Source organism: Microtus oregoni, unplaced genomic scaffold (genome assembly GCF_018167655.1).
Source record: "Microtus oregoni isolate MIOR12 unplaced genomic scaffold, Mior012 000005F_ref0000423, whole genome shotgun sequence".
NCBI classification, from domain to species: Eukaryota; Metazoa; Chordata; class Mammalia; order Rodentia; family Cricetidae; genus Microtus; species Microtus oregoni.
In genome coordinates this window covers 15,863,411-15,917,441 of record NW_024543064.1, presented here as the reverse complement: position 1 = coordinate 15,917,441, position 54,031 = coordinate 15,863,411, and the positions used below count along the sequence as shown (strand labels likewise).

The window sequence follows — 54,031 nt, the reverse complement described above, 5'->3', positions numbered from 1 at the left end:
CCCCCATCCAATTCCCTCTTAGAAGCCAGAGTCCTGCAGAGCTCCCCTGCTGGAGCAAGAGGATCTGGACCTAGGGAGACAAATAAACAAGTTTCCAAGTGGATATTTTAAGCTGTATATCCCTTCTGGCCATCAACTATGCTGTCACTCCCCCTCAGGGCTGTCTAGTGGGAAAGAGCTTAGGAATCAGCAAACCCCAACTCTACAACTCCCTAGCTGTGGACCTTGAAGATAAACTGTAGGAAGGATGCCCACACTGAAGATAAAAGCAAGCTAACACATCACCCGGGACACAGATGGACATGACACACTTTATTGTTTATATATTTATATCTGCGCCCCCAACCATGCAATCCTTCAGAGTAAGATATGTTGCCTGAGTTCCAAGGAGGGGAGCACTGAATAAAGATCAGATGAGCTAAGGCATGAAGCAGGGGAAAGGCTGCCCAATCAACTGGAGCAGGACACAGGTGCAAGGCAGATTGAGCTGACAAGGGAAAGCAGGGAAGTGGGCTCTGGTCTGTCACAGTTCTGCAATGCAACAGCCTGTGACTCTAGACCTTCTCAACCTTTCTAATGCTGCGACCCTTTAAAACAGACCCTCATGTTGTGGTGACCCCAGCCATACAATTATTTCGTTGCTACTTCCTAACTGTAATTTTGCTGTTATAAATTATAATATAAATGTCTGATATGCTGGATATTTGATATGTGACCCCCCAAAGGGGTTTCAACCCACAGGCTGAGAACTGCTCTAGACCTTCCTCCAGAATATAAGAATCCACTCATAACTCTCCCTGAAGCCCAGGACCCCATAATTCCCCCTTCAGGGCCCCAGAAGAGAACCTTGGCCTGGGAGGTGACCCCTGGTCCCTGTGTAAGGCCTCCCTGGAGGGCTGTTCACATGGCTTTATTATAAATGACGCCCTGAATGGCCATTTGACCCATCTTGTCTCTGGGCCTCCTCATCTCCAAGTCCCTGAAGCCTCAGCCAAAGACAACAGTGTGGGCTTGTTTCTTTGGGGCCTAGAATAGAAGGCTCCTCAGCACCTGGGAGCAGCTGGACATTGGAACTCAAGAACTATGGCTGGTCTCCTTGTCCTATGCCAAGTGCATCTGTAAACATGGCTTTTCAGTGGCTCCCTGCAGCTGCTCCCAAAGGGGTCAAAAAGGGGGAGAAACAGACTAGAGTCAGGGCAGCCTATAGCTTACAAGTGAGAACTGAGCTGGCAGGGTCTGGCCTTAAAGGGGACCCTGGGTTCAATGAGGCTTTCACTGCTGGCCTTGTGCCTATAGCCTCAGACAGGTTCACCAGTGCCCAGGACTGCTGTCTCGTGCCAAGCTGCTGGGACCCCATGAGCCATGGAGCCTGTGTCACTGCTGTAGGTCCCACTGTTTTACAAGTTGGCGGGGAGAACTAGCTTGCTAGGGTGGAGATGCCTGGATGCTGGGCTGTTGTGCGTGATCCCGTTTGCTATAAAACAGCCAGACATTCCTAGGACCTGGAATCACGCCGAGGCCATGGAGCTAGTCTTCCCGGCCATATATCTCCAGGAGGGGGGACAGGCCTGAGACATCTGAGATAATAAAGACATGACTGTCTCAGCCCTGGGGCTTGTCTCCCCTTTGTCCCAGGGTTCAGCAGCCAGCAAGTTTAAAGACATCCTCCCCCTTCTCCTGGGAAAGTACAGTTTCATCAGATTCTACAGCCCATAGGGTTAGCTTCCCAAGAGCCAGGCCTGGGCTGGACTCCTGTTCCCAGCTCAGCAGAGCACGAGGTGATCAAAGACCCAGCCTTTAGCAATGCACAGGAAAGGGTGGCTAACTAGGCAGTGATCACACACCACAACTATGGCATGTCAACCATTCTCTGCACACTAGACTCTAGCTCTCAACTGCCCTATAACTTTTAGGATAGAAAACAAAACCCCCAGGAGGTGGGCAGGCTTTTCCAAAGTCATACCTACCGGACGGCAGATACCTAACACTACTCTGCATAAGTTTTGAAGCTATGGAATCATTCTTCCCATGTCTGTAACTCAGAAGCCTGGGACTCCTGAAGTAACTCCGATGCTGTTTTCTCTTCTTCCCAATGCTCCCTCTTCCCTAACTTCCAATGTCTCAACCCCAGTGGGAAGGGAGGCTCCCCTTTAACATCTGAAGTAGAAAATTCATACGAGGGAGGCAAATCTAGAAGCCAAAGCCACAGCCTGGTGACTTCCAGCTCAGTCTGACCAAGTAATGGCAACAGCCTGTCACTAGGGTGAGTGACGACTTCGTGAAGGGAACACGGGCCATGAGAAGAACTAAGGATGAAGTTGGCACACTGCAGGTGGAAGGTTATGCCTGACCTTTCTAACCTCAGAGGCTGGAAAGTGGCATCACACATACATATAAGCAGAGGAAGCATTGGGCACAGAACCTACAGGCCTAGATTCAACCTGTGAAATCCTGTAAAGCTCAACTCTTAAACCAGTTTTCTCATTTGTAAAATAAACACCTGTTCCATTGGTAGTATCGGCCCTTGCAAAGATGAACATGAAAGCGGCCTGTGACAGCTTCATAAACAGATGACATCATGGCCCACATGTGCTTTTTTCCTTACTGTTTTCTTTTGCATTTCTGGTTTCCCCTTCTCCCTTCTTTTCTTCTTGTCAAACATCTAAACTCACTATGTTCAATATCACATTAGCTCGACATGCACAAAAACCTGGGAATGATCCTCCTTCTCTATAGCCATTTAAAAAAAGTGCCAAGGAGACGCTCAAACACCTGCTAAGACAACAGACATAGCACACAGCATGAGCCCAGAGCCAGCTGGTTCCTGGTGCACTGCAGGAACAGACCTGCTGAGGCACAAAAAGGGCCAAGATCTGTCTACTTCTGTCAGTCTAAGCTCCAGGCCTGCCCAGACACTCTCAGTTCACTTGACAGCTGAGCCTCAGCGGGAGAGATTTAGTGTCTCCCTAATCCAATCCTTCTTCATGGGACCACTGATATCTTGAGGCTGCTTCCAGCTGCAGAGCTAGCAATCTAGCCTCATCCCTGCTCTCCTCAACCTCTATCTATAGCACTTTGCAAACTAGGGAACGTCCACTTTATTAGGTATACAACTGCCCTCCTTGAGAGCAGAAGGCCACTAAGAGAAAACAAACTAGGAAATCCTGGGTGGCCCAAGAAAATGCTAAGCATTTTCCTTATTTCCCCATTCTGGCTTTGAACCACATGAGAATATGGAGGCTGTTAGCTCCAAGGATCCGAATGTATGCTCTCAAGAGTCCTGCTTGCATATTCTGACCAGCTGTGAAATAAACCAATTCCTCCTAAATTATTCCTACGTCTGTCTACAACCGAAGCTGTCTCAGGCAAAAACCTCCCCAGAGGCAGTCGAAATCAAAAACTTAGCATGACTCAATTAAAAAAAGGTGAACCTGGCTGAAGGTTACCTAAAAAGCAAACAAATTCACAAGAATCAAGCAGACTGGGGACTATGGGAGTAGCAAGATAGCTGAGAACTGGAAACAGGATCTTTAGTTTGGGGGGCTAGTGGAGCTCCTCAGAATGCAGGTGACAAGACTGTGAGCTGGGAGCTGTTTTCAGAGCAGTTTTGGAGTGTGTACTCTCATCGGAAATGAGAAAAACAAACCAGTAGTCTTAAGTCCTGGGCATCAACTGCCAGCCTTTTCTTATTGTTTCTCTGCCACCTAGTGGATATTCTGCACCATTGCACAGCTACTTCAAGGCCACTTTCTTTGGCCCGTGGTGCCATTCAGACAGGAACTCTGAGGGATGTTTGACTTCATTACTACACAACACTGCAAGGCAGGCAAATACCCTTTTTCAGTTAAGGTAGTGCTCTCAATAGTCCTGCAACCTCTTAATAGTTCCTCATGTTGTGGTGAACCCCAACCATAAAATTATTTTTGTTGTTACTTCATAACTGTAATTTTGCTGTTATGAATTATAATATAATCTGATATGTGACCTCAAAGGGGTCTCTACCCATAGATTGCGAACGGCTGATCTGGGAAAGAGAAGCCATCCCAGGCTGCATAAGACAGCAGAAAACACATGGCCAAAGTCCCTCAGGCAATACAATTGTTTCTGAAGAGACAGAAGGCTCCAAACTCAAAGCAACTCTTCAGCTCGTCTCCAAGTCTCTACATGTTGAATGCTCCCTCTGGCCAGTTACCAGCCAAAGCAAACAGATGGCCCCAGTCTCCTCAAGCCCCAGACACACATATACACACTGCCCCACTCAATTTCCCCATTTGAAAACTACAAGGCCGTACAAAAATGTGTATTTGGGTTTACTGAAGGTATAACAGGTAGAAACAGAGTATTACCAACTCATGGTCAATAAGCAAAATGTGACAGTCACAGGACAGACATAAAGCATGAAGCAAGCAGGGGCTAGGTAGGGCTTAGTAGTCACATTGCAATACCCAAGGTCCTTGCAAACATGCTAAGTGAAAGAAGCCACACACAAAATACTACATATCACCCTGTATACATAAAACTGAGAAAATTTATGATGAGAGACAGCCCAGTGGCCGTTTAGGACTAGAAAGAAGGGGCAGGGGCTTCAAATGGAACAGCTCAGGGGCTTGGGAGTTTCTTTATGAGGTACAATGTTCTGGAATACTTGTGGGCTCCAGAAGAAAAACGAGAACAGAAGTTGAGGCTTCTTGCCAGTTGATTCCTTTAAAGACATGCTGTTGAGGCTCCAAAGGCAATGGGGTAGACTGGGGGATGTTTCTCATGATATGATTTTAGAATTACTACAAATTTTTGAACACTATCAGATTAAACTATTTCCCCTGGTATTTCACTTTCCTGAAGGTGTGTTCAGAAGTACTGTGTACCAGTGGAGATAATATTTGAATGCATTACATCAGGCCAGAGTGAGCCATTAGGAATAGCCTCAGCACTCAGAACAATAACAGTCCCAGCTCCTGATTCTCCTCTTACCTCAGTCTTCCAAGGACTTGGATGGAATCTAGCTGGCCTGCACTGTTATGGGAAGTTTCTGTTTCCTGTGATATATTTAAATTCTATTAAGTTCTTCTTCAATAGCAAAACTTCCTTCAGGAGAACCTGCTGTCCTGTCCCCTAACCAGGGCTGTATGACCCAGGTTAGGTTAGTCCTAAATGAGCATTATTCAAATTCAAGCTGACGTCTCAGAAACAGAGGGACTAAAAGTAAACCTGGATCTCTTCTGAGTGTATAAACCTCCCCTAACAGCTGTAGTTGTAAATATTCTCTCTCTCTCTCTCTCTCTCTCTCTCTCTCTCACACACACACACACACACACACACACACACACTACCCACACACAAACCCAGAGTGGTGGGAAATGCAGGTCAGCTAGTTTAAGTATGTGCTTTACTGGCATGTAGCAAGGCCTAGGCTCCCAGCACTGCATAAACCGAGCATGGTAGGACCCTCCTGCTTAGAAGTAGATGTAGCAGTGTAGGAAGTTATCTATCCACAGCTAGCAAATATTTCTTAGGGCTTCTGGGAATGGTGATTCTTTCCTTTAATCCCACCATTTGGAAAGCAGAGGTAATTTCATCTCTGCGAGTTCAAGGCCAGCCTTCTCTACAGAGTGAGTTCCAGACTAGCCCAAGCTATTAAAATAGAGGGTGGGGGTAGTTAAGCAGCTAGAGTAAAGCCTACACCAATGGTATTTAAGTCTTGTTGCAACATCCCATGCACAGGAGCACACAGCTCAATTTGGCTAGAGCAGTAGTGCAGAGCAAAACTGCTGAGGAGCTGTTTCCCACGGGCTCTAGCACACAAATCAGACACCCCAAATAGAACCTGGGTCTCCAACTCCCAGAGCGTTTTCCAGTAGTACTATCAGGACAGTGGGAGAAGTGAAAGGAACATCAAAAACCATGCAGCAGAAAGCACACCAGGGCTCAAGGCCCACAGGGGACTTGGAATAATCTGGCAGCCAAGACAGAGGCCTTACAGCAGCAAAAGCAATGAGTGCAGACTCAGCTACTGGCAGTAGTTCCCACCAGAGGCCAAGCAAGTACTGTCTACTATTCAGGTAGAGGGATAGCTCTAACTCCAGTACCCCTTAGCTAACAAAGAAAACACTTCCTTTTAGAAGTGTTCCAGAAAGGAAGCCCCAAATCCCCTCCATTCAAACCAGGACAGGGCAGTCCTCCGATGTTACACAAAGGCCAGATGGCTGGCATCAGGGCTCCAGGGTAAGTCTAGAGCTTCAAGCACATTCCCCACACCTTCAGAACTGGCTAGAGATAGGAGGATGGGAGGGAGGGAGAGAGGGAGGGACGGACAGAGACAGACAGAGAGAACATGGAGGACCCCTCATTCAGGGAGTAGCCCAAGGGCAGGAGTCAGTCAAGAGATCTCTCTGGCCCTGCTTGACAATGACAAGGAAAATGATGGTGCTACCCACCCCTTTCCAGCCTTACATACAGCAATTCTCTACTCTCAGCAAAACACAACTACTTTCACTTCGCACAGGGAAATGTTTATTTACTTGCCTCAAAATAGAGATCAGGGGAGTGATGAAGCCTCTATGTGCAATCTGCACAGTACTACAATCCGAGTTGTCTTCACTCTCAACAACTATCCCTGCCTTCCTCCTCAGGGATGTGACATGGTCAAGCAAACCCCAAAATGGCTGAGACCCTTGGTGGGAAAGATGCGTCTAAATCCAACTGCCAACCTAATCTGGGGTAGGGGGGTAGGGAAGCAGAGTTTAGGGCCACATTTCCATTCCCAGCCTTGGGCACTCACCTAGGCCCAGCCTGCTCTTGCCCCTAACTCACAAATGCTAGGATTACATGTCTGTACCAAAGTCACCTAAAGATGCCAAAAAAACTGAAAACTCACCCCCCCCCCCAGTGCTAAATCAAACCCAGAGCCTTGGGTAGGCTGGGCAGCTGCTTTCCACTCAGCTATACCCTCCGCCCTTTCAAGATCCTCTTTCAGGGGTTCTCAACCTTCCTAACACTACAACCCTTTAATACAGTTCATGTTGTGGTGACACCCAACCATAAAATTATTTTCCTTAGTACTTCATAACTGTAATTGTGCTACTGTTATGAACTGTAATTACTTTGAAGACAGGTTTGTCAAGGAGGTCACTGCTCTAAGTCATGCGAGGGGTACCTGACTCTAGTGCTTGCCCTAAAGCTCTTTCTCTAAAATGCTGCTTCCCTTTTTCAGCACTGTTGGCCCTAACCACTGTGAGTTACTCAGTCGACAAGGTTCAGCTGTGTGAGTAGTCACACAGATTTTATTTCCACAGAATACTAGTCAAACCCACAGGTTCCAAATCAGAAAGATCTCTGGCTGCAGACATGAGGAATTACAATCAGAGTCCCTCTCTAGTCAATGGCTGTGTCATCAGCTTCAGAGGCTATTATTACTCCGTTTCTTTTATGATCCTGAGTGTGAAATGCCACCCCCCTTTTTGTTATGGCCCTTGAGAGCCAGCTCTTCCCACTACACACACCTGTCCTCACCTTGAGGTGGAGCAAGACTCTTGGCTACCCCTTAGCATGCCCAGGCTCCCATATGTATAGTCTCCCACCCAGAAATTCCTAGCTTTGCACCTAATTCATACACATACATACTCACATATCACATTATTTCTGCATGTCAATTAATTAAAAGAACTAAATGTCATTGCTGGGAGCAGTGGCACAAGCAACAACCACTGAGCTATATCTCCAGCCCTGACACTTTGGTTTTTTGCAGAAGCCTTTCCTGGTTTATCTTACCCCGCTTCCTGTATATCCACAACTATGATGTCTTCTGCAGGGGTCAGTGACTCCCCACTTACTTTCATCCTCTCTATGACAGCTTTCATCCCGGTTTCTATCTCAAAGAAAACCTCTCAGCAATTTTTTAAAATGAAAATTGTTTCTACACATAAGCCATTTGGGATATGTGCGGCTTTAAGCATTTCTTATTCCTTCTAGTAGGATCCTTGTGATAGCCAGCCTGAGGACAATCCTTACCATTCTGACACAGAAAGCCACACAGCCTGTCTTATCTTCAGACATTGATTATCCAGGGACATCAAAAAGGACAGAAGTCATTTCAGAGAGCAAGATCTCGTTAGCTCTCAGGAACTAAATACTGTGCACATGACGTACTTCTATGAAATTAAAGAGCTGGGGAGAAATATCACCTCTCATCAGGCTCTTCCTAAAGGAAGTAGAACTTCCTTGCACTGCTAACATTCTTCTCAAAAAAAAAAAAATACTGAATCTGAGACTGAGAATGTAGCTCAGTTGGCAGAGTGCTTGCCTACCATGTTCAAGCCCCCATGTTTGACCTCCAGCACTGTAAACAATGTGGCAGTCTATGTCTGTAATCACAGCATGCAGGCAAGTAAGGTCTTTCTCAGCTATATAGAAAGCTCAAGGTCAGCATAGGATACAAGAGAGCCTACCTGGAGTTCCTGAGCTTCTGTCTCAAAGGAGAACAAGCAAGTGACTCTATAGCTGGCTAGAGAAAATATGAAATCTCTAACACACACCACAGTGGCACCAGTCAGAACTTCATACACCATGTTCTCCTTGCAATGCAAATCTACAAACTGCTAACACTGCACAGCAAGGGCTAGGATCTCATTCAGTCCTCACACTCAGGTGCAGATTCAACCATTATTTCCAACCTACTGAAGTATGGGGGGTATTCATACACTGTCCTGAGACTGCACAGCACAGTCAAGGCTCTGCAGTTTCCCTAAGTTAGAAATTCCGTGGATTTTACATTTTGATTGCCTGTGAAATTTCTAGACTAACTTTTTTGTTCTTCGAGACAGGCTTTCTCTGTGTAACAACCCTAGATGTTCTGGAACTGACATTGTAGACCAGGCTGGTCTCGAACTTACAGAGATCCGCCTGCCTCTGCCTCCCCAGAGCTGGGATTAAAGGTGTGCATCACCACCACCCAGCTATACTAACTCTTGACCTCTTGAACTAGTCTTTCCAGTCCAGCAAGGTACTAAAGTCAGCTCTATTACTTCCTGTCACTGATTTGAGGGAGGGAGGGAGGGAGGGAGGGAGGGAGGGAGGGAGGGAGGGGACTCACCCTGGGGTCAGAGCCAAAAGTTTCTCTTCGAATAATTATGTAAAGAACTAGACAGGGTGGTGTTAACACAGGCCTTCCTGCCTTCCTAAAGCTTCTCCAAAGCTCACGATCAGACTAGCTCAGTAATATCCTCCAGTTCTGCCTCCAAGACTGGCCAGATACCTAAGTTACAGCTCACCACAAGTCAAGACAGAACAGCCAAGACTCTGCCATAATCAATACTGATTGATTGTCAAAATAATCCACAAAAGCAGGCACTACCTGCTCAATCCTTTACAGCTAAAAATCAACCCTAGCTGTGGTGGCACACACCTTTAATCCCAGTACTCAGGAGGCAGAGGCAGGAGGATCTCTGAATTAAAGACCAGCCTGGTCTACTGAGCAGAGTTCCAGGACAGCCAGGGCTACAGAGAAACGATGTCTCGAAAAAACAAAAAAAAAACAAAAAAAAAAAGAAAAGAAAGAAAGAAAAACCCTAAATAAATAATCAGAAAAAAGTCAATCTACCTACACTTTCCCAACAACTGATGGAACAGGGAGCAGCAGTAACACTGGCTTGACACTGTGCAAAGGTGAAGTGAGGCAGATAACAGAGGTGAGGATATCTTTAAGCAAAGAACCACACTGTTTCTATACATTTCCTAGAAGCCCAACTCAGCCTATGAGAACAGCTTTAGTTCACATTCACTTCCAACACTAATTCACACGAGCTGGAATCAGCTACTGTGTTCCCTCTGGGAGTGAACTGAAATATTCCTGAGAAAACACACCAACTTTCATGAAAACTCATACAACACACTGTCAGGTACTAGAAAGTGCTTTTGCTTAGAGCACTTAATTCACACTTAACTAAAACAGGACAGAAGTCTGCTTGCCTTCGGCTGTTCGGGTTTCTAGGTCAAAGTGATACTCTGCTATAGACATATTAAATCACTGACCTGCCAGCATACCTATCTCACTTTCCTTTGAGGCTAAAGACACAAAGATAAGAGTAATTGATACACCTCACTGTCAGCTTTTAGTGTCCAGGTTCCAGATCCCCATTAAAAGTACCTGGAAGCCTTCAGTGCTGCTGTCTTAAACCTGCAGTTACCTTGGATTCAGACCATCAAAGCCCCCAAACAGATCACACCAGATGAGATCACCCTCAGCAGTAGCTGTAATCTCCTGGGAACCAGAATAGAGCCTCAAGCAGTAATTTCACCAAACCACCCTGCAGTACCTGAGCTGATTCACTGACCAAACAGACCACACCTTGATTATGGTTTAATTATACATGCCTCTAGACCCTGCCCAATTCTTCCTCTCTTTTATAAAGTTTAAGTCATTACCCCCAAAGATGGACTTGGAGTCAATATATCCCTTTTTCAGTACTCACCAAATGGCCTTGCTAGCTAAATCTCCTAACTTGGCTATTGGTACTATTCACACCTTTACTTGGTATACAGGGGGTGAGTGGCTAAGATTAGCATGTTGAAGCTCCTGGTACCTGATGTCATACTTCAGTAAACGTAGCAGAATAAGCAAAGAGCCAGGCCAGGAACTCAAAAGCCAGACGGCAGCTCAACAGGATCAACACAATAGCTTCATTACAAGGGATGCTTGTCTGCCTGTGGGTCAATGATTCCTACAGAGAGCAGACAGTGGTCAAGGCCCGGAGTTCAGAGAATGCTGCTAGACAGGATGTGACAGAGCAGCCAGGGCTGCTTCTGATGTGTTTTTTAATAGGTAACAGAGTACTACACTCACCTTTACCTTCAAAACCTGTCCCTTTTACTTCTAAAAAAGATTACAATGAGGACAACATGACACCACACTTACTACAGAGCTTTTTTTATGGCCTGGCCTCACTAATCTTCACAATAATTTTAAGCCTCCCCTTTAGACATATAGTTCATTCTTCCTGCAACCCAAGACGCTAATATATAAACTTTTAATAGTATCCACTGTCACAAAGTTTAACAATTCTGTCAATAGCTAGCTCTAATGACCACATTACCCAAAGGCACCAAGATAGTAGAAAAAGAGTCTAGAAAAAAAGCAGAGATGGAAAGCAGTGCTCAGTGCTAGGATGGGGCCCTATCACTCAAACCTGGGGCTAATAAATTATAGGTAAACACTTTTAAGTGAAAGCCAAGGATGTGGGCCCAGCTTTCATATAGCTGTGTAGGGAAAAGATGTCTAAATTGCCTCATTTTCTTCACCACACACAGAATTAAGGGATTATATGAACAATTCTCAATTTTGTGATTACAAAATACAAGGACTATGAAAGAACCACAAAACTGTTTGTTCGCCCACCCAGCTGTCTTAGTTTGTTTTAAATTCTCCTACCTAAATTTGACATAAAGTAACAAACCACTTCAGCAAGGCAGAGCATTGCTCAGCACTAGCTACACCTCCAGGAAACCCAGGTTCATTTCCCATCACCCACATGGTAGTGCACAATCACCACTTTCTCCAGTCCCAGGGGATCTGACGCCCTCTTCTGGCCTCCCCAGGCACATGCAGGTGGTGCAGAAAAACACATGTAGGTAAAACACACAATCACATAAGAATATAATGAAAAGTTGAATGTGGTTGTGCATATCTTTAATCTCAGTACTTGGGAAGCAGAAGAAGGCAGATTTCTTGAGTTAAAGCCAGCCTGGCCTACAAAGCAAGTTTCAGGCCAGCCAGAACTATATAATGAAAACCTTGTCTCAAAAAAAGAAAGAAAAAAATGTTGCTAGTTACCCAATGTTCTTTTTTGGGGGGGGGGGGGGGTAGAGACAGGGTTTTTCTGTAGCTTTGGAGTCTGTCCTGGAACCCTATATCAGGCTGGCCTCAAACTCAAGAGATCCGCCAGCCTCCTCCTCCCAAGTGCTAGGATTAAAGGCATGTACCACCACCACCTGGAAAAAATTTGTTTTTTGTCTTTCAAAGTCTTATGGCAGGTTGATAGTGTGCCACATAATAATCATGGCCTCCAGAGTACTATGGGTACTGAAGCACATGTACAGTAGAGAGTGAACAAAGCAATCTACTGGGGAACTGAGATCTTTACCCTGCCTGCTTATGTGGGCACCACTTGACACTCTTCTCTAGTATCCCCACTGCCCCACGAGACACATCCTCACTAATACTGGGAAATGAATGTGTCATGGTATGCACACAGGCAAGCCTTTGACTGTCTTGGGAGCAGTTCAAAGTAGGATGTGACCACACAGTTATTCAAGAAGGGGCAGCTGTCAAAACCATAAGGGAAAGAAACTTCCAACTGGATGGCAGGTGTTAGCTACTTGATTCTCTGTTATATTCTCCAGTGTATTAAGTGTTTTTCATTTTTTTTAAAAGACAGAGTCTATATAGCCCTGGCTGTCCTGAAACTCTGTGTAGACCAGGCTGCACTCATATAGAGAAATGTCTCCTGGGTGGTAGGATTAAAGGTATGCACCATTACACCAAGTTTTCATGAAGTGCTTTTAAATATACTCGTTATTAAATTTACCAATGACGGCTGAGAATGAATAACACTTTTTGAGCTGGCTTGGCTCATTGCCATCCTCCAAGCAACAGAATGAGAACATTTCAATGTACTTAAATGTGGTCCCCTCCACTCCCACAAGCAGCCCATGAGAAGTCACTCATAGGTAGTCACTGCTCTCTAGAGCTAGGTTCTGTAATGAGAAATACAGAGCCCAACTGAGTACAACCTGAAACTGGAGGTGTGTGCAAATGATCCAACTCAAGAAAGGAAATACTACAGCCAACTATTGTTCTTGTGGTTTACAGCACACTATCATAGCATGGTTACTAAATTGAGGCTTTAGAGAGAGGTGAGGGCACTTGTAAGAAACTCACAGCAACACCTTAAATGGCAGTGGCAAGAAAAGAACGCACTTGGTGAGGTCTTCAGTTTCTCTGTGTAATTCTGTCACTATGCTCTGAGGTTGGTGGACACAGGGAATGATTTACAGAAAGCAAGAAACCCTAACAGAGATTGTGATTGGAAGCCCTTTTCCTTCGACTCAGGGATAGTTTTTCATTCCTGAAAGATAACAGTTGCCCTTTCCAAGTAAGATGGTACCTTTCCAATTTATGTAACAGACTTCCATTTGAAAGCCAGGACGAGCAAGGATCAAATTTCAAATTGTTTTTTATTTATTTGAGTATGGGAGGTTTAAGGTGTAGTCGGGGCAGGAGTGAGACCTCATGGCCTCATGTTGCCCGAACTGTTGCCTTCAACTTCATATATAACCAAGGATGATCCTGAACTTCTGATCCTCCTGCCTCTACCTCCCAGGTGCTTAGATTACAGGCATGTGCTATCATTCTTGATTTTAAATCCTTAAGTAGAGCCACCGTATACAGAATATTTGTTTCTGAGATGTCCCAAGTAACCCAGGCTAACCTGGAACTCGCTATAGGTAGGTGAAGATGACCTTGAACACCTCATCTTCTGACCTCTACCTCCCATGCTGGAGATAGAAAACAGGGTTTCATGCATACAGAGTAAGCACTCTACCAATCGACCTACATCCCCAGCCCCAATAACTTGCTCTCTAGAACACCAGTGATGTGTTAATATTGTAAACTCTGCTACAAGCTAAGTTTGCTAATATGTATCCCAGGGTATCTATGAATTTGGCCAACATATTTATAGATGATCAAGCTATACTGTCAAAAAATTGAACATTGGCTGGAAAGGTGACTCAGTGGTTAAAACAGAGTACTGTTCTTACAGAAGAGCAGAGTTCAATTCCCTAAGCCCATGTTAGGTAGCTCATAACCACCTGTAACCCTAGCTCCAGGGAATCTAATGCCCTCTTCTGGCCTAAAGAGGTATCTGCACTCCTGCATGTATAGTCCTACAGAGACACAGACACAGACAAACACACACACACACAAATTTAAATTGCCTTTAGGGTTGAAAACACCTGAGTCTAACCCACACACACAACAGAGCAGTATCACTAACCTAACAAGTCAAGACTATAAGCAAACTTCTTGAGTCAAAGAAAACAGTATTTAAGTAAAAAAACCACATTACCTCCATCCATTTGCTACCCATGTAGGTCTTCTACTACGAAGAAGCCAAAATAAAAAATACTTAAACTTAACTTCAATTACCAGTCACCCTTCTTCTTGTGTATAAATCCACCATCACTGCCAGGAGTGATGGTGTACACCTTTAATCTCAGCACCCAGAAGTCAGAGACAGATGGATCTCTATCTATCTCTGAGGTCAATGACAGCCTGGTCTATATAGTAAGTTCCAGGACAGCTGGGTCCATATAGCAATACCCTGTTTCAAAAAAGAAATCCAGGAAAAAAAATTGCCGAGAAGATCACATGGCCTGCTTTTATGTATTCACTCTTAAAATCATGTGCTTAAATTCAATAACTATTCTCAGCCAAATGTTGGGCTAAGCACTGTTCTAAGACAGGCATAGAGCCACTAAGATGTTGGGACACACATCTCTGCTCTCCAAAATATCATGGCAAGATCCAGTTGCCTCTCCCTAGAATGGTCAAAAGGCAAGATGCACTGGTTAAAACATGTAAAGCAAGGAGCCAACAAGATAGCAGCTCATGGCTCAGCTGGCTAAGGTACTTGGTGCCAAACCCGACAACCTGAGGTTGGTCATAGGTTCCACCTGCTGAAGGAGAAACAAGCACATGTGCCATGGCATGCTCATACAAACACTCACAAAATACTAAAACTGTAATTAAAAATAAAAACCAGTAGAGCTTCACTGTGCCTCTTTCAAATTCCTTCCTACCCAGCCCTGCTTAGTTCTAACACAATACAATCATGCCAAACTTAAATCCCTATGGAAAAGTGAGCTTACACTGAACTGAACTAAGTTCTAAGCTTCGCAAACAAATTGGTATAATGCAATTAAGTAAATATATCATTCTTGCTGACCAAAGAAAATGAATCATATTAACAAAACAAAATTTTGTAATGTGAGAGTAATGACTAGTATCTTGGATCTCAAACTTGGGTGCTTTTTAGAAATGCCTGGGAACTATTTGTAGATTTCGTTATGCAAACTGTACTTTTTTTAAGTATTCAGATTTGAAAGTCACCAATGCAGGCAGGCTGGGACAAGGGGTCTACTTTCTCACTGCACTATAGGAGTATGCTAATGCTGCCTTCCAATAACAGGAGACAAGATCTTCATAAATACATCTGCACTAACAACTTCTCTGACCTACTACTTAGCATACAAGGTAAGAAATTTCTGAGCTAGCTTTCAAATTTAGGAGGAAAGGCATAAACCTGAACATATGGAGGGAAACGACACAAGCTTACTGCCAGAAAACAAAAATAAAGTTTTAAAATTTTATCCCAAAATTTGTTAGATGCTGATGTCACGTAGCAGTCACGTCCTCAGTTCTAAATACCTGAAAAGTAAAGAGGCGAAGGGAAAACAACGACCTTCAGGCTGGCTTGTGAAGGGTTTTGTTTGTTTAATACATCTGAAAAGAATTCATCTACAAAGAACTGAGACACAAGGAAGCATTGGTTCAGCAATGACGAATCCACAAGATTAGGGCTGGGGAAGGAGAAGATTACCTAAACATTTTTAAAGATTGGAACCTGCAAACAAAATAATCTGATAAAATCTATTAACACTTATGACGAGTCGTGAGACTCTTGACATTTTTCTTCAATGAGAGAGCTTCAGTCCGTGGTTCAAAAGTTCCTCATAGGCATGGAAGAAAAAAAGGGGATAGCCCTGACTGGTCCCCATGTTGGTTAAGTATGCTCCCCTCCCCACATGCTCACAGCTTCTTAATGAAGCTTCTTAAATGGCCTGTAACCTCAGCATCACCTGAAAGGAGATGGCAAGCATCAGTAACCACTGTCTTCTAGCACCATCCCTTAAGGAAGCCTATGTACCAGGTCTTCAGCTGAATCTAGGAAAACTACAGTGAGTTATAAAATACTAAGCATATAAGAAAATGACAGGGGCAAAAGAACTTTTTTTAATTAGGAACTCAATCCATTTGGTGTATTTCAAAAGGTGCAATACTTTTTTTTCATTTATCAATGAAAGAGTTAGAAATTACCCCCCCCTCCCCAAATCAGCAAATGGAAAACAAATACCCTTGAAAGTCACAGTCACATACAGAGTGCATCCTAGAAAGAGGGGTAAGACAGCTTCCATCCACCTTCATGAGTTTCATCAAAGACTAGATCCACTCAAGGGCAGAGAGAAAAGGCAACTTTCAAGAAGGAGCATGTTATTAAACGAGGCATTTCTACACTCCTTCCTAAGAGCACCAGGTGGGGACACATTTGCTAAACTACGCCTGGGGAGTGGAATGTGGAAATAATCTGTCCTCCTCCCTAAGGGCTGTCCACTGGCTAACAAATTTTTAAAAAACAAGACTAAGAAACAACCCCCACACACCCCAAAAGGAGAGAAGGGCTGGGGGTAGGGAAACACAAGATGCCCCAAATTACTCTCCAAAATGGAACCAGGGAGCAGCTTTGACAATTTGAATTAGTCTGTTACAAAGTCATCACAAGCATGCTTTGCTTTAAAAAAAAAAAAAACAAAAAACAAACAAAAAAAAAAACTGTGGGTGGGGATTTTGTTGTTTTTTAAAACAAGGAAATAAAAACTAGCACTCATCACTTTTCAGACAATACACAATTATTCAAAATTAACTGTTACTGGAAGGGCAGGGGGCATACCAATGGGCCTTGTCTTACATAAATGCATGTAGGTAGGTGCAGGGCATCTGTCATTATTGCAGAAACGAATTTTAATTTTTAATCTTTAGTTTGATTTAAACATTGCTTTTAGTATGATGACAACACCAGCTGTGCAGAAAGGGCTCTGGAGAGGCGTTCATAGCAGCACACACCTGCGGCTCTTCTTCGGTTCTGGAGGCTCCAGGGCAGCCAATATTGCTTCATCAAACACATTCTTTAGGCCTTTCTGAAAAGGGGTAAGAAAGAAAAAATGGGCAATCTGATTTTCAGTATAATAACAGAGGGGGAGTTCATGTTTACAACAGTCAAGCCCCAAAGACGTGGGCAAACAAAGACACATTAATAAACCTACAACTTGACCTAACAGTCTTGCCTCACCCAGCTGTCTCATCAGGGTACAGGAGAGATTCAGCAATGCTAGCACAGGAGCAGATACTTGTGAGTAGTTCTCTGAGATAAGTTTTTGCAAATACATACACACACACACACACACACGCACACACGCACACACACACACATACATACATACATACATACATACATACATACATGTATATCACAAGAAGCAAACAAGCACGTGTCATATGACCATTCGATGAGTTTTGTGATGTAATGCTAAAATAGTGTATGTAGGAACAAGGAAAGCAGCTCTGCATTCAAATGGAGCAGCAGCATGTAAACAGAAAATACACTTGGGCAATGGCATCCATGTTATATGGAAGGCAGTGGGTAGGCAGCAAGGGAATGGCAGCTATAAATATATTCACTCTGAACTCCCTTTATCCCACTAATTAATTAGACAGAGCCAAGGAGATTCAAGGAAGCAGACAGAGGTGGGTACCTGATAGAAAAGTGAAGTTAGAGCCAGTCAATGTAATAGGAATAAAGCTTCACCAGGCATTTATACAAACAATTGTATATTTTTAATTTCAAAATGTAAAGATAACCACAATTGTATGTTTCCCTCACAACAATAAAATCAAAAGCAGGAAAATATAAAGGCAGTAGCTATACATTTCAACATCAGCAAACCTTAAGTTAATTGTTAAATGGATGCTAGGATTAGGAGATAATGTGTAACAACAATAAACTCATAAAGCAGTAGCAGATACATGAATACCTTCCCCATCCCAGAATGACAAACACCACCTACAGCACAAACAGCCAAAGCAAGAGCAGCACAATGTTTCACTGCACACAGAAAAACCATAGGAGAATCCTCCCTTCCCCAATACACTCTACTAGCAAGTCAATCTTTTCATAGTTTGTCATGCAATTACAATTAACAATCAGTAATTACTGAGTAAAACGATGTTTAGCGATACTTTCTCCATCTAGAACTAACATCTAGAAGTGTTAAAACTCTTGTTTTCTCCAAGACATCATTCTTAATGCCAGACCACATTCCTTTTTGCAGTAATAATTCAAAACAAAAGCTCTGAGCATCAGGCAACTCAAGCAGCAGAAAATTAAACAAGTCTAATGTGACAACTGATCACAAAAAATAGTCTAAGATTTTGAAAAATGAATACAGAGTTTGCGCTAATGTGTTGAGTAAGAAGACGCAGAGGCTTTCAAACAGGATGGTTTTATTCCTTTGTTTTAAATGATCTTTCTACAGTAGTGGGACAGGAAGCAGCAGCAAAGAGGGGGAGGAGAAAACAGTTTAGAATATACAGCACTTCCTTTTGGGTTGAGTTTCCGGAGGCTCGAGGGCAGCTAGGATAGCCTCATCAAACACATTCTTCAGACCTCTCTACAAGACAGAGGGGAGGAGAGAGAATAGCAGCCAGGTTAGAGGATTAGAGACTAGCAGATATAATAGCAGTCTGGGTTAAAAGAGCTGAATTCACAGAAGCAACATGCTCAAGGAAAGGAGACACTAGAATGCTCATTTGTAAGTGAGAGAATACTGAGAGGGTAGATAAGTGAACAGAAATTTCACCTCAAAAAAACTAAGCAAGAAAAAAAACTAATGAAAAATGCAGTATGTTAACGTCTAGATAATCACATACTGAAATCTAGTATTACATTTTGGTATAAAATCTCAAAAAGAAAGAAAATAGCTAAGTAAACACAAGATAGATGTGTTGGAAAATTCAAGATTCCCCCAACATTACTACTAATGCTGACGACATATTTTGGAAATAAATCTATTAGAATTCCAGGCTTTTGTGAATTCAGCCCCTAAATAACTGAAGGGCACAAATAGCAACTAACAGGCATACTACATGTTTCTAGGTTCAATGACATATCTGGATGGGATGGGATTAATCGAGATTTAGCTAGTCAGTTTCCCAGCCACTCAGGATCCCTGTGCAACAGTAGCAGCAACTATAGGAGTTTATAAAAAAAAATCTACCCCAGAAACAGCATGCACTTCACGTACTCAGCAATGTTATTAGAGCAAGGAACCACCACCCTGGTCATAAGGAAACAAAGAATGGGGTCTCAGAATGAGAGTCAGCAAGCAATTCGATGCTTTCAGATGTCTGCATGGGTCCAGCGCATGTAGCATGGAATGGAAACAGAACATCCTCACATCTAAAGGGACTGGACTACAAATACACTTACAGCTCTGCCAGAAACTCCAAGGATACTACAATTGGCAGCAGAGGACCTCTCGAGCCCAGACAACTCACCTACCCTTGAGAAGTCACAGGTTTACCACCCAGAGCAGTTTCACATGTTATTTAGGTCAGTTTGATCTTAAGTAGAAAATGTCTCAAAACTTCCAGAACATAGATAGCCCCAGTGGTGTCATCCACTGGACTACCCCAGGCATTGCCCTCCTTATACCCTACATAACCCCCAGAGGAACCATACCCACACAATCCATTTGATACAAAATAAATGAGAGCAATCAAAAATTGAGATTTAAAAGTTTTCTTCTTTTACATCCTTTTTCCCCAGTAGAAATATTATATGAACACTAAAGTACCTCTGTGATCTGTCCGTATATCTGTATAAACACTCACAGGCAAATAAGAAGAAACAAGAGAGTAGGAGAGAAATACTTTGCAAGGACTATAAACAGAGGAAGAGGACTGCTAGAAATAGGGTATATAACCCACTGAAGAAGGAACTAGCCAGGTGAGGTGATTTAATCCCAACACTCAGCAAGGAGACTCTTAGCTGTGCTACAGACTGAAAATTGTCTCAAAAAAAAATTTTTTAGGCCGGGCGGTGCTGGCGCATGCCTTTAATCCCAGCACTCAGGAGGCAGAGGCAGGTGGATCTCTGTGAGTTCGAGGCCAGCCTGGTCTACAAGAGCTAGTTCCGGGACCGGCACCAAAGATACAGAGAAACCCTGTCTCAAAAAACCAATATATATATATATATATATATATATATATATATATATATATATATATATATATATATATATATTATTTTTGTTGTTGTTGTTGTTTGGTTTGGTTTTTCAAGACAAGGTTTCTCTGTGTAACAGCCCTGGCTGTCCTGGAACTAGTTCTATAGACGAAGTTGGCCTCGAATTCACAAAGACCTGCTGCCTCCTCTGCTTCCCAACTGCTGGGACTAAAGGTGTGTGCCACCACTGTCCAGCTTAAAAAAAAAAAAAAATTTAATAATTAAAACAACAATCCTTTCTTGTGTATTTACTTTGGGAAAAGAATTACCTTAGGAATCAAGGCTAATCTTGGCTTTACTATTATCTTGTTACAATAAAACGTTTAATTATAGAGGAATCAACAAACAGAACCTGGTTTGAACTTCTACACATAACCACAAACTGCATATTCTATCTTTTATCTCTTTTCCTTCTAACTTCAAAATCTGGAAAGAAAAATGTTTCTCCTGTGTAACTCACCATACTTCCAGTTCTAAGAAACTTGATAATCTGCTCATACTGTGGAAATCTTACATGAAGTATCCAACTGTCTAAAATAAGCTTCACCAGTGACCTAAAACTGGGTTCACATGGCCTACTTGCCTCTATTTCCCCAAAGAAGCCCATATCTAAAGAACAGACAGCATGTCTCAGATACATACGGTCAGGTTCTACACACTTCCTCCCTACTACACACATACCCCATACCTGCCTTCACCTCTCTATCCTGCCATATTTCTCAAGGGATAGTACTAGAACACTACTTGGTTATTGTCTCAGTCTGTGCTATGTGAAAAGGTTAAGTTCTTGTGAACTTTTAAATACTTGCTTCTACAATGCGATCAACTGCTAAACTGGGCTTGGGGATGTGAAACTAAGAAATTGTGCCTTAAGTTATCCTACAGAAATCTGGTTAAGTACAAAAGCTTTCATACATAACAAAGCAAAAAACTGGGAGTTTAAATTATGTATCTGGTCCTACATACACTAAATCTCTCATAAAAATCTAACTATGTATAATTATACATATATCACTGGCATACATTGGATCAAGAACCTAACATATGAAAAAATGAACAATAACTGAAAAAGTACAATGAATATAATTGGATTTAACATATTAGTGACCTCTATTTTAATTAGGTATGTAGATCAGTGAGTCCAATGCTAATTATTTCGAAATTCTTTCCTTTGTTCCTAGAATCACACTCAAAACAACGTATGGCTAGTAACTATAAACTTAACAGAATCCAGACACACCTGGGAAAAGGCCTCTGAGTATGGTTGTGGAGAATGAACTTGATTACATTAACTGACATTGGCAGAAACTTCTTAAATGTGGATAGAACCATTCCCTGATCAGAAGAGTTGGGACTGGATAAGAACAAAGCAAGTTGAGCACTAACTAGCACGTTCATTTGTTCTGTCTCTTGACTGAATGAGTGTGAGCAGGCGCTTAAGATCCAGCACCTTGGTTTCCACCATGATGGATTGAACTTTACACTGTGAGCCAGAAAAAACCTTTCTCCTGTATGCTGCTTTGGTTGGGGTATTTTGCTAGAGCAAGAGGAGAAGGAACTAAGACACAGTGCTATAAAGCCCCAGAAGACTGAAGTCACAAACATGTTAAACTCTCACTGCTCCCTGAACTCAGCTCCAACCAAGAGCACTTCCAGTCACATCATTCAGAAATGTCAAGAGGAAAATTCCAAAAGGGAAATAATACCCTTAAAAACACAGGACTGGGGGCTGGAGAGATGGCTCAGAGGTTAAAGAGCACTGACTGCGACTGCTCTTCCAGAGATCCTGAGACCAATTCCCAGCACCCATAAGGCAGCTCACAGCCGTCTTTTAACTGTAGTCCCATGGGATGACATGCCTTTCTCTGGTATGCAGATGTACATGCAGACAAAACACCTGTATACATACATAAAATAGATAAATAAATCTTGGGGAAAAAAACACAGAACTGAAGATAATATATAATGTATGATTGATGACTATGGCAAAAGTAGCCCACACAGTAGCCTCCTGTGACTCAAAAGTTATCAATTATTAATTGTCTATCCCAGGTGAATTACCCTAGGAATTGTGTGATATCATTTGTCAGAACTAACAAGAAAGGAAAATTTTAGTATCTAAAAACAAAACAAAACAAAAACCCAAATCAAACAAACAAACAAAAAAAAAAAAACACGCAGCCAGGCAGTAGTGGCGCACGCCTTTAATCCCAGCACTCGGGAGGCAGAAGCAGGCGGACTTCTGTGAGTTCGAGGCCAGCCTGGTCTACAAGAGCTAGTTCCAGGACAGGCTCCAAAACTACACAGGGAAACCCTGTCTCAGGAAAAAAACAAACAAAAAAAACTTCAAAAATTTGAAATTTTAACATTAATCAGTGGAGTTCTGATAAGTTAGCGATCGAGATCTGGTAAAGCACTGACTACTATTATAGTCACAGGCTCATTTTTTTTCTTTTGGTTGTTTTCTAAATATAGACTTAAAAGTATTTCTCACTATACTGAAAACAACTTTGGCTTACAGACATTTGTTAACTGCTTTTTCTACAATGAGGACTTCAGGGCAGATTACAAACAGTGGTAATGCTAAACCTTTAATCTTTTTGTAAACTTTAAGAAAAAAATTAATATAAGTTCAGGAAGTAAAGACTTCGATCCACCTATTAGAAGTAAAACAGACACCAGGTAAGTGCCCCTGCCTACTGCCTATCCCTGAGAATGAGCTCTCTCCTTCCCCTGGTCTCCAGACTCCTTCCACCAAACCACCCCTTGCCCCCAACTACTAGGACCATAGCCCTGAAGTTTCAAGTCTATATCCAAGATAAAGATTCTCCCCTACGCTTCTTATCTTTACCTTCTATTCCTGTCCTGTATCTATCCCAGCAGATTTCCAAACAACTGCAGAATTCAAAGTGCTCCAAACATGCCAGCCTCAAGTCAAGTGGTCCTTCAGAACCAGCAAGGCCTGAACTTGCTGAAAGCTAATGTAAACTAGATGCTTTGACAGAATTTCTAACAGGCTTGAGCCCCTGCTTTGGACTAGCATTCTAGACTACTCCAAAGCAGCCTATCCTCCCCACCCCTATCCTTAAACCAACATTCTAGCTTTCTTGGGCCCTGACAATAAAGTCCTAATTTCAGTTAAGAAGCAGTTGCAAAAGAGATTACACTGCCATTTACCACAAACAAAAGGTGGGAACATTAGGTCCAAATTCTGACAGATCCCGTTATACCAAAGAAGCCATTTCCTTATCTCAGGCAGCAGGGACAAATGGCTACCTCTGGTGCTCCTTAGCACATGCTGACATCCAGGTTCCCTCAGGATCATAAGCACCTGCTATACATTTCAGAGTCTGTGGCTCTTCTCACCCCACTCCTTACCCTAAACTTCTCCAGCTCAGATGCTTCCCTCCCCTCAGCTTCTCATTCCCTTATAACTCTGCTATTTTCACTAGCCCTCTCTTGGTCACCTTTCTCTTCCTCTCTCATTCTACCTGTCTCTCTCTTCTCATGACCAAGTCCAGTCTGCTGGCCATGTCCAGCCTACCTACTGTTTTCTCTCTCCGCTCTGGATCCATCCAGATGCCTCTGTTTACACTCTCCCTCATATCTACAAAAAAATCTCCCTCTCAGTTATGCCTTGAATGGTCATGTTGTCAGTTTACACACTCTGCAGAACTGCATTCACGTATACATTCACAGACATGTTTTTTGTTAATTTAAGAAAAAAAGAATAAAAGAGCCTTTGTTATCCTAATGCTAAAAAAAACAAACAACAAAAAAAAAAAAATAAAAATTAAAACTTAAAAAAAAAAAAAAAAAACCTACATAGAGGTAGAGGTTCCAGAGTCCTTACCTGTGTGAGGGCAGAGCATTCCACATACTTGACAGCCTTCAGATCCCGGGCCAGCTTTTCAGCAGTCTCTGGAGTGATAGGCTTCTGTTTGTTCTTGGCAAGTTTCTCAATAGTAGAGGGATCATCTCTGAGATCAATTTGGGTCCCAACAAGCAAGAAAGGAGTCTTTGGACAGTGGTGAGTTATCTCAGGCACCCACTAAAAGGAAGGTTTTAAAATGCTTGTTAATCCACAAGCCTCTTAAACTAACAGGGCAACAGAACATCTGTACAGGTTTCAAGGGAAAGAGTCTGACTGACCTTTTCTTTCACATTTTCAAATGAGGATGGAGAAACCACTGAAAAACATACTAGAAAAACGTCTGTTTGTGGGTAACTCAGCGGTCGTAATCTGTCATAATCCTCTTGCCCTAAAGAAAAAGTTAGGAGAAATTAGCAACTAAAATCTGATGGCCGCATGGCATTAAAATCGCAGGTCAAGGGCTAAGATTATAGCTCTTTAGAAAGTAGTGAGTACCTAGCATGCATAAAGACCTGGGTTGAACCCCCATAGCACATTAAAATCAGGCATGGTTGGCAAAGACTATAATCTCAGTACTAGGGAGACAGAGGTAGAAAGGCTGAATGACATGAGATCAGGTATCAAAAAAAAAAAAAAAAGTCAAAGATAGGTAATGGTGAAGCTAGCAAGATCACTCAGTAGGTAAAGATGGTACCCATGAGTTAGGCTCTGCCATGCCTAACAACCTGATTTCCACTCCCCCAAAGTGACCCTCTTGACCTCCATACACAAATGCTATGGCATATGTTTTCACATAAATAAAGGGAAAATTTTTTAAATAAAATTTAAAAAGGAAAAAAAAAGGAAATAGTGGAACATACCCATAAACTCAGCACTCAGTAGGCAAAGGCAGAAGAACCACAAGTTTGAGACCAGCCTGATCTACGAAGCAAGATCCAAGCCAGCCAAAATAACATAGAAAAACACTTATTTCAGAAAGAAAGGGAGTGGGGGGCACAGCTCTGTCAACACTTCAAGAGTACAGTTCATAGCATACTGCCCATTAGCAACAAAGCAAGTTATCTACTCAAAGGTATGGCTTGATATTATATGCTGTTTGAACAATACTTTCTGAGTTAATTCTATTTACATATGTCAATAACTTATACAGCAAGAAAACTGGCATATTATTTGCTTTTTAGTTTTTAGATCTTTGTTAGTAACTCAATAATAATGTAGTAACAATAGAGTACTGCTACAGTATGGTTTTAAAAAAAATAATTAAGGGCTGGAGAGATGGCTCAGTGGTTAAGAGCATTGCCTGCTCTTCCAAAGGTCCTGAGTTCAATTCCCGGCAACCACATGGTGGCTCACAACCATCTGTAAGAGGTCTGGTGCCCTCTTCTGGCCTGCAGACATGCACTCAGACAGAATATTGTATACATAATAAATAAATAAATATTTAAAAAAAATAATCAAATCTACTTCTGATTATGTTACAGTCACAGTAAAACCGCCTAATAGAATACTAATATCTGCAAAGTTCTTACTGGAAACAGCCGCTATCCATAATAACTACCAAACTTGGTCCACATGTACATGTTAAAGCCAATATCTCAAATTGGAAAGGCCTCAGAAAAATGAACTGAACTAGGCAAAAATCAATGGATATGTAAAAATAATGAAATACTTAGGAATTAACCAGGAAGGTCAAAGATTCACAAAATGAAAAGAGGGATAAAAAACACTGTTGAAGATCAGAGGGCAAAACTGGTCACTAGCTAACCATAGAGGTCTGAAGGTCTGTACAGACAGACAGGAAGTAACATGGCTGGGCAGAGAGAAAAAGTGATAAGGCGGGAGGAAACAGGAGCTCAGTCTGAGTAGGTAAGGTGGCTGTAGTTTTGCTCTTTCGTCTCTCTGATCTCTCAGCATTTTCCCTTCCCCTATATCTGACTCCAGACTTTTATTATTAAGACCTATTAGAACTCATACTACAGTCTGCAATTCCTGACCTAAAAGAGACTAATATCTACAGAACTCCTAATATTCAATCAAATTACAAACAAATCCAATTCATTAAAAAAAAAAAAGGCAGAGGATTTACATTTCTCTAAAGAAAATATAACCCTCGTGCATTACTGGCAGGAACGTACTGACACAGCTCTTGAAAAAGAGGTCCCTAAAATAACTAAAAACAGAATTTTTACACTATCCAGCAATTTACAGCTAAGAGAAATGAAAGTAGAGTTTTTATAAACCTATTTTCATATGAACATTTCTGGCATTAGACAAAACAGAAGCAGTTCATAGCACCAATATTTAAAATAGCTTATAACTGGAACCCAAACACATCAGCTCGAATGTAGATAAACAATTATGCTATATTCAGAGTAGGATAGTGCTTAACAATAAAAACAAAGAACCAAGGCATACATGCATGGATGGCTATCACAAGTCAAACAGGATTCACAAGAAATCCTAGAAGAGCAAAATAGTGGGAACCTCAAAGTCCATCTGTGGCTGTCAAGGTCAAGAAAAAGTTTTAAAAGCACAAGCAAAATTTTATGATACTAAAATTTAGATGGATGGATGGATGGATGGATGGATAGGTGGGTGGGTAGCTGGGTGGATGAATAGATAGATGAATAGATGGACAGATGGGCAGATAGGTAAGTGGGTGGTTGGCTAGCTGGCTGGCTGGATATAGACAGATTTAGATAATGGAAAAATAGACACATATACAAGGTAAATATATTGATTACGATAAAGGCCAATAAAATTCACCAAACCTAACATTTACCAAAACAAATTTTATTGTTATACTCTTTTTATCTGAACAGATGCATAGTATCAGAAGTCAGGAGGTTGAGACAAAGAGATTTTATATGCAAGACTAACCTGGACTACATGAAGATACTGTCTTAAAAGATAAAATAAAGCCGGGCGGTGGTGGTGCACACCTTTAATCCCAGCACTTGGGAGGCAGAGGCAGGCGGATCTCTGTGAGTTCGAGACCAGCCTGGTCTACAAGAGCTAGTTCCAGGACAGGCTCCAAAACCACAGAGAAACCCTGTCTCAAAAAAAAAAAAAAAAGATAAAATAAAACACATTTTGAAGGACTGATTTAAAATGTTTACAACTGGCCAGGTGTTGTGGCACATGCCTTTAATTCCAGCACTGGGAAGCAGAAGTAAGTGGATGCAGGTGGATCTCTGTGATTTCAAGGCCAGTATGGTCTACAAAGTGAGTTCCAGGACAGCCAGAGCTACACAGAGAAACCCTGTCTTGAAAAACCGAATAAATAAATGATAGATAGATGGATGGATGGATGGATGGATGGACGGATGGCCGGCCGGACGGACGGACAGACGGACAGACAATAGAAATAAATATGAAGTTTAGTTATATTTAGGAAACAAAGATTACTAATTTCAGAGTCTTATATATTCCGCCTCACCTTGAATTTGCTATATATATGACCTTGAGCTTCTGAACCTCCTGTTTCTATCCAGAAAAAGCTTCTGCTTCTGTAACACTGTGATTAGTCGTAACAAATTTACGTGGTAATGCTGGGGATTGAACCCAGGGCCTCACGCATGTACAGAAATATGCTACCAGCTAAGCTACACCTCTAGTCCCGAACTGTGAGATCTGAACAAAGGAGTAAAAGGAAATGATCGGCAGACATGGTTTCTGACCTCATTCCCTTAGTCTCTCTCCAGTCTCCAAACCCACTGGAGTTCACCTAATGAGTCTCAGACTATATTGCATCTTCTACCATACCATCCACCCAGGGCATTCCACACTCACTACTTACTATTAGCCATCCAGGATCAACCATCTTTCTGTGTGTGTGTGTGTTTTTTGAGACAGGGTCTCTCTACAGCCCTTGCTGTCCTGGAACTCACGACATAGACTAGACTGGCTCAAACTGAGATTTGACTACCTCTGCCTCCTAAATCCTGGGATTATAGGTGTGTGCCACCATGCCAGTAACCATCATTATAACCATCATTATACCCCTAATAACAAAACATAAGTGAATTACTAATATACTAATTTCATGGTGCCCAAAAGACACCATGCAGAAGGAACTGTTAGTTACAGATCAAAATATTGTGAGACATTAAGTTTTCACCTGCAGTATCAAAAAGTCCAAGAGTATATGGCTCTCCACCAATCATAACTGTAACTGCATAGTTGTCGAAAACCTAAAATTAAAACAAAGAAATACACTGTTAGTGAGATAGTACAATTCCTAGTCACTTCCTTCCTTCCCAAGAAGGAAATTCATCTTCCCTTAATTAGAATCTTTTTATGTTACCAATGTTCATCAACTATGTCCTTGCATGAGCTGAATGATTCTGGGGGGGGGGGGGGAATTGGAAGAAAAAAAATTGGAAGACTGTATCATGGGATGAACTACTTACTACATGAGAAACAAAATCATAAGTGGTATCACAGAAACCAGGTCTCTGACTACAGAAGACCTTTCCATCCATCTTCAAGAGGGTTGGACAGGAAAAGAAAGGTGATATCCACTCTTTCTGACAACTTGTGGTATTGAGAAGCTTTTGAATAAAACACTTGGCTAAATGAAAATCAGCTTAAAACAAAGAAAAAGAAGGAGTTGGAGAAATGGCTTAGTGGTTAAGAGCACTGGCTGCTCTTCCAGAGGTCTGGGATTCAATTCCTAGCAACCACATGGTGGCTCACAACCATCTCTAATGGGATCTGATGCCTTCTTCTAACATAAAGGCATACACACAGATAGAGCACTCATACATAAAACATTTGAGAAAAAAATACAAGGAAAGGAAAAAACAAACAATATGGTAGAACACCCATAATTCCAACACTTAGGAGGTAGAGGACAAGGTTACTCTGACCTACTTAGAAAGCTTGAGGCTACTCTGGGCTGTCTCAAAATAAATAAGACTGTCTCAAAAATAAATAATAAAAATTTTAAATACTCCCCTTCAAGTCTAAAAAAATTAAGACAGTGCTTTGCTTCCACAATGTTCGATCTGATTTCTAAAAAAGTATGTATTAACAGACAGCTCCTTTTAATTCAGAACTGAAACTGAGCTGGAGAGATGACCCAGTGGTTAAGAATTTGTACTGTTCTTTCAGAAGACTGATTTCAACTCCCAATACCTACATGAGGAGGCTCACAACCACCTGTAACTGCAGCTCCAGGGGAATCTAACACTTCTGGCCTGTGGGCACCTGCAGGCATGTGAATATCATCCACACACAATTAAAAATTAAATAATTAATTAAAGAAAAAAAAACAGAAATGTGCCAGGTGCATCTATCCAGATTAGCTACTTCAGAGTATAGGCAGAAGAGTCACTTGAAACCAACATTAACAACATGATAAAACCTTGCCTGGAAAGAAAGACGAAAGAAAGAAAAGAAAGAGGGAGGGAGGGAGGGAGGGAGGGAGGGAAGGAAGGAAGGAATTAATTCAGAATCAGGAAACATTGGACAGAGGCAGCAAGCAGACCTCTGTGAGTTTAAGGCCAATCTGGTCTACAAAGCAAGTTCCAGGAAAGCTACATGATTGAGACTCAGTCCTCAGAAGGAGGGAAAAAAAGTATCAGAAAAGCTTTATTACCAAGTCCCATCTGCCAAGTTGGGTCTGAATTTTCTCCCCCATGGAAGAAAAGGTGATGTGTAAATTTCTTCAACTCTGATCGCTATCCTCTAAATGGTAACTCAGTCCACAGATGGGCATAAATATGCACTGTATACCAAATCCGTTTCCATGCCGACATAAACACCATAGACACATAATTAACCTAAGCAGGCCCGTTTCAAAACTTATGCCACTGCTATTCTTTCCCTGATGATATACAAACATATAAAACACCCAGAAGCTCACAGCAAATAGTCATAAAAGTCTTAGAAATCACATTTACAAGTAAAAACTCAGACGCAGATTTCCCAATGGCTTCAGACAAGATCTACAAAAGCCCCCTGTAACTTCAAAATATCTTCTGATTAATGGGCCGACTCAAAAATGTAGTTTTATTACCAAATTGCCTTTTTTTTTTTTTTTTTTTTTGGTTTTTTTGAGACAGAATTTCTTTGTGTGACCCTGGCTGTATTGGAACTAGTTCTATAGACCAGGCTGGCCTCACACTCACAAAGATCTGCCTGCCTCTGCCTCCTGAATACTGGGATTAAAGGTATGTGTCACCACCACCCAGCTATCAAATTACATCTTTAAATTCTCACCCCCTCAAAGGAACTTCATCTTTTTTCTTAATGTAGCTTTAGTCTAAGTCCTACACCAGCTGTGCTATCACAGAAGCCAACATCAACATGTTAACCTGATAAGCCTATTTATGTTTCTGAAGATTAACCTAAGATTCCAGACTCTTTTTGGTTAATTCCAAAAGACACTAGTCAAGCCAGGTGCAGTGGCCGGGAATTGAATCTGAGTCCTCCGGAAAAGCAGCCAGTACTCTTAACTGTGGAGGCATCTCTTCACCCTCAGCTGTTTAATTTTAAAGTGTAATTACCTATGAGAAGCCAAAAACTTGGGCTAGTATAATGACCAAGATGGTGAAGGCACTTGCTGCCAAACATGACAACCTGAGTTCAATCCCAGAGCCCATATGAACTCCTTTATATGTCCTCAGCCTTCCATACATGCGCCAAGGCAGTATGTACATACATACAGACACACCCCACAAAGTAAATAAAGGTAAATTCAATGTGTTTTTAAAGGGCAAAGATAGACAAAATATTTCAGTGCAGGTAGGCAAAAATTTTTCAATGGACATCCCTTTTACTATCAGAAAGCCTTTATACTTACAGTTGGTACATATTCTGATGGAAATTTGTTTGTTGTATAGGATATCAGGAGACATGTTTTACCAACAGCACCATCACCGACAACAACACACTTAATTGTCTGCATTGCGGAAATAGTTTTGTATCCACTTTTAATATTTCAAATTAGATGTTGACCTAAAAAGAAATTAAAAACAATTATTCTATTGATTTCTATTTATATACATATCTTTCTCTCTTAACTAGTAACAAGTTCAGCCACTCAAAGAAGAGAACTAGCATTAGTGATACAGCTAAAAACCTCTAAAAAGAAAAATGGCAATTGCTCAGAGCAGCAGTTTTTACAAGGGTCCATTTGCTAAGTTTTTGGGCCTGATTGTAAGTCCAAAGTAGATCAGTATATTTTTTTAATGACAAAAGAGAAGAGATATGAGAAAGAGCCCCACATGTGGTATATGAAAGCTTGTTGTAGGATGAACACACATGCACTATATGCAAGATCAACTGCAACACAAAGAACACTGTAAACAATGGTTCATTATCCAGCCTCAGGGCTGCAGCAACTCGGAACGTAACAAGCAGCACAACCCTTGACCACCACCCCCAGTATATGTGAGAAGGAACTGGACAATGATAGCAGCTATGGTAGCACCAGTTAGCCTAGCTGTTACTCACAGCTTGAAGAGTCTCAACCTACATATTTAAAATGAAAGTATCAGCTCTTCTAACCATAAAGATTTATTTCAAAATATAATTACATGAGCTGGGGAGATAGCTCAGATGTCACAGCACTTTCCCAGACAAGCCTGACAACCTGAGCTCAGATCTCATCTCCAGAATCACATAAAAGTCAGGTGCAGTAGTAAAAGTGCCAGTAATCCCAGAGTGCCCCACAAGGAGGTGGGAAGCAGAAGCTTGCAGCCTAGATAGTATACACTAAGCAGTGAACAAGAGAAACCCTGACTCATACAGAACACAAGGTAGAAGGCAAGGACTGCTACGCAAGGTTGTCCTCGGACCTCCAATAGCACACTACAGCACATGCAGACACACAATTAAAAATACACCGAGAATTTACTGTAAAAGGGGAAAAAAGATTTGCAAACGGCTATGGCATTAAAATTTTGCCAGGCAGTGGTGGCACACACCTTTAATTCCAGCACTTGGAAAACAGAAGCAAGTTCACAGAGTTCAAGACCGGCCTGGTCTAAAAAGCTCATTCTAAGACAGCCAGGACTACATAGAGAAACCATGCCTCAAAAAAACAAAAAAGAATTTGTTGTACTTAACTTTGAAATACACTCAAAAAAGTTTTTAAGTTACATGTATGAGTGTTTTGTTCATCTGTATGCCTATGCACCTACCATGTGTGCTCCTGGTGGCCAGGAAAATCAGAAGAGACAGTTGTGAGCTAGAATGGAAGCCAGATCCTTTGCAAGAACAAGAGTTCTTAACTACTGAGCCATCTCTTCAGCACTTCCTCCAATTTGGACATCTGCAAAATTAAGATATGAAATCTTTGTATGTCTGTGTTTGTGTGTGTGTCTGAATATAAGTACACAGACACTGTGAGCAAAAGTGTGAAGGCCACAGACAGTCTCGGGTGTCATTCTGCAACTGCCATCCAGCATGTTTTTTTTTTTGAACAGGGTTCTCACTGGCCTGGTGTTCACCAAGTAGAAAAAACTGAGCAAGCATCAAGTACCAACTTTTTTTATGTGGGTTCTGGAGACTGAACTCAAGTCCTCCTGTTTGTACTGAGTAATCTCCCTCAGTCACAAAGGAACAAATGCAGCTCCCAACAGCTTTGAGAAAAATAAACAAACCATTTGCATAATCCCTGGGGGGAGGGGGAGCACAATTTCTTGCTGGTTAGAGCTGCCATTTTATTCAACATGAAAATATAGTCTTTGGTTTGGCCAAAGAGGACACTTGCCACCAAGCCTGATGACCTGAGTTCAATCCACAGGACCCACATGGTAGAAGAAAATTGACTTTCACAAGTTGTCATCTAACGACCACATGCATACTATGCACGGCACATATAGGCCTATCCTCATAAATCAATGTAAAGATACACAAAGAGAGATTCCACCGAGTTAAATATAAAAAATATAAACCCAAAGATAGGATGTTAGACCTATATATTTCTAAAACTAGTTCCCTTCACAACATTTAATCACAATTTATAAATGTTCATTAATACCTCTGTATAGGCGCCTACAGCACTTCCCACACCACTGCACTTAAGACTGGCAAGCTATAAGCTGATGAATGAATACAAAACTCACAGAATATAAAACTATATCGCTAGTCACAGGAGATATAAACTCCTGTTATATAGAAACTACAAGCTGGACATAGTGGCAACAACTATAACCTCAGCACTTGAGAAGCAGAAGTAGGAAAATCTTGAATTTGAGGCAACCCTGGGCTACACAATAAGTTCCAGACCAGCCAGAGATACATAGGCAAGACTGTCTTAAAGATAAGAGGCTTGGTCAATAAAATGCTTGCCTTGTAATAAGCACTAGGACCTGAGTTTGTTTCCCAGAACACGCCTAACACAAACAAAGGTTGGGGCCTGCAATATGGCTCAACAGGTCAAGACAATTGCCACCGATTCTAATGACCTGAGCTCAACACTGAGAACACACAGAAGCAAAGAACCAACTCTCAAGTTCTCCTATGACCTCCACACCATGACACTCAATGAAATCCCAAAGACAGACACAGACACACACACACACACACTCTGAAAGAAAGAAAGAAAGAAAGAAAGAAAGAAAGAAAGAAAGAAAAGAAAGAAAGAAACTTTAAGCTGAGTACCTTTGTGCATGATGTACACACTTGTAATTCCAAAGCTAAGGAAGTAGAAAAAGGCTGAACACTGAAGCTTACTAACTAGCTATACTAGCCTATTTGATGAGTTTCAGACATGTGTACTCAAAACATAAAACCATGGTGACCACCAAATCCATAGTCAAATGAGAAGAGGTGAATAGCCTTGGAACCCTTTTTGCAGCTAGTGCTGGAGGTTAAAGACAGTTTTGAGAAATAGGTTAGTATGCTGTCAAAGTTACCACATTAACTGGCATGGTGTGAGAAAAAACATTATTACATTCACACAAACCCAAAATACTATTAAAGTTGTTTTCATTTTAAATGCACTTGACCCTAAAGTACTCCATTTTATCTAGGATATAAGGAAGAAGAAGACTCTACAGGAAACCAGAAAAGAATTACTCAATTTTACAGGTCTTCCTTGTCAATTCAACAGAATGATTAGCCTGCCTACCAGATTAGATAGAACACATAAAAGGAAGACATTCCCTCCTTTCCTTCTCTCTCCCATGTCTAATCACTTACCTTGGAGACTGTAGTTTACACAACCTTAGCATAAATTGTAGTAGATTATCTATATACAGCTTTAAAAAAATTATAACACTTAAACTAGACATGGTGGTGCACACCTTTAATCCCAGCACTCAGGAGGGAAACAGAGGCAGGTGGATCTCTGTGAGTTCAAGACCAGCTTGGTCTACAAAGTGAGCTCCAAGATAGAGCTGTTACAAGAGAAAAACCTTGTCTCGAAAAACAAAACAAAAAAAACAGATGGAAAGAGGGGAGGAAGACACCTCTGATATCGATCTTTGGCCTCATATATGTACACATTAACAAACACAAAAACTTCTCCTACTACAAAACAGCACACATTTACATGTATGTATATTGTCCTGTTTGGTTCTACATCACACAACACATGGACTGATGCAAATATTCTAAAAACACAATACTGGTTAGGAACTCCTCTCCTAAAAAATTTTGATGCCAGGAGGTAGTGATGACCACCTTTAATTCCAGCATTTGGGAGGCAGAAGAGACAGAGATCTCTGAGTCAGGGGCTACCCTGGTCTACAGAGTGAGTTCCAGGACAGCCAAGCTGTTATACATTGAAACCATATCTTGGGGGAAAAAAAAGTGTGACAGAATCTCATGTATCCTCAGCTAGCCTCAGAGCTAGGGACAGAAGTCAAAATTCTGTACATGCAAGGCAACTGAACAACATCCTCAGTTTCCAAAAAATTTCTTCTATACCTCAACCATAGCTACCTTTTTCCCCAAAAATGAAAAACATTCAAATGTTGGAATAAATATTTCAACTTGTATTAATTCTCCAAAGAACCAAGACAAATGAGAAAGTCAGACATGAAGGTCTTCTAGTAAACTAATTTCAGCCCACCATTTTATAGGTAAGAAAAGTATGCACTGAAGTGAGGTAGCTCACACGTACAGTCCCAACACCTGGGACAAATTCCAGGAAAGTCTGTCTGTATAACCCTGAGGCAACATGAAGAGAAAGAAGGAAGGAGGAGTCTGACTTGAAAGACTTCCCTCAAAACCAGAAAGCTAGTATACATATACATGAATCACAGCATTCTTTTCCAACTCTGAACTTTACACTAATGGTGGTACATGCCATCTCAGCAAACGAATCGTGAGTTCCATGCCAACCTGGGCTATATAATGAAAACTTACCTGTGAGTGCACATTCATGCATATATATGTCACACAGAGTTGTTTTAAACTTTAGTTTTCAGAACCATCAGTAAACAAGAATTATACTTCTTCAAAAGTCAAATTAAAAAGGAGGGCATGGTAGCAAATGCCTGTAACCCTAGCACTAAGAAAACAAAAGCAACTGTATCAGAATTTCAAGGCCATCCTAACCATGTATCTGAGGCCAGTCTGTGCTACATGAAATGGGGGCAGAGAGGGTGGGGACTTGTTCAAATAAATAAGTAAAGAGGACTGAGGTATAGCTTAGTAATAGACGATGTACTTCACGCAAAGCCTTGATTTCAATCCCCAGCACTTGTTTTTCAAGTCAACTGATAAATATTTAAATAAGCTATTTCAAAATAATTTGAAAAAATACACAATAATATATGAAGATACCATAAAACATTTTATTAGGAGAATGGAGATTAAAATTCTCCCTCTATAATTTTTTTCACTCATTCAGCAAACTTTGAGAATCTGTTATGTGCCAAACTTTGTACCATACAAAGCCATCTCTAATGTGTGGAACAAAGTTCATGCCCCCTAGAGACAACAAGCCTACTGGGTACAAATAATACGCATTTATCAACTCCATATATTCTTCCTTCCAGACATCACTGATAACTGATGTCTTTCTAGGCAGTTTTTTAGAAAAATCAACGGGAACTCAGAAGAACACTGCCCTAATTTGCATAGTCTCAGGTTCAATCCACAATAAGCAAAAAAGGGGGAAGGGAGGGAACAATTCTACTCTCTTAGGAAGACTTTGGCCTGGTTTACTGATGGTTCTGCACCTTATACAGGCACCACTCAGAAGTGAACAGTTGCAACCCTTTCTGGAGGACATCTTCACATTGGGCAGAACTTCCGGAAGTTTACGTGGTCATACATTTTGTTTGGACTGAAAAACGGCCAGGTGCGTGATTATTCATTGGCTAAAGACAATAGATTGGCTGGCTGGTCAGAGACTGGAAAGAGAATGATTGGAAAATCGATGAGAAAACATCTCGGGAAGATACAGACAGATTTCTCCAGATGAGCAAAGAATATGAAGATACTTGTGTCCCATATAAATGTTCATCAAAAGGTGACTTCAGCAGAGGATAAATAGTAGAATGACCCATTCTCTGGACAGTCTTTCTCTAACCATCCCTGTCATTGCCCAATGGTCCCTTGAACAAAGAAGCCATGGTGACAGAGATGAGGATTATATATAGGCTTGACAACATGGACTTCCACTCACCAAGACGGACCTGCCTATAGCTGCTGCTGAGTGCCAGATCTGCCTACAGCAGAGACCAACACTGAGCCCCAGATATGGCATTATTCCCCAGCTGACCAACATCAATTATCCCAGCAAAACAAAGGTTTTTCTTTAGGGGGTCTATTATCTTGATAACCACAGCTGATTCTTCAGCCCCAGCTAACCAGAACCATTGCAGGTATCTCAAACTTCCAGTCTCTCAAACATGCCTCTGAAATTTCACAGGTCAGGCCTCCACTGTCTGCACTGCTCTTAACATTCTTATCTTCAAAGCTTCTACAGAACAGCTCACCAAGCTCTGAACGCCTAATGGCTTTTCCAGCCCAATGTTCCAAGCCTTTAATCTGATTATAGCTCTAGAGGCAACAATTGGTAGGCCCTAAAGGACATCAGTATTGTCTTGCCTGGCATCTCCTTTGTAGAAAGTCACTGCTGATTTAGCAGACAGTGACAGATTAATTTCCCCAGTCAAAGGTGGAAAAGGCAGTATTTTAGGGGGTGGGGTGTGAGTACATCTTCTGATGAAGGTAGAAAGACTATTTCCTCAGCTGAGATAAACCATTAAGAATCTGAGAATTTAAAGTTCTCAGCCTCAATAGGGTCCTCACACACTTCTCCATCCCAAACTACAGAATCCCACAAAGTGACTTGAATTTTCACTGTAATTCAGCTAGTCTTACAATAAGGGTTTGGGTTTCATTTTCCACAACTTGGGCTCTGCTGGGGAGAGGATTCTCTTCCAGGGCATACTTAGAAACCTTTAAACTATGCACATCTGGAGCCCATCACTGAGTATATTGTTGTCCTTCATCATATTCTGAGATGCTAGAAGTTAGTTCACTTTTGTTTTTGTTTGCCAGTGAAGGAATTGCCTTGCCAGCAAGAGCACACTGACAATGAGCAAGAGCTTCTTCCATGTTCTATATAAACTATACTAGAAGTTGTGGCCCAGAACTAAGATAGAGCTTCCCACCCAAAAAAATCTGGATTAAAGGTTCATCTTCACACAATTCATCTAAAAAACCAGATAACACATACCAGGTAACACCTGCATTACCTCAGCTCTAAGAGAGACAGAAGGCATCAGGGCTACAATCTTTTACTTTGCTTCTAAAGATCTCTCACACTGCCAAAATAATCTGTTAATCCATGACCAACAGCCACTTCAGTTGAACACTGTGATTTGTGCTTATTCAAAGTCTGTCTTTATTCAAATCATCACCCAACCTTCCACCCAAAACCTCCCCTACTTATTCTAGATTTCAAAAACTGCCAGCTATCTGACCTCCTGCTATGTTTTGAATGCTTGAATCCCTCTAAATCTCATGACAAAACCCTAAATCCTGTGGTAATGGCAACAGGAGGGGCCTCTGAGAAGAGGAGTAAGTACTAACTGGGGTATAAGAGCAACAAGAAAACACTGTTTACTCAGCCCCACAGAAAACAGTCTGCCAGCCCCCTGATCTTGAACATTCTACTTTCCAGACTAAGAAAAATTAGCTTCCGCATTACCTAGTCCTCAGTATTTAACTATCACAACCCAAAGACAGCTTCCACAACAAAGCCAACAAGGCCCTTCTTGGCTCTAAATCTTTCACCTTTTCCCCTGACTCTCTCTGGTCTCCTTGCTTTTAGGCCTCACATTTCTTCAAACATGCCAGGCTGCCTATCTTGAAGTCTTTAACAAAACTCCCTTTCTCGCTGTTCTCTTAAAAATAACATAAATTACTTTTATATATACATGTCTTGCCTGCATTTATGTGTACCACCACATGTGCAAGTAAGTACACATTGGCACTGGAAGAGAACACTGGATTCCCTGGGACTGAAATTACAGGTAGTCATGAGTCACCACATGAATACTGGGAATTGAACCCAGGTCCTCCACCTGGGCAACAAATGCTCTTAACCACTGAGTCAACTCTCCCGCCTCCTTCTCACTCTTCTGGCAGATGATTCTCATCCCTCACATCTCAGTCTAAATCATGTACTCAGGAAATTTTCCTGACCATCCAATCTGAAGTCTCAGTTTCCTCTGGTGGTGGTTTAAATGAGAATGACCTCCAGAGGCTCAGAAATTTGAAGACTTGGTCCCCAATTGGTGGCACTGTTAGGGTAGATTTAGAAGGTGTAGCCTTGCTGGAGGAAGTATGGGGGGGGGGGGGTTGAGTTTTCCTAGTTTCTTCCTTCTCTGCTTCCTGCTTATGGTTTAAGATGTAAGCTCTGAGCTTATTGTTCCAGATAACTACTACTATGACTGCTGCTGCCATGCCTCCCAGTGGACTCTTTCTGGAACCAAAAGCCCAAGTAACCTCTTTCTCCTGTAAGTCATCTTGATCATGATGTTTTATCACAGCAATACAAAGTAACTAAAATACCTCCTCCTTACACCCTATAGCACTTCTGTTTATTTTCCCTATAAAATGGTTGTAATTTTTAATTATCTCATTTACTTGTATTGCTACAGTAAGGGAGACAGATCCAACAAGATGGTACAGTAAACGTGTTTGCTACGAAGCCTGACTTGAGTTCCGTCCCTGGGACCCACACGATGGAAGAAACTGACTCCTAGCGCTATGCTGGGCACAGATTCACTCCCCACTAAATGAAAGTACAAAAAATAAGATGCTTCCCACTAAATCCGCAAGGAAAGGATTCTGCTCTTGTCCAGATACCAGTTACATGGTAGATATTCACCCACTGAATCAATCAAACTACCTTATCCCCAGGCACTTTCATTCATTCTAATACAAGTTACACTCTCTTGAAGGACTAGGCTCCTCTTTGTCTCCCTCTCACAGCATCTAATGCAATACAGAGCAAGAAAAAATTAAAAATGTTTTATACCTTCGAAATGTTTGTTATCTAAAGTAATAAATATTGGGGAAGCATGAAGTTTTCAAAGCCAAGTAACATTAACTTTTTTAAGTTGTTGTAATAATGTATATATGTGTATACAATGTGTTCACGTGCCATGGTGCACATGAGATAAGGACAACTTTTCCCAGTCAGTTCGTTCCTTCCACCATCGATTCCAGGATCTAAACTCCAGTGTCAGGTTTGCTGAGCCACCTCACCAGTTTTTATTTTTCCTGAGATAGGGTCCTATATAGCCAATGAAATTACTTCACAGAACTGAGAAACAAGGTAATGCATATAAAGTAACTAGTATAGCACCTAGCACAGGGCTGAGTAACTGACACTTTACAGTTGAAACTTGTCAAAACCAAAACAGTCCTATGGTATACCTGTAACTACCAATAAGGAGAACTCTCCTTCCTTGTACTTGCCAGGGTTTCAACTTGATCAATCCTTTGGAAAACCTCATTCTGATCTTAGACACAACTTAAATATCAGTCATCTGTAGCCCAATGACCAGGAGTGGTACAGAAAAGATTATAGCCCACCTCTATTTTACAAAAAGACAACAATATTAATTAATCACAAAATAAGTATTTATCTAGTCCCCATATATGTGCAAGAACAGTCTAAGAACATCATGAGTTGGTTTTCTGTTTTATTTTGTTTTCAAAAAGGGTTTCTCTGTGTAGCCTTGGCTGTCCTGGAACTCATTCTGCAGATCAAAAGATTCTCCTGCCTCTGCCTCCCCGAGTGCTGGGATTAAAGCAACCCCTACCAGCTGCATCATTAGTTTTCAAGCCAAATGGCATAAAACCATTAACCACATGTGTATGACTGTGTAACTTCATCACTAGTATCAGCAGCCACGCAGTCTGTGAAAACTGGATTACTCCATATACAGTACTTAACATTCAGGTATGCACGCCCATTACCCACGTGAAACAAGAGCAGACATGGTGGCATTCTATAATCCACCAGCACTTGTGAAGGTGAGAAAAGAGGGCAACACTGTGAATTCTAGGACAGCTTGATGGCTTGGAGTTTAAGAGCACTGACTGCTCTTCCAGAGGACCCAGGTTCAACTCCCAGCACCCACATGGCAGCTCACAACTGTTTTTAACTCCAGTTCAAGGGGATCTAGTACCCTCACACAGATATGCAGGCAAAACACCAATACGCATAAAAAAAACTTTTTTTAATAAGTTTTTAAAAAAAAAGACTTTGTCTCAACAACAACAACAAAAAAAAAAACTGGGCAGGACAGTGGTGGCACACACCTTTAATCGGGAGGCAGAGGCAGACAGATCTCTGTGAGTTGGAGGCCAGCCTAGTCTATGAAGCAAGTTCCAGGACTGTCAAAGCTGTTAAACAGAGAAACCCTGTCTTGAGGAGGAGGGGGCAAACTGGGCCTAGAGATGTCTCAGTGGTTAAGAACACTGGCTGGGGGGCTGGAGAGATGGCTCAGTGGTTAAGAGCACTGGCTGCTCTTCCAGAGGTCCTGAGTTCAATTCCCAGCAACCACATGGTGGCTCACAATCATCTGCAATGAGATCTGGCGCCCTCCTCTGGCGTGCAGGCATACAAGGAGGCAGAATGTTGTATACATAATAAATAAATAAATCTTTAAAAAAAAAAAAAAAGAACACTGGCTGTTCTTCTAAAGGACCCAGGTTTGATTCCCAACACCCATGTGATTGCTAAAAAGCACCTATAACTACCATTCCAGCGGCCTCTGTAGTCTATGTGGTACATAGACAAACAAGCTAGCAAAACATCCGTACATATAAAATCTGTAATTTCGTAAATCTGTAATTTAAGAAAACCAACCTAAAAGATTCTTAACTAAGCAATCTGTCATAGCAAGAAGTGTTTTATACCATGAAGTAAAAGCCAAATACACAGTCCTGGAAACAAAGTAAATATTAACAAACTAATTGGTAAGAAAGGAGATTACAGTAAGAATTGCCCTCAAACTATTAGGACCTACTACACAAACACTTGCTTTTAAAAAACATAGCAGGACCAGACTTTAGTTTCTCAGTCATCTTGGCAGCTGCTCTTGAATGAAGGCCATCCAAACCTAAGCAGGAAAATGGTGGTCACAAAGACAAAAAAAGTCTCTAGAGAGGGTTCCAATTTGCCATGCAAAGTGCAATGTATATGCTGGTACAGGCAACTCTGAAGACGAACCTGAAAAGGCAGAGCAAACTTGTTCATTTTTGCCAACAAGTATCCCAGCAGTGAGGAAATCTGAAACAGAATACTAAGTTGTGCTGACCAAAACTGGTGTCCATCACTACAAGAGCAATAATACTGAGTTGGGCACAGTATGTGGAAATACCACAGAGGGAGCACACTAGCTACCTAATTGGTCCATTCTGATATGTGAAGCATGCTAAAACAGACGGAAGAAAAATAAACCCAGGAAACCTTTTAAAATAAAAACTGTCAGAACTTATTTTGTTACTGTTGTTGGTAATGGTGGTACTGGGTGTTTTTTGTTTTGAGACAGGCTTTCACTATGAAACCCTAGCCTGCAACTCAAGAGATCTGCCTGCTGGATTAAATGTGTGTGCACCTGACCCATGTTTATTTTCAAATTATTTGAGAGACTGAAAAGATGGTTCAACAGTTAAGAGCACTGGTTGGTCTTCCAGTGGATCTGGGTTCAATTACCAACACCATCTGTTGGATTCACAACCACCTATAACTCCAGTCCCTGGGGATCCAATGCCTTATGGACTCTGTGGGGCACCAGGCACATGTATGGGACATAGACATACGTGCAAGAAAACACTCATACACCTAAAAGTAAAAATAATTTTTTGTGTGTGCATGTGTGTGTCAAAACTGAAAAGAAATCTCCCATGCCATGCCAGGGTAAAAAAATTCAAATTTTGTGTATTTTTTTACCTGGCAATTCCATTGTTAAGTCTATCTAAACTTAAAAAAAGGCACAGTAACCTTGCTAATGGGAGCAAAAGACAAGACTGACGGTACACCCAATAGAAAACTGTAAGGAAGTTATAAAGAAATGCCATGAAAATTTTTTTTTTTTTTTGATTTTTCGAGACAGGGTTTCTCCGTAGCTTTTGGTTCCTGTCCTGGAACTAGCTCTTGTAGACCAGGCTGGCCTCGAACTCACAGAGATCCGCCTGCCTCTGCCTCCCAAGTGCTGGGATTAAAGGCGTGCGCCACCACCGCCCGGCTGCCATGAAAATATTTTAAGGCATGAGCTGTACTGCTGCCTGCTATGGGGAAAATTAGGTCTTCACCAAAATGTGTATGTTGAAGTTTTAACCTCTAGTACTTCAGAATTTTTTTTCTGTGCAGGATACAGTGGCACATGCCTTTAATATGGCAACCAGAAGGCAAACCTGTTAATTCAAGGCCAGACTGATATACAAAGTAAATTCATGCCAGTCAGAGAGATACACAGTGCACTTGGTCTCAAAAAAAGGAAAAAAAAAAAAAGGAAAACAGTCTTCAGTGGCATTACCTTTAAAGAGGTAATAAAGGAAAATGAGGTCATATGGGTAAGCCCTATCCACGATAGTATAGTTTTAAGGGAAGATTAGGAACAAGGTTATGATGCAGTGACAGCATTTGCAGAAGCAAGAGTAGGTATGATCCCTGGGATAGACACCACACCCCTCAACATACCTGGAGTGTTAGAACACCTCTATAATCTTAGCACTTGATAAACTAAATTAGGAAGATCACTGCAACTTCAAGGTCAGCCTGGGAACAGAACTATATAACCAGGCTAGGCCATGATTAAGAATAAGACTAACTTTAAAATGATGGACAACACCTTTAATTCCAGCACTCAGGAGTTCCAGGACAGCCAGGGCTGTTACAAACACCCTGTGTGTGTTGGGGGAGAGGGGTCATGAGGAAATAAATGGCTTAGTTTATAAAGTGCTTTGTTGTTCACACGTAAGGACCCAAGTTTAGATTCACAGAATCAACATTAAAAGCAGTACATTTGGTCAAGCAGTGGTGGCGCATATCTTTAATCCCAAGACTCAGGAGGCAAAGGCAGGTGGAACTAAGTTTAAGATCAGCCTGGTATACAGAGAGTTCCAGGGCAGCCAGGGGTACAAAGAGAAACCCTATCTCAAAAAACAAACAGGCTGGGCAGTAGTGGCACGCGCCTTTAATCCCAGCACTTGGGAGGCAGAGGCAGGCTCTGTGAGTTCAAGGCCAGCCTGGCCTCTAAGAGCTAGTTCCAGGACAGGCTCCAAAGCTACAGAGAAACCCTGCCTCAAAAAACTAGGGGGGAAAAAAAAACAATGAATACATTTGTACTGTGCTGGGGGTAAGAAACAGGAAAATGGGGGTAGAGTGGGAGTGGGGTGCCACAACTTGCCTAGCCAATCAGTGAGCTTCAGGTTCAGTTAAGATCTCTGGCCTCTGAATACACATACACAGGAGCATGTGCATACACACACACACACACACACACACACACACACAAACACACAGGAAAGGGAGAGGAAGACAGGGAGACCATCGTGTGGTAACACTCAAAGTTGGTCATTTATAATGGAAAAGAAACCCTCAAAAGAGAACATCCATATCAACACAATCTCCTCCAGAACTGTAATTAAATGATAAGTCTGTGATTTTTACGACAGTCCTCGAAAACCTTTACAGCGCCATTAGAGATTTCTTAATACATAAAATTTTAAAAACCAAGCGGCAAGACAGTTCCTGAGGATATCTCAAGAGCCATAAAAAATTCCCATTTCTCAATAATTTTATTTCAGATCATTTCGCCAAAAGAAAGAATAGTTTAACAAGAAACAAGAGGGGGCTGGAGAGATAGTTCAGCAATTAAGAGCTCTGGCTGCTCTTCCAGAGGACCCAGGTTGGATGCACAGCACCCATATGGAGGCTCACAACAGTCTGTAACTGCAGTTCAAGGGGATGCAACACCCTTCTCTGGCTTCTGCAGGCACCAGGCACATGCACGGTGCAGACATAATACATGTAGACAAAACACCCATACATACTGAATTTTTAAAACATAATTAATTTTTTAAAAGAGACAAAGGGACTGGTGGTGAGGGTTGGTTGGTAGGGTATCTAGCATGCAGAGGTCTGAATTCAATCCCTAGAAGGGTCAGTGGCACACACCTGTAATCTCAACACTCCAGAGGTGAAGAAAGGAGGATTAGATTAAAAATTCAAAACCATCATGAATGATCCTTATGCTAAACACACATTTAGAATGGAATACCGTAAGATCAAGAGAGTTGATGCAACAGAAAAATAAGAATACACCACAAGATTAAATGTTATGCATTTTTAAACTATGGAGAACATCAACATGGTAACACAAGCTTACTATTAATGACCCATAATTTTAACTCCAGATCTCTGCTGAGTTTGCGGCCAGCCTTAGCTACACAGCAAGTTCCAGGCCAACCAGGGCTATACAGTGAGACTGTATCCAAAAAGATAATTACAAAAAAAAAAAAATCTAATAAATAAGCCAGACAGTTGGTGACTTGTGCCTGTATACCACTAAGGAGGCTGAGGCAGGTGGATCTCAGTGAGTTCAAAGCCAGCCTGAAATACAAATCAAGTTCCAGAATAGCCAGGACTGTTACAAAGAAACCCTGTCTTGAAAAACCAAACAAACAAACAAATAAATAAAATCTAAGCAACTAAGAGATCTGATCTACCAGGATTTAAGTTAGTAATTACAACCTCTATTGTAATGGGCTTCTGTTATATTAACTATGAAAGCCAGCAAGACATTTAAATGCCTATTATAGCAGTATACTGAGTAAGACAAACTTCAGAGGCCTTCAGTAACTTACTGAAAAGATACACTGCACTTTATATAATGCTAGAATGCTCAAAATATGTCACCTTTATTAGCTTCAAACAAAACTGTTAAATTGTGATTCTCAGATTGCTAAAGATTTACATTAGAAACAAGTGCCAACAGTATTCAAAACAGTAGCAAAGCCGGGCGGTGGTGGCGCACGCCTTTAATCCCAGCACTCGGGAGGCAGAGGCAGGCGGATCTCTGTGAGTTCGAGACCAGCCTGGTCTACAAGAGCTAGTTCCAGGACAGGCTCCAAAACCAGAGAAACCCTGTCTCGAAAAACCAAAAAAAAAAAAAAAAAAAAAAACCAGTAGCAAATACAAAAGACAGTCTAGAAAGAATAAATCTCTAGTTAGATGAAATAAAGGCTGCAGATAAAAACAAAAACAAAAAAAAAAAAACTAAGGGTTGAGGAGAAGGCTCAGATGGTAGAGTGTTTGCCTAACACACAAAGCTTGAGTTCAAGCTCCCTATCTCAAGCACCACAGAAAACCAGCAAGATCGCAAAAACCTGAAACCCCTCCACTCAGGACATAGAGGCAGCAAAGTCAGAAGTTCAAGTTCAAACTTGGCTACACAGTGAACTTGAGAAGAAAGACGGATGGGCTGGAGAGAAGGCTTAGCAGTTAAGGCCTTTGGCCGCTCTTCTAAAGGACCCAGGTTCAATTCCCAGCCCCCACATGGCAATTCACAACTGTAACTCCAGTTTCAGGGGATGTGGCATCCTCACACAGACATACAGGCAAAATCCCAATGTACATTAAAAAGAGAGAGGGGAGAGGAAGGGAGGGAGAGAGAAAGAAAGGAAGGGGAAAAAGGAGGGAGGGAGGAAGAGAAGAAGGGAAGAAGGGAGGGAGAACATACTGGGGCCTAGGAGATGGCTCAGTGGGTGAAGGCACATGCTACCAAGTCTTAGCTACTTCTTCATTTTCTCCTTATCTATAACTCCCATGTAAACTTTATGACAGATCTGTCTTGGTTGTTTTCTAATCACTGGTCTACCACCAATATTTGGAACTGTAACTTTCACAAAGCAAACACTCAAAGAGCATTGAAGTTCCTGAATTAGTAAGACAACGAAATGAGTGTGGTTTAGATATGCATCAGGTCAAAACTTGTTCTTTGGACTCAAAATAAACTCTTTATAATATACTCCCTCTAGCTTCCTGATCTATTACTATCTGCATAAAGAATCAAAAAGAAATTAGACACAGGACACAGCAATAAAAAAAAATCACCCTCAGATAAACCAAAGTCATTCACACATCCTGTGCTCAACACCGACATCATGGTGTTGCCCAAACAAAGGCTGATGGGAAAGTATGAAAGGGGAAAAACAAAAGCTAGAAGACACAGGGCTGTCTATAAGGCCTCTACAAAAAGTGGAGAAGGTACCTCTTTGCATTAGAATAGGAACAGTGCAAAAAATTAGATGTCAAACAGACCAAGCACAGAAAGCTGAAGGCACTGGAGATGGGAAGTGTGTGCATTTTTTGGTAATGTGTACTTCTAGTGACTTGTCATACCTTATTAAATTGTATAAAAATGCAGAACTTAATTTTGCATTTTTGTTAAGATATGTTGACAGAACACTTCATTGTTTTGGATGGAAAGAGGAGCATGTGTCACTAACAGACTGTTTCCCAAACTTTACTGATGTGGGAGGAAAGCACTGTTCTCTGCTGGTTCTCTGGAGGAGGGATTCCCTGATGTTGACACAATGCCAATCTCAGCACAAAAGCCTTCCATGTGGGAAAACCCAAATTCATTTCTATCTTCCTCCCTCTCCACCATCAACATATACTTAGCTTCCTTTTCTCAGTTTCCTGTATGTACACGTGTGTATGTATACTCCATGTGTATACGGGAGCTTGAGGTTGTTATCTGGGAATCTGAATCATCCACCTTAATACACTAAGGCAAGATCTCTCAGTCAAACACAGAGCTCACCAATATGGTTAGTCTTGCTAATCAGCTTGCTCTGGGGAATCCCACCTCTGACTTTTCAAACTGGTATTATTAGGTGGGATTATCATGAACACTGGCTTTCCTCACATTTGATTTGCCCACTGAGCTATTTGCCCAGCCCCTAAGTCCCTTTTAAAATAAACACACGTTGGAACCTGAACCCCTAATTTTTTTTATATTTATCTTTGCATGTGTGTTTTGCCTGCACCATGTGTGTTGTGTCCAGCACCCACAGAAACCTACCTGTCTCCTATTCCCGAATGCTGGGATCAAGACTCAAGGCTTGGGGCAGGGCAGTGGTGGTGCACAGGAGGCAGAAGTAGGCGGATTTCTGTGAGTTCGAGGCCAATCTGGTCTACAGAGCGAGTTCCAGGACAGTCCAGGACAGGCACCAAAGCTACACAAAGAAACCCTGTCTCCTGACTGCTCTATGGACTGGAGAGGGAGGGGGGAGGAGTTTGGGGGAGAGGGAGAAGGGTGGGAGGAGGGGGAGGGAAATGGGAGGCTGGGAGGAGGCGGATACTTTTTTTTTTCCTTTTCTCAATAAAAAAAAGAAAAAAAAGATTAAAAAAAAAAATTGTACCACTATAACCAGTAAAAATGTTCGTGTTTTTTTTTTTAAATAGGCTATGTACTAGAGATGTAGCTCAGTTAACAGAGTTCTTGTCCAGCATAATGAATCCCTGATCTCTAACACCCACATAAATCTAGCATGCCTCTAATCCTAGCAATTGGGAGATGGAAACAAGAAAATCAGAAGTTCAAAGTCATCCCTAACTACACAGAGTTCAAAGTCTGCTTGGGATTCATGAGATCCTGCCTGGAAAAAGAGAGAGAGAGAGAGAGAGAGAGAGAGACGGAGGGAGGGAGGGAGGGAGGGAGGGAGGGAGGGAGGGGACTGGCTAGATGGCTCAGAGGAAAACAGTTTCTACTATGCAAAACTAATGATTTGAGGTCAATAGCCAGAACCCCCATTAATGGTTAAGAATAGACTCAACAAAGTTGCCCTCTAAACTTTACACGAGCTGTGGCAGGAGTGCATATGCAAAATTTTAAATCTCTCTCACACATGTACACAGATTTTAAGTTATGTTTATGATTTTGTGTGGGGCCACACAGCCAGCCTCCTGGGAGAATTTGGTTCTGTGATAGTAGGAAAGATAAAAATGTAAATGAGACAACAATCTCCACCTGGATTTCTTTTAGGATTCATGAGATTAGTCTGTGGAAAGGATGGTTATAAAAACATGTGTGTGAAATAAACACAGCTTCTAAGGTCAAGGGGTGGGGCCTAAGAGGTAGTGAGAGCAAACACCTACACAGCTCTGCCTGCAGGTGACTAGTCTTAAAACATTTCATATACATTAACTGATACAATCTTCCACACTGTGAAGCAGGTGTTGTTACTGGCCTCATTTTTTGTTTTGATTTTTATTTCAAACAGGTCTCATGTAGCTCAGACTGGCACCTAACTCCTATAGCCAAGGCTTATGAATTTAAAACTCCTTATCTTCCAACCCTCCTTCAGGATTACAGGCCTGAGTTACCTGATAAACTGAAGTCACAAAGCATGACCTAAGATTGGACATGGCTAATAAATGACAGATCAAGGATTTCAACTCCAAAGCCTAGGCTTCTAAGCACTCTAAGCAGCAGCATCTCCAGAACACAAAGCAGAATTAAAGCAGCAGATAGGAATAAAGAGAATCAAAAAAAGAAAATGTTTTAAACTACAAAGTGTTAAAGAAAAATAATGAACAAAACAGTCAAGTCAGAGGTTCTCTTCCTGTGACAATCCACCAACACTGCAGCATAACAACTAACACTAGGTATTAAATTTAAAAAGAAACTTACCAGGCTGGAGTAATGGCCCAGTGCTAAAAGCACTTGCTACTCTTGGAGAGGACCCAGGTTGGTTCCCAGTACCCACAACCAGCCCTAACTCTAGTTCCAGGGGATCGAACCACCTTTTCTGACCTTTGACAACAGGCATGCACATACAAACACACATGCAGGCAAAACACTCATTCACTCAAAATAAAATAAATCTAAACACACACACTCTGAGTCTGATAGCTCAGGTCTGTAATCCTAACTACTGATAGAAACTAAGATAAGAGTATAGCAAGTTTAAGGCCAATCCTGATAACTTAAAAATTAAAACCTGAATTTTTTTTTTTTTTTTTTGAGACTGATCTCACGTAATTCAGACTGGTCTAGAACTCCACAGTCACCAAGGCTGGCCTTAAACTTCTTCCACATCCTCCTGTATTCCCCATGTGTTAAGATTATAGAAATGTGCTACCTTGACCAGCTTAATTTTTCTCAACTATAAGGAAGGACATATTTCTGCAACAAAACATTTGGAGTCTCTTCATGAAATAAACAGTCTGAGACCACCAATGTCCCAAGGTAACTAACTAATAAAGAGGAACTCTGACACCCTGAACTTACAATACCAGCAGTGGCAAACAAAGCTGAATGCCACTAATAAAAACACTTCAGTAAAATATTTTGGACAGAAGAGATGAGCAACTAAAAGTAGAAACTCAGGAGGGGCAAAACATCATGTGATCAGGAAACTTGACACTGCAAGAGGGAAGAAGGGAACAAAAATAAGCTACTGCTTGCAAACAAAGAAATACAGGAAGATGAGGAAATAGACTTTAAGTCTGGATTCATTTTAGGAGAGTAAGAGAATAATTACCAGATGATTTCCTAATTGATGGCAAACTTTCCGCAGCTGCACTAAACAGACTGATAAGGTCAAGCAAGGAGCTTAGCAATAGTTTCAGTGAGTCCAGATTTGAGTATGGCTGACCAGGCAATAAAGTTATCTTAAAACAGAAGGCCTATAGGATGCCCAGAAAATGAGAATGGTAACCCTCAAACATTACCAAATTCACTAATCCAACAAATATTTATTAAGTCAAGTCAAAGTCCTGGATTCACAGGACCTATGTTCTTTCAGGGGAAACTGAGAGCAAACATTTTCAAAGACTGAAAAAGCACTATCCAAGAAATACATTTAACATTGAGGGACACAGAGAGCTGTTTATAGGAGAAAAGTGCTCCCAAAATGAACTGTTCCCCTTCATAAGAGATCTTGTGGCCTAAAATGATTAAATGTTTTTTACCCTCCTTAAAAAAAAAAAATTAAAATGAGAGAACTCCATTTAAATTGTAGCACTATAAATCAAAACAGTTTGACATGAGCTTCCAAGGCCTATCAGTGCTCCTTCCCAAAAAGAGTACATAACTTTACAAATTCAATGGCTTTTAGAGAAAATATTTTTATCAGTGTACACATAAAAATAACTAGAAATGTTTCTCTCACAGATCATAAGATGAAAACTGGGGCAGCATTAACTGGACTCAGCACATTACAAAAGAGGACAGAGTTGGGAGGGGAATATGTTGGGGACAGGATTGGGTGGCAGAGGAGGGAAATAGGGATGAATATGATCAAAATATAAAACACTTTGTATACATGTATGAAAATATGAAAGAACATAAACAGTTAAAAAATATTTCAAGTGCAAGAAAAAATCCTAAGAAAACAAATCCTGACATTTTTTAAACTTTGTAAACTTCAGGATTAATCCTGATGGGCTCGCTTAGATTACTTAAGAGGGGAAATATGTTTACTAAGCACAGGGGTTGCTCACAATATGAAAACATCTTAAGAGAATTTAACAAGGCATCCTCGGATCTTGAACAAATTATTGTATATATATAAATGTGTATATATACATATATGTGTGTATATATATATTTATTTAAAGCTCCTTTTTAATACTCAATTAACTACCAATCTCTTATTTCCTTGCCTCAGTCTAAAACATAAAAATCCAAACTAATTGTTTATTTGTATTCATTATTACTGTGTGTATTTATAAGTGTGTACACATGCACGATGGCGACAAGTGTGAAGATCAGGGGAAAGCTTTTGTTTTATTTTGTTTTTTTAACGGTACTTTTTTTTTTTTTATTATGTATACAACATTCCTTCCATGTATGTTTACATGCCAGAAGAGGGCACCAGATCTCATTACAGATGGTTGTGAGCCACCATGTGGTTGCTGGGAATTGAACTCAGGACCTCTGGAAGAGCAGTCAGTGCTCTTAACCTCTGAGCCACCTCTCCAGCCCCTTATTTTGTTTTTTTCAAGACAGAATCTCTCTAGCCCTGGCTGTACTGAAACTCTCTATGTAGACGAGGGTGGCCTCAAACTCAAGAGATTCTCCTGCCTCTGCCTCCCAAGCTCTAGGATTGAAAACATGGACCACTAAATGTGGCTAGATCACAACTTTTGGCAATCAGGAGTCTCTCCTTTCACCATGGGTTCTGGGAATCCAACTAAGTAGTCAGGCCTGCCTGTCAAGGGCTTTTATCCACTGAACCATCTCACCAGCCCAGACTACTTCATTCAAAAGGGAAAAAAAAGCTAACTGGTGCACATACAAACTTTTTAAATAGATACAAATTCACCTATATAAAGTTTTTAAATACAGAAGGCTTAAAAAATACAGTAGTAGATAAGTGCTCCAATTTTATACTCCTATGTCACATTAAGGATTAACAATATTTTGGAAGATTCAGCACCATATCGCTGAACTACAGGAAGCCAATCTGAATACACCACTCTGGTGTTTCTTAACAAGCAATGTTATTTTCTATGTAAATGAACAGTAATGGGAAAACTCTCAAACACGAGCCACCCTTACAAGGATGCATTACACACTGCATCCCATTTACTTTGCAATGTTAATATCCAATACTATTGCATTTTATAATCAAAGGACACAATACCAGAAATCTAAAAACATTACTCAAGTTTTGGGGGTTAAAAATGAAAACCAAGGGTGGTAAGTTAAATAGCTCATTCCTGTAATCCCAGCACTTGGGAGACAAGACACTTAATCTGTCGGTTTCCCCTGACATAACATAAAAAAAGTCCTGTAAAGAGAGACTTAGAAGGAAGGAATGTCCCTTTAAGTTCAAAGCTAGCCAGGACTAAATTTGGAGACCCTGTTTCAAAATAAAAACTAAATCCAAATGCCATTTTTAAAGGTAAAACTAAAGCATGCAACTTTAAGTTGCAATCCTAGCAAAGACAAATCAGATGTATAACTAAATTCTCTTTGCAGCTCACTCTAAGGTCACCATGCACTGAATTTAGGTTCCTTGACTCACAATTAGTGTAGCAAAGAAATGCTCCCACAACAAAGTTGACCTGAGTACAGCCAAGGGGCCCTTTAAAGTTCATGCCTACCCAAGGGGCTGCAGACAGTGTATCCTCTGGTCAAAAATAACCTAACCCTAAGATTTCTAACCTTCCCATATTTTAGGTGCATCTCGAGCAGCCATCAGGGCAACATGATTTCAACAACAACAACAAAATAAATTAAATAAAATAAAAAACCACCATCTTACTCTGAACCGACGTGTTGAGTGGACTGACCCACTAAGCAAGATTTTGTCTTAATTTGGTGAGCCCTGACTTGTAGGAGTTAAAAACTCTCACCCCTTATGCTGCGATGACGTAATCTTCCACACTGCATTTCTCCCGGACTTAAAGGGGAGGAAAGAGGAATTTTTAAAAAACCAACAAAGAAAATTTCCTGCTAGTAAAGAGGAACCGAGCAAGAGGCCAGGCGGGGTTTCGGGAGGTGCTTAGGCAGGTCCCGGAAGGCGAGGAGGCCGGCCCAGTCGTGGGAGCCCAGGGAGCCGCGGGGCAGGAGAGGACAGACACAGCAGCGCGGGGCTGGGGACCGCCGAGGGGCGCAAGCGCAGAGGCGCCCGGTCCGTCACCTCGGCCCCGGCCCGGCCCTGCGGCCGCAGTTCCGCTCCCCTCCCCCGCCCGCCGCAACGCGTCCACGGCGGAGCCCGGGAAGCAGGAAGTCGAGGCCGACAACGTAGCGGCAGCCCCCGGCGTCCGACCCAGGACCCGGCCCTACGTCCGCTGTCCCGCAACCCGGCGTCCCCGGAGCAGAGCCCGCGGGTGGCCGGAGGGGGGAGGGGAGCGGGTGGGATGGGTGTGCCTGTTCCTCTCGCCGCCACTGACAGCTCGACCGGGTGGCGCCCTCGGCCACCGCCGTCCCCGGCCGCGCCTCGCCGCCATTCCGGCCCCAAGCCCCTCCGCGACCCGCCTCGTTCCCCTCAGAACCCGGGCCCGCGAGCGCACGCGAACCCGGCAATCCCTCCCTCGAGGCCCGCAGGCACCGGGATGCCCCCGACCGCGAGCACCCTCGAGGGCCGAGGGAGGACGGGGGGCGCGCGACTGGGACCGAGCGGTGCATAACCCACTCCCGCGGGGAGGCTACTCGGGCCCCGCACTCACCTCAGCTTCTCCGTCGGGGCGTTGGCAGCACTGCGCGGGGCCTCCTCGGCTGCCGGACAGGGGCACGCGCCTGACGTCAGCACGCAGGGGACGCACGGTTGGGTGCCCGCGGAAGTGGGAGGGACAAAGAGGGAGAAGGGGCTGGAAAGGGCCCCCCAGGTGGGCAGGGCTTAGCAGCAGCTCCGCCCCATGCCGCGGACGCGCGGGCTGCGTTCTTGTACTCAGGATTGCGCTCTACACCTTTTAGCAGTGATTTTATTCGTAATGAAACTCTGAACAGAAATGTTCACAGTATTGTCACTAAAGCTTATTTTTATTCTTGAAACTTTGTGAAAAAGAGCATTGGTTTTTTTT

General features: G+C 41.8%; 1 protein-coding gene across 3 annotated transcripts; it reads right to left on the bottom strand.

The window, feature by feature from the left end:
• Positions 1-15,530: 15,530 nt before the first annotated feature.
• On the bottom strand, positions 15,531-53,785 carry Cdc42 (cell division cycle 42). Of its 3 annotated transcripts, none has more exons than XM_041651547.1 (6): positions 53,678-53,785; positions 30,857-31,011; positions 28,169-28,241; positions 24,327-24,436; positions 24,028-24,225; positions 15,531-17,028 (listed from the first exon to the last, which is right to left on the bottom strand). In XM_041651547.1, the coding sequence occupies exons 2-6, from the start codon at positions 30,959-30,961 to the stop codon at positions 16,939-16,941; spliced, it is 576 nt and encodes a 191-aa protein (XP_041507481.1). In that variant the 5' UTR covers positions 30,962-31,011; positions 53,678-53,785; the 3' UTR covers positions 15,531-16,938. The 3 variants fall into 3 exon arrangements, with proteins under 3 accessions (XP_041507481.1, XP_041507479.1, XP_041507480.1); XM_041651545.1 differs by lacking the exon at positions 53,678-53,785 and adding an exon at positions 32,199-32,329; XM_041651546.1 differs by lacking the exons at positions 15,531-17,028; positions 53,678-53,785 and adding exons at positions 17,701-18,558; positions 32,199-32,329.
• Positions 53,786-54,031: the final 246 nt, after the last annotated feature.

What these genes read in the sequence shown, in the direction of transcription:
- Cdc42 (XM_041651547.1), bottom strand. Translation starts at nt 30,961, where the DNA reads ATGCAGACAATTAAGTGTGTTGTTGTCGGTGATGGTGCTGTTGGTAAA. An exon ending in CATCAGAATATGTACCAACT is followed by an intron (nt 28,242 to 30,856) that starts GTAAGTATAAAG and finishes TTTTAATTTTAG; the next exon opens with GTTTTCGACAACTATGCAGT. An exon ending in TTGAAAATGTGAAAGAAAAG is followed by an intron (nt 24,226 to 24,326) that starts GTCAGTCAGACT and finishes CCTTCCTTTTAG; the next exon opens with TGGGTGCCTGAGATAACTCA.